Source organism: Pinus tabuliformis, chromosome 1_1, assembly GCF_031772625.1.
Source record: "Pinus tabuliformis cultivar Carrire ecotype Pingquan chromosome 1_1, CPIR1, whole genome shotgun sequence".
Classification (NCBI taxonomy): domain Eukaryota; kingdom Viridiplantae; phylum Streptophyta; class Pinopsida; order Pinales; family Pinaceae; genus Pinus; species Pinus tabuliformis.
In genome coordinates this window covers 449,746,715-449,818,803 of record NC_142297.1, presented here as the reverse complement: position 1 = coordinate 449,818,803, position 72,089 = coordinate 449,746,715, and the positions used below count along the sequence as shown (strand labels likewise).

The following is a 72,089-nucleotide window of genomic DNA, read 5'->3' as shown; positions in this document are numbered from 1 at the left end:
CTCCATGTATTAGATGTCTACCCTTCCTTATACCAAGCACGATAATGATTGTGTATTTTTGGTCATTGATAGATTTTCTAAGATGCTATATTGATGGCTTGCTAGAGGAGCATCACAGTAGAAGACACTCCTAAACTCTTCTTTAAGCGAGTGTGCATCAATTTTGGAATCAAACATACCATTTTCTCAAATCGGGATAGAAGTTTCTTAAGCACATTTTTGTCATTGTTAGACACTAAGATCACCAAGTCGATTTCCTTCTATCATCAGACTAATGGCCAACGAAAATTTTTCAACATGATGATAATGCACATACTATGCATGTACAACTCCAAGCATCCATGTACATGGGATGAGAGTCTTCCCTATGTGCATCATAGCTATAACATATCTCTCCATAGCTCGACTGACTACAACCTCTTTCAAGTGGGAATGTGATTTCAACCATTATGTCCCATAGATGTTGCAATTCCTCTTGCTGCAACTACACAGATGAAATATGCACATGTTTATTATGAAGCTGATAAAGCCAGTAGGTATATTGAACATATCCAAAACATCTGTCAATATGTGCATGAAATCTTGGATAAATCCAATTCCAAGTAAAAACGACTTCATAGTTAACATGGTGTTCCACATAAGTTTCAAGTGGTCAACAAATTTGGTTGCATTTATTGAAGGAACGCCTTACCGGAACCCATAGAAAGATTTGACTACTCTGATATGAGCCTTACACCATGACCAAGGCCATGGGTGGCAATGCTTTCAAGCTCATCATTACCCCATTCCTTGGCCTGCACACAATGTTCAATGTGGACTACCTTTGACCATACTTTACACCATTACAAGATACATCAAACATTGTTGGAGTTGACACCAACAAAGCTCAACCCAAACTACATTGAATAGGTGATGAATGATCAGATCATGTACAAATAGATTAAGATCACTCACCAATAGAGGATCAAAATGTATTTGGTTGTCAAAACTGTCCAGGTCCGGCACCAAAGAAAGCAGGCTCACTGAGGACCAAGTTTAGCAGAAGTTTCCCAATCTCATGGAGGTACTCAATGCAATGGGGACTATTGTTTGCTGAGGGGGGAGGAATGACCTAGGTGGATATTGGTGGCCACTCACCTATTCTACCAGAATCCCCAACACTATTTCCTTTCAATTTCCTAATTTCTAGCACTATTTATTATTTTTAGTAGTTTTTTGGGTCCTGAAATTTAAAAGCCATTTTGAGGCCCTAAACAATGTTTTTTCTTAAAATGGGTAAACCAAATGCATACAATAGGAGCTTTTAGTAAAAATTTGTTTTCCTTAGATATATATTTCAAACGAGGTATCGTGTGCATCAATCAACAATTGAATGCCAAATTTATAACCCCGGGATGTTGTGTAGCAACTAGTCCCAACGAGGCTCACAAACGTTTGGCGCTTCATCTCCCAGGGTTATGTTTTAGGATGTTTAGGGTTTTCCATTGTTTCTCAATAATAAAAAGGCCTCTGAGCCTCATTATAACACAACTCAGAAGGTAGGTAGCTGTCACATCTCTTCTCAGAGATTAACTACCGTCGCCCGAGCTAGTTTGTTTCTCTTATGTATGTAAACAATTTTCAACAATTGCTATTTTATTAATTGAAATTTTATTTGATTATATCTCTATGTTTTGGTTTGAATATGTATTTCATTTCGCTCCTGCATAAATTTGGATCACATTCACCTCCACACATGTGGTTAACCTATATAAAGACTTCAAAACACCTTCCTCATTTCATTATGTTGATTGATTTTGGTGTGCTCTTTTCAAAATTTTCAAGCATAGCCTAAACTACCATTACAACTTGCTTGTGTGCCCAATTAACTATACCAAATTAGACAATTGTTTCCTCTACTTAAAATTTCTAATTATGGATGTCCTTTGTCTTTCCATGACTTTGTTGTCTTGTGTGTGGCTCCGTGAACCCTCTAAGTTCAGTTAGAGGCTTGAATGCATATATAAGAAAAATGTACTTATGAGAGTGTATCTTAGTTCAAGGTTCTATCGCATGGAAAATTTTAGGGGCTAATGTTCGCCCAGTGGGCTAATTTTCCATGATTTTTCCAAAAAATGATTCGCCAATTTCCAATTTTTATAAAAGATGATTCGCCCAAATTTTAGAATATAAAATTATTTTATCTTAAAAATCGCCAACATTATATAGAGACTATATATAAAATCATTATAAATTTGAATAATTTTGCAAATATATCATTAAAAAATTTATAGTTTGCATATTAGGGATTAGTGAGATTCGCCAATGTTTTTAAACTTCAAGAAAATTTTCCATCCTTAAAATTTTCCTTGGAACTTCTATGCTGACTTCAAAGAGTCAATTAAATAAATCCTTAATTCATTCCAAAAGAACCTAGTAAGTCCAGTTAGAGGCTTGGATGCATGTATAAGAAACATGTGCTTAGGAGAGTGTATTGGTATTTGATGGCAATGTTTTGTGGAATTTATAGAATAAAATATATTAAATTATTTGAAGAAAAGTCAGTCTATAAGGTATATCCTTGTGCCACCAAAGGGGCCATATTCAACTGGGATGACCTCAAAGAACCTTCACTTATGAACTGTTTCACAAGAGCTTAAAATACAGTTGACGGGGAGAAACCTGTGTTTTATATGTCTTCCTATTTGTTTGTTGTAAGTGAATTTTAATTATGTAATAATTGGATGTAAATGGAACTTTTCCATTGATGTATTGCCTATGCACATATATTTTAAATTAATTTGGGAGATAGGTTACAAAGGGGCTTATGCTAAGATCCCTGAACATTTCATATTAGTGTTGTACCAAATTATTTTCGATAGTGGATGAACTTGTATGTTTAATAGATTAGGAGCATCCTTTCTTGAGGTTTCTGATTTGTTTACTCCTCATGATAGAAAATTCATACGAGTCTTTGGTGTATATAGAAGTCTTAATCCATTGCCTCTATTTGTGACTCATAAAGTGGTAATGCAGTAGGTTTCTTACCAACTCTCCACAAATATATCTAGTTCATTGCAAAAGCAAAAAAAGTCTTATTTTCCGGTCTTTCCATTATGAATAGGAGCATAAGCTTTGCAAAATATGAAAGAAGCCGATGTAGAAATGTAGGAATTAGATGGAATCAAGTTTGGTAAGTTGGGCTATCATAGATACAATCTTATAGGCATCACTACTCATCATTGCTCTAGAATAAGACATAGTTGGATGCATGCTTCTACTACTTGGCCATAAGAACAGAATATCAAGAATTTCTTCAATGCTACTAAGAAAAATGAAACTACCAAAGGAAGAGGTCGTTCCAAGGTTATATATGTTTTAGAATATTTGGAGGAAGAATCTCTGTAAAACATGGACACTTAGAATAAGTATGAACTTAAAAGGAAGCAATATCAAGGTTCTAAAAAGGAAAATAGCAAGAAACTTAAGGTAGAAAAAGACACAAAGAAACAAGTTGAAGAAGAGAAGAGAAAGAAATAAAAATAGGATGCTCAAAGAAGGAAATATGAAGCTTGAAAAAAACAAAAGGAAGAAGAGTAGATTAAAAGGAATCAAATTGAAGAAGAAGAAAGGAAGAAGAGAGATGAAGAAGCAATGGCCAAGATATTATAGTAAGAATTGATCACCAAAAATTAACTCATAAACAAGTAGAAAAAGCTAGATTGAATAATTTGGCAGGTGAACCAGTATTTCCCACATTAACTATTAGAACTCCCACAACCATTACTGGAGGGAATCTTCCACTCAATGAAACGAGAATCACATTACAAGAACAAGATATAATATTAGATATATCAAACTTTATTTTTGACTGATTTAAGTTCAATTTTAGTTGAGAGAGAATAAAGTATTATCGTAATGAAATAGATAGGTCCATATCCGTCACTTTCGAAAATGAAATTATATGAGATACAAGGACCAATCCTACAACAATAGATTCTATAGGCACAACATTCACGTCCACAATAGAGTAGAATGTTGATTACTTTTCTAAGGAGGTTGAAAGGTTGAAGAGAGAGTCAACTGATGCACAACATAAGTATGAGAAACTCCACATAGAAAATAAAATTCTATCCACTATAAGATTCAACCAAGAGAGTATACAAGCAACAATTCATGATGAACTCAAAGAGTTTAAGGAGGTCACAGAGCAAGTGTATGATGAAATAATATTTATGCATAAATTAATATTTGCACTAATTGATATGAAAAAGGAATTGCAAGAAATGGGAACACTGATAATATTAGCTCTCTTAGAAGTAGATTTTATTTAGGAATGGAGCACAAAATATCCTAAAGCAACAATAGAATTACCTAAGAAAGACAGGTTAGAGGATAATTTGGATATTGGGTGGAAGTGAGAATTTACATGCAATCGCATGAAATATTGAGAAAAATCATGATTAACACAATATCAAATTATAAAAATTGTAGATTCAGTTAATATCTTTAGTCAAAGTATACAAGATACCTTGTATTGGTGGACTAGTAGATGTAAGGCTAGGAGAAGCGATCAAGTAGGAAATTTAGAAGCATTAGATGAATTGAGGAAAGATAATGTATAGGAATACTTAGAAGTGACAAAGGATAATATCGTTTAGTATGTTGAAAAACCTACCAAGCTACACACCAAGTTAAGAATTCTCTTGAATCGACAACAAGAAGAGTTAAATACAATTCTACCTGATGCATTAGAATGTAGGGTGAAATATGATCGATAATTACCTTAGAATGTGAAAGATGTGGCTATTGAGTATAAATTATGGTAGACATATGTGACTAAGGAACTTCACATTGAAGCACAAAAGTTGCCCATTATGCAAATTATAACATGGATGCACTTTATTTTTATTAATTTTGATTGCAATTTTGTAAATAACATGTTTTTCAAGTGGAAATGTGAAAAGAAAATGAAAATTCACATGGAAGTTGAAAGGTTATGTTGGTAGATCAAGAGTCATAGTGGGAGGTGAAAGGTCACCTAATTTATTATAAATATATCATCACGTCTAGGAAAAATGGACATTTAGCTTTGGGTTTCATTGTAAGAATATTGTTTAGAGAGCTTTTAATTATTGTGAGAAAGAAAGTAATAATTTGGAAACTCCACTACTAGATTTAGTGACTACCTCTTGTAATTGTGCACTTCAACATCTCTCCTCAGTATTTAGAAGCTCATTGAGCCAATTGACAATTTCATGCATGTATTGCTAAGCATTGTGAGACTCTTCTCTTAACGATTTGATGGTATGTGTTTACTTTCATGTGTTAAGGATAATGAACTATTTTGTTACTTCTAACATACATGTTGTTTGAAGTTGTAATTCCATTTCTGTTTTAACAGTCGTTATTGATTGTAAACTACTTTCGAATTGATAAACAAATTTTTCCTTTCACATGTATCTTTATCGAGCTATGCTAATGTTCTTGTTTTAAAGGTTCATGTCATTCATCTTATTTTTGGTCATGTTTTGTGCATGTTATTTGTAACGTATTTCACATAGATATTTAACTTGTGTTTGTCAAAATTTTCATTATTTTTCTTACGTGTTCCTTATTTTGTCTAAAGAGTATCCTTAAGCAAACAAGATGTCAACTGGGCCAATATAGAAAATCGGAACCCTATTCCAAATGGTGTATGCCTAGTTGGGACTTAACACTAGGGAGATCTCCTTATCATTGGCAGAACATTTTGGCTCGTCAATAATAATAATAATAATTTAAAATAAATCTACAATCTAGTTAAATTTTATCGATTTTTAATTTTGACAATGTGAGATATATAGTGAGAGAAGTGTCTAATTACCTATCAACGTTTACAAACCATATTATTTATATCGATGTGCTAGTCTAATGAGGGTATGCATGTTATCACATGATTTAGATGGGCTAAAGCTTGGCATATATTAATGAGTTATTATTTTGTTTTATTGCATTCGACTAAATTTTGGTAATAAAAATATTTTTTCCATCTTTAGATTAATTATTTAATGCATATTAATGAGAATTACTTTTCTCCGTTATAATAGTATTGCTTGTCAATTGGATTACAAATCCCCTTCCAAGTTGATCAATCAAATATTACATGGTAGTAGAGCATGATTTATGCAAAGGGAGTAGTATTTAGGTTTTTAAGTGAAAGACAGAAATTAGGGAAGACATGATAAAATGGATCAGTCTCAATAATGATCCCTACACCATTCAACTACTATGAATGGAGGACATACACAATCAAAATGGGAACCGGGCTAAATAAAATCCATTTATTGAGGAAGGAAAAAAATTCCATTGAATGGATGAGTTATAGGGATTCTTATTTCTCGCTGTTTATCCTAAGCCCTTATTTTACTTCAAATCGGAAAAAGCATCCAATGAATATTTTACCATATTGAAAAGGTGAATGCATTGTATACAAATGAGTAAAGTAAGACTACAAACAAACTAAAATATAAATTCAAAGGAGAGAAAGACCAAGAATTGAAGTATTGCCATTCAAAATATACACAATAGTCCTCTTTCTTTGAAACTAAGAAATAGAAAAAAGGAGACGTTGATATCTACTTCCTATAAGAAATGCAATCATGAAGAATATGCATGAATCAGGAAGCAAATTGATAAAATGACATATTTTTTTATAGTTAGAATATCAGCTGACCTAGTAATATCAAGAATAAGACGAGTAATATGTAAAACCAAAATGTCATAAAGGAAAATGAAATATAAGGAAATGGGTTTTGCACTTATTTCTATCTGTTCCTCATCATCTTCAATAGTTCATGATTTAAGAGCCTTGAACCATATGGCCTCATCACAAGGAATGCTTACTAGTTTGTATCCATGCGCCAATGGTACCATTTTAATGAGAGATAATATACTAGTTTAGGTATGTGGGAACGAAACCATTGATTTATATCATGAAAATTTTTATAATATATTGGGTGTACCTTCATTTTCCCTAATACGTCTTTCCATTTATTAGATAACTATTTAGGTACCAACATGTAGGTGGAATTCACACCTGATTTGATTTTCATTATAGGACTTTTCTTATGGAACAAATTTTGTGGATAGAAAAGAAAATTACTAGTCCAAGATGTATGCATTTTCTATTGTCCTTACAAAATATATACTTATAACTCATTGTGATGAAGTAAGAATGTTGGAGCTCAAATTATTTGGTCACTTTAACTACCACTATTTACGACATCTCAATAGGTAGTTTATGGTGATAAGGTTGCTTAAACATTAAGTATTCTAACTGTATATGAGACGAATGTATTCTTAGAAATCATCCAAAAGAAAATTTTGAAAAGGTAAAGGTATGGATAGCCTCATCAACTCTTGAGGTAAATCTTGGGTATACTTCCTGAAGCATTAATCAAAGTTTTTTTAATATTGCATAGAATTCAATCCACTTGGAGGGAAGTAGTTAGGAAAGGGAATTAAGATAATTTGTATAGACAATGGGGGTGTGTGGCGGGTGGGGGGGGGGGTGTGTGTGCAAGGTATGGGTGTGTGGCGGGTGGGGGGGGGGGGGTGTGTGTGCAAGGTATGGGTGATATTATGTGAATTATTATGTCAAACATCTATATGTAGAGATAGGTATCATGAAGAGGAAATAAGCCACTGCAATAATTAATGGAACTATATCCCTACATAACTTAATATATATGGGATAAACAAAAGTATGAATTGAAACTATAAACATAAATGCGTTAGGGAAATGTGGTTAAAATTTACAGTTATCTCCTTAATCTTGATGCCCTAAATACTCCCCAATTAGATGTATTGAATATTGACCAATGGGTTAATCAACATTTTCCTTTTGGTGTTCTCTTAATTTTGTTTCCTTTTAGATAATGTATTCTGTATCTTTATCTCACACTTCATCTTCATCAATCCATTGTCACTCATATATCCTTTGATGGTTTCTTAAATTACCCATAATCATTGTGATTATAATGCGTTTTGGTATTATATTGTCACCAAAAAAAATTCTAGATACATTTGTTTTATGTAAAATTTCGTACATTTTGGTGTTTTTAAGTTATAGAAAAACATTGATCAATTTATTTCCTCGGTAAAAGTATTTATTATTATAGTTATTTTCATAGAACTAGGGTTGAGATATCTCCTTCATTGAGGAATTTACAAACTTGTTTGAGAAATTAGATTTAACTTAGAGTATTTTCTTTTTCATTTTTTCATAGAACCTTCAGGGATTTCCTAGGTTGAGGTGTTTTTTCCATATGTTAGTTATAAAAACTCAATTAGAAAAATCTATTTAACTCAAGAAAATGAAATTTCAAAAAAACAAAATTCCAAATAATTTTCAACTATGGCCCTAATTGGATCAAGCCTTCAAAAATTAAAATCCTCTCCCCTTTATACAAATTCCTTGCTTTGCCCATACAATTTGAACTGGTTGAAACCACTTCATTTATATCATGTTCAGTGGTGAATTTGATGTTAATGGATTCCTAAATAAATTTTATAGTTATTGTTATATGATTTTATTAGTTTTTATTTCATGTTAGGTTTTTAATTAGTTTTTTTTTCAAAATTTATATTTATATTTTTTATACAACTTTTAAGGCCTTTAAAGAAAACTACTAACATAAAATATACACAACAAAAATTACTAAAAAAATATGTATACTTTGTAGATGTTTCTTTTTCAAAAAAATATTTTTGAATTTTCATTCTAAATTTATATATATAAAACATTGCTTTAATTTAAATATCATATAAATTCAAAACATAGTAAAAATATGTAATTAAGAAAAAAAAACTCAAAAAACTATATAATTACAATCTACGAAATGCTTTTTTTTTAATATCTATAAATTGGAGGAAGTGTATTCTTACAAGTACCTAGGAATTGATATCCATCACAAGCTCAATTGGAACCATAGCATTGAGAAAAGGATCAATGGGGGATGGAAAGCTTATTTTGGTCTTGAAAATAATTGTAAAACAGCAAACCTCGTAATGTGGGATAAAAAGAAGTTCCTCTTTGAAACTTTAGTCACTCCTGTTATCTTATATGGTTGTGAAGTTTGGGGCTGCAGCATCTCCAGAGAATCATGGAGGAAGATTGAGCAAATCTAGAAGCGTTTTATAACTTATAACCTGAAAATTAAAAGTAATACACCCTATCCTATTCTCCTTATAGAAGCGGGTCTTTCTTCTATTGAGAGCCTAGCTATGCTCAGGTTTCTGATGTACAAGCACAAGCTCAATAACATAGACAATCATAGACTTCCTAAGCTAGCTTTAAATTCCAGCCAAAATCACCTAAGGCTTAACCGAGGATGGCATAAGGACACAAGGGCCTGGTTAAACTATTGGGAGATCAATGAGAATGATGCTTTGCAAAACATAAATAACATTAAAGATATTGTTACTTCTAAGTTCAAAGAAAAATTGTGGTGTGAGAAAGATTTAGCGTCTAAAAGAAAATTAAGTTATTATAAGAAGGTCATCAACCCCACCCTTGAAGATCAAAAGTATCTCTCTATTCTAACTAGCTCAAAAAAGAAAATTAATATAGCAAAGATTAGAACGAATTCTCATGAGCTCCATAGTGAGACTGGCCGCTGGGTAGTTCCTAAAACGCCATGGATGGAAAGGATCTACCATATTTGTGAGAATAAGAGCATCGAGGATGAAAACCACTTCCTCTTAGAGTGCCCTGCATACAACCACATTAGATCTCAATTTCACAACCTTTGTTACAATACTGACCTTTCTAGCCTTTTACAATGCCAAAATTATAGTGAGCTCGGGAGGCTTCTCTCCAAGCTTTTTGAGCATCGGAATAACATCTTAAATCAAAATAAATAATTTGTCTTTTTAGGTCCGATAGATCATTATTTGGTCTCAGTGGACGTTAACAACCATCATCATCATCAACAAAAATATTATTTAATATAAATTGATTATATTAAATATTAAAATATATTGGAAAAATATGATTATATATATATATATATATATATATATAGAGATTAGTTTTTAAATATATATCGAGAGATTAGTTTTTAAAAATTTATTTTAAAAAATAAGTTAGATGTGAAATTTTCAACATCAAATATCAATAAACAGTTATACCACAAATTCATAATTTCACCATCAAATAATAAAGATAAATCCTGAATTATTATTATTATTACTCAAGAATTATTATTTTTGCTTTTATATGTGTAAAATACTATATGGATGGATAGATATATATTAAAATCTATAATCTTTTGACATTATGTTTTTAAATTTTAATATACATATATTTTATAATCATATTTACATTTCTCAAATTTAATATTTTATGTTTAATTTTACTTATCAGTATAATTTATTTGTTATATTGTTGATTAAATTATCCTATTTAAAATTATAAAAATTACTTCACAATAAGATAATTAATATAAAATTACATATTATTTATTAATATTCTATTAAATTCAATTTAATAGAATTAGTAAAGTGTGATATAAATAAAAACCTAAAAAATAAATATAATGATAATAAATCGTGATAAATTATACAATAAATCACATAAAGCATATATAAAATTTAACGAACTAGTTAAAATTGAAATCATTTCAAACAACTCGTTTTAATTCATCTTTAACAAGGTTTTAAACAATTTTAATTCTATTTTATTATTTATTTTTATTGATTTTTTTGAAAATTTCATAATTTTTTTTATGGAAATATAGATGATAAAAATTTAAGTACTAATTTAATATTTAATTTTTTTTACCATTCACAACCGTTATGCCCAATATTAATGAGATCAATTTCTAATTAATATTTAAAATCTCCGTGACATCACTAAGTTTTTGTGGAAGCACTTTGCAATATATGATTAGATTTGGAATACAATCTAACGCGTCAAAGATATCACGTCATAAAAATATCTAAAATAATATCTATATGATGTATTATAGTTTATTTTTGTTAAAGATCTCTTATCCTGTTTGGGTGTGCACCATCAACATTGTCTCTACTATATTTCTGAACCCCTAGTAGAAATGGCTAGTTAAAGAAAGATGTAGTTCCCCCTTTCATATTTCTTTTCCAATTCTAATCACTAGATCCTTACATAATGTACAATCCAACATTAGACTTTATTTTCGAATGGGATTTTCATATAACTTTTAATGTATTCTATTATTGAAGTGTGAAAAATGTTGTAAAGTTTTGAAAGCAAAGCATTGATTTAAGTTTCAATAACAATTAGATTTCAATAACATGCACTATTAAAGTTAATATGATAACACAACTCTCTCATTTAAAGATAAATTAATATCAATATCAACGTATAGTTATAGCAATTACGTCATCTTATAGATTTTTACTAAATGTGTTATTTAGTAAAAATTTGTTAATTTAGAAGTGGTATAATTAGAGTGAAATTTGGTTAAAGATAAAGAAAATAAATTTAATTAATTATTTTTTTCATTAATAAAGAAATGACTATTAAAAATGAGGGTTACATAGTAGGTAGTACTTGTCACTTAGTTTAAATAAAGTTTAATTAAGCGAAAAATAATAAAGACAAAGATTTTATCATGAAAATAAAACAACTAATAAAATATTGTATTGTTGAAAGTCATCACTAAAAATTAAGAAATATGATTACCTAATATTGTTTTATGTATATATTAAAATTATTAAAATATATTTTTAATATAATAGTAAGTAATGTTAAAAGTCAAGAAAATGGATAATAGAAAAAAAAAAAAAAATCAGAAAATTTAATAAAAATGAAAGAAACTAAAAACAAAAAATTAGTAACTAATAGAAATGGAAGTTACTAAACAATCCATAATAAGACTTCAACCAATCACCTTACAAATAAGTGAATTTAAATAATAATAATAAATAATAAAAATTGAATTCCTAATATTAAACTATGAGTAAGTGACATAAATTTTTGGTCAAAAGCAAATTAATAACCAGTCAAAAAAACTAAATATATAATACCATACATACCTGTGGCTCAAAATGTCATAAAGGAAAAGGAAATGTAAGGAAATGGGTTTTGCACTTATTTCTATCCGTTCCTCGTCATCTTCAATAGTTCATGATTTAAGAGCCTTGAACCATATGGCCTCATCACAAGGAATGCTTACTACTTTGTATCCATGCACTAATGGTACCATTTTAATGAGAGATAATATACTAGTTTAGGTATGTGGGAAAGAAACCATTGATTTAGGTCATGAACAATTTTATAATATATTGGGTGTACTTTCATTTTCCCTAATACGTCTTTCCATTTATTAGATAACTATTTAGGTACCAACATGTAGGTGGAATTCACACCTGATTTGATTGTCATTATAGGATTTTTATTACGGAACAATGTTTGCGGATAGAAAAGAAAATTACTAGTCCAAGATGTATGTATTTTCTATTGTTCTTACAAGATATATACTTCTAACTCATTGTGATGAAGTAAGAATGTTGGAGCACAAAATATTTGGTCACTTTAACTACCACTATTTACAACATCTCAATAGGTAGTTTATGGTGATAAGGTTTCTTAAACATTAAGTATTCTAACTGTATATGAGACAAATGTTTTGTTGGAAATCATCCAAAAGAACATTTTGAAAAGGTAAGTGTTATAGACATTTTTGGGCACTACAACCCCAAGCATGAAATGTCCATAAACCAAGGGCTCCTAAGTCCCTAAAAGTGTTGTTCTAACCCCTAAAGGAACAAGGTCAACTGATTACAACTTCTCCCAGAAGTTCTCCATGAAAAACTACTCAAAATTGGTCAAAACTGGATCATTGCACTTGCTCCATGGCTAGAGTGCGATGCATTGCACCTTGTACACACGGGAAGTGCGTTGCATTTCAAAAATCCCTTCTATGGGGTGCAATGGACGAGAAAAGACAAGTGGCGGAGACAGTTTGCGAGGTGGATGATCATGGAATCTTCCAGAAACATCTCCTGAGACACTTGCCTCTCAGAATCGTCCAAGGATGAGTAAGAGATCAATGAGATCTCCAAGTGGCATCAAGAACTATCAGAGAGAATACACTAATCAAAAACCTAGAGATGACTCACACCTCTACAAATATCTATATATAGATCTCTCATCCCAGAGATCCAGTGGTTAGAGGCTGGAATTTTGCATATTGTAAGGAATTGTTGTTGGTTTCCTGAGACAAACATCAGATTGTTGGGTGATCTAAGCCTTGTTTGAGGTGAAGAGGGGCTTCTTTGCTGGGAGGTTGATGCTAGGTCAGAACAACCCGTTGTAACTCCTCTTGGCTCTTTTCTTGTTTATCAATAAAAGCTATTTGAGTTTTCCTCCATTATTTTGTGTCATTGATGTTTGTTACATTTGTATGGTCAATTTACATCTGACCCTAGATTGTTTATGATTATAGATCCATGTCTTTGTATAGTGCTATGCTTTTGTGATCTTACAGGTACTTTGTGAAGCTAGGCGTGCAAGGGAGCAGGTAGCTGAGGACTATCATAGAAGAGAGGGATCAAATCAGGAGATTGGCACAAGACAGAGGCTGGTCTTTCGGTTCCTCTCTATCTATAATTCATAAAGGAAAAACAAAAGTATCTTTTCTCTGTTTGTTTCTAAGGAAGCTGTCACACCTTAGTGGGATAGAGTAGTTCTAAATAGACACTTTTCCCTGTAACAAAATGGTGACTCCGCTGGGGAGCAAATTAGTTTGTTTGTTTATCATTCTTTGTTGTTTGTTTCATAAACTTACAGGTAGCATTCAAACTGCATTTTCCATAACAAATGCAAAGTAGACAATTGCTACTTCAATCAATCTACTGGATCTATTTATGATTTAAAAAACTGATTCAAAAACTATCTAATTGCCCTTGTGATAGCTCTTAGATCCTCCTTAGATCTACCCCTGATTGTTGCATTATTGATTGCTTTTTTCTTGGCCAAAACCCAAGAACTAAACTGCAAACTGTGACCCGGAACCCGAACAAAGTCTTGTTTCTGGCCCAGCGTAGGTACTGTTCAGAGATTCTGAATTTCAGCGCACTTCCTGAGTGGACAACCTGTGCCACATTTCAGATTCTCTGTGTTACAGGTGCGCTGATCAGATTAGCTCTGTGCAGCTGTGGCTTCTGTGGTTCATTCTTTCTAGTTCTATTCTTGAATTTTGCTGCCTATGATCACTATATGTCTGTTTGAAACCCATTTTCCTTGTTGTTATTCCGCCTCCTTTGTACAAAAGAACTGTAGATGTTTTTGTGTGTTTGTTGAGTCGTTTACAGTTATCCTTTACAAAAGTAGCGTAATCGTACTGTCCTCCTTTGATTTGAATTTGTCACAAGTGTCGATTTCAATCGTAGGAAAGAGTTTTGATTGTTGTTGATGGTCGATTATCCTGTTACTATTGCTTTTGGTCTGAATTTGTAATTTTCTAGTGTCAAGAACAAGTATTCATTTCAAAATCGTAAGGTGTTGTAATCGTCTCCATTTTTTGATTTCGAAAAGAAGCTTGTTGATATTTGTCGCTTGAAAAGAAATTCATATTTGTGCATCAACTTTCTTTTTAGCATTCATATACTAAGAAAGTCGAAAACAAATACATGCATGTGCATTTGCATATAGACAGTCTGATTGGCTTGATTTAGGAAAGTGCATTTAGAGTGTGCTCTTTGCTCTTTGTGAAAAGATTCTGTCTTTCTTTTCCCTAGTAGCTAGGATTTTCATTGCATAAAGGAGATGAAAAGTTTGTTTATCATCTTAGATTGCATTTTAGGAATTACATCTACATATAATGGTGAAACCGAAAGGAAAACTTCATAAAAAAGATCAACTTAAAATAAATTCAATGAATCTAACAACGCTTTGGAACTTAACGCACAACATTTAGAAGTCTAGGCTAGAGATGTATTCCCGTGTCGTAAAGCCTGGTAACTATTGTTCTCACTGATGGTTGGGTGATTCCTCCACTTTGAGACGATAAGTGCCAGTACGGAATTGTGCTCCCATGTACCGTCGAGTATATTTTGGGAGACTCCAATAGGCTTAATCCTTTATCCATCGGAAGCTGTGTCTGCCGCCCTATCGATCACAATGAACTGAACACAACATTCAAGAAGATTGACTGTCGTACCATAAAAAGTATTCTGCAGTTTTACGATTGGTTTGGTAATCCCTCTACCTATATTTCCAGAGCAGTCCTTTTCGTTCATTTTCAGACTCCTTAATAGAAAAGGTCCATCTGAGCACTTGTCACTTCAGGCTCATTAAAAGTTCAAGGAGACTAGAGTCATCTTTTGTTTTTTCTCGACTCTTAAAAACTGAAAAAACAAGTTGTGTCAAAGTGTCTAAAATTCATTTAATTCGGAAACATACTTCCCCTTTATTTTAGTTGATCAAGTAATCCGCGATCGTGGAAGAAAGTCAATTGAAACCTCGTCGTTCATGGAGGCTTACGAGTCAACCGTCTTTGTCTCCGGAATCGAAGCTAGTACGGACAAAGCGAACTCGTTTAACCGGTTCCAAATCTCATGTTAAAGTTAGAACAAGTGTTCCAACAACATCAGAGACTCCAGTTACTCCAAACATTTCTGGAATCCCTGCCTCTACAGAAGAAGTTCAGCAGCCACAGAAGGATAGTGGTATTGATCCTAGTCTGAGAGTAAACACTTGTGTTATCGAACCAGTTCCATTTTCAACCAATTCGGAGAGTCTTGCTCTTCAAACATCTATTGCTGCTGATTCCATACCTTCTTCGGCACCAGAAATATTCTATGGACCTGATGGTCTTCCCCTTCCACCTGGTCTGATTGCCATAGAAGAAATTGTGGAAGATCCTCCAATGAGTACTCCATCACAATTTGGAGTCAGGATCACTCTATATCCTTCTTCATCAGAAGTTAGTCTACGACCAGCGGAAGCTCCTGTAGAATCGCTAGGTAATCTGTTGGATAGACTACAAATGTCTGAACAACCATCAACATCTAGGACTATGTCGTCTGACATAGCGATGACAGAACTCCCTGCTATCACTCCGAAAATGTTCGCCGGTATACCATCTGTCCCGACTAGCTCTCAACCGCTAGAAGGAGCCCACTCAGGGGCCATTTCGACAGTATGGTCTGTTCTTGTTTGTTCATCCGGAATAATATCTGGAAACTCTTATGTTGACTCTCAACAAATTGATCCATTTGGAGGTCAATTTGGGCAGTCCAGGCCCCAAGGCAAACAATTCCCTTGAGTTCTGGATTACCACCGTATGGGGGGCAGTATACCCTTTCATTATCCCCTCTGGGAGGATATCCATACGGGAGTTCACAACAACATTCGGGTTATACTGGAATTACCTCAAGCGGTTGGGTACCTATACTACCTCAACAACCAAGAGTTGTATACTCGATGCAACAATGCTTACCTACGTCAAATATCCCAACTACGCCAGCTATTGTGACGGTGTCGCAAGTTCAAGCGCTGCCTGTTGTATGCCAACCTCAGGTTTCTCAGGTTGTAATGCAACAGCCCCTTGACCCTGCGACTCAACCATAATCACCGACTGGTGGAATGACACAGGTTCAGACGGGTACAATTACCCCTCATCTTGGTCAAATTGTTAGTATCGGGCAACAACAGATGGCTTCACAACCATGGCTAGTGCAATACAAACAACCGCAATTCCAACAAGTATACCAAGGTTCTGAGCAACAAATCTTTCCTAATAGTGGACAACCGTACATTCAAAACGGTCAAAATCAACCATTTTACAATGGTCATGCCCAACAACCTTACCAAAGTTACCAGCATCAAATGCATTATGCCGGTATGCAAAGACCAACTGCTCAGGCAATCCCATCTTATCCTGGGTATGCTTCACCCAACCTGAATCAACAGTTACCCTTTGTGGCAACTTTAGAGTTACCTGATTTAAATAGGTTAACAAACGATCCAATCGCTTACGCCCCTTGGTGGCCAGCGATTCCGCATAAACTTCCATCAGATATTCCTAAATTTAATGGAAATCCGGGTGAAGACCCGTCGAATCATGTGATGACATTTCATCTGTGGTGTTCATCAAACACCCTAAACGATGATTCGATTAGGCTTCGCCTTTTCCAGAGGACGTTAACTGGTCCAGAAAGAAAATGGTATATCAAGTTACCTAGAGCTTCGTTTGACAACTTCAGTACCCTAGCCACAACCTTTTTAACCCATTTTCAATTACCGATAAGGTACGAAACGGGACCATAACGCCTTACCAATTTCAAGCAAACAACGGCCACTCACATATCCGATCATATACATGAGTGGTGACGTCGTCGTAGAATGGTAAAAACGTATGTTCCTGATCAACTTTTAGCTGAATGGTTTATTAAGTCATTATTACCTTCTATCACAGAAGATGTAGCAAAGGGAGGAGTCGTCACTGAAGAGAAAGTTATTGCTCGTGCGCAATATCTACACTTGATCTATACTCAGTCTGGCATGCTCTACGATAAAATACCTGATGCTCCTAGACCGGAATTCTCCGTTCCTCCCCCTCCTAAATCAAACAAAGACTCTCATGCTGGTGATGGCATGATTGGCGCAACAAACACGAAATCGACAAAGGCTACATCCAAAAAGGCCCATAAGATTTCAGGTCAAAATGCAAAAGATGAACTTCTTGCCTCGGAAGTAAATGTCGTGTCGACCGACAAGGGCAAACAACTGAAGCAATCAGGGGGCAAGAAGAAAAAGAAAGGGAGGAAAAAGAAGCAGGATGAGTCATCTCCTAAAGAACCTTCTACAAACCCTTCTGGGCAAAGGAAACCCCTTGCAGGGTGTCATATATGCGATGAGGATCATTGGACGAGAGATTTTCCACATAAAGATGATGTTAAGAAACTCTTTAAGAGTTCAAAAACCTCAGCAGTATTGACTGATCCGTTTCCAAACCCGGGAACCAAACTGGTTGCTAATCAAAATGCTTCCCAATCCCAAGTGCTTATGTTGTCTATCTCAAAGTAGCAAAATGATGCTTTGACAAGGAATAAATATTACGGTTATCCACAGCTGTCGAATAACAAGGCTAATGAACAACCTAGTAGTTCGACAACAACTTTGACTGAAGTTGTGCCACCCATCATTCCTGAGCGAATGATAAATCCGCCAAAGGGAGTAGTACACAAATCGACATTTAATCCTCATGCCAAAGTAGCACAGAATTTTAATATAGTAGAGGACCTAGCCCAATCGTCATCCGCTATGTCGACACTTGAGGTACCGCAAAATTTCCCCTCCCAAAAGCAGGATCTATTATCAGCAATAGGTGGGATTGACCCAATGGATTCCAATCTTGTGGCCTTTGATCATAAAGGATATGACCCTCATTTACCAGCTCATCTAGCTTTCCTTATTCAAGTGAAAGCCCTCAACAAAACTGTTCATCGAACAATTATTGATGAGGGGGCATCTACATGTATTATGTCGATGAGTTGCTGGAAAAATTTAGGCTCACCACCCTTGTCAAGATCGTCAACAACGTTAAAATCATTTGATGGACGATCATACACTCCATACGGGATTTTAAGTAACTTGCAAGTTGAACTGGGGGGCAAAACAGTAGAAATTGATGTTGAAGTAATCGACGGAAACCTCGATTACAACATCCTACTAGGAAGGCCCTGGATATATGCCATGGCCGCAGTTGTGTCGACATACTTCACGAAGATTCCATTTCCCTTTCAAGGAGGAATTACAATCGTCGACCAACAAACATTTCTCCCCAACAGTTCACAAGTTACAGGAAGCATTCCAATGATCCATGGAAGCAATCATTCGCTTCGAAATATCGGAGTAGGTCTCCTAAAAGACCCTGTATTAATGGGTACTTTTTCCCTACCACCTCCAAGTAATCTGGCGGAAGTGGCCACAATGGAAACCTACAATATTAAATCTTCTATATCTAATGGATTCAGAACATTTTAAACATTTTGTCAGCATGGATCATCGGCATTTTAGAAATATTGTAGCAATCAATTTTCTTGGCCTCGGGGGCAAACCCAAATCAATGCTCATCGAGTGTTTGGATAGATAGATCTACGGAATGTGGTACCTCTTCAGATCCTTGTTCGCATGTACATTCTACAGACAAAGGAATCATTCCGTTAATGATGTTAGGAGAGGCACCATGGGAAGATTACCACCATCGTTCCCATCTTCCGAATTACCACAAATATTATTCCGGCAACCTTAATCATCCTTCGGTTTTTTATTTTCTATCAAATACTGTAAATATGGTGGATTATGAGGATAGTTCTTTTACAGTGTCAACCTCATTAAAAAATGAAACGACTCCCTTTCCAAATCAAGCCTTTGATTACGATCTCGTAAAGTCAAAGTAGGTAAACCTTCATTCCAACCACCGAGTTGAATGCAATGAAGCTTGGGGGGCACATACCTCGATTTGTGTTATTATGCTGGGGGCATGCAAACTTATCATCGAGCAATGTTACCGCAGGGTTCAAGCTCGTTAAAAAATAAACCCGCATCGAGTAGTTTTAGCACATAGTTCAAGCTCGTTAAAAAATAAACATAAGACATGAGCAAACGTTTCCCCCCGCGTTTAATCTCATTAAAAAATGAACTATTCTTCGGTAAATGACCATCGTGAATGTAGTACTTCAACCATTAAATCTGTGGTTGTGTTTGCACCATCACCTCCACTTTTGCATTGGCCGATCATTCACCTCCATTTGATTGTTTACCCATTTTGAGGAACAGCTGCGAAGAGTGATTTCACTAGCCATCCTTGTAACACTGCCATGATTGGAAAATTCCAAACCTTACCTGGAATCAGTTGCTATCCATTTTATCACTCGTTCCTCAAAAGATGAGTCTCCTTTAAGCTCTTTTCAACTGACTCGTAAAATATGAAAATATTTCCGAGCCATTGGCCTCTCCAGCTCGTTAAAGGGACCAGAAGTGCTATCTCTCTTCTAAATTTTAATATTTTTGGATCTGAGAGATTATTACATGAAACGATCGAGCGCTTGTTTTGTTCGGCTCGTTAAAAGTATCGAAAATTCATCCCTTCTGTATTGTTTTATACTTTTTCGAACTTAAGGGATTAGATGACGAAAAAGGAATTTTGGAGTTACCTTTATGTTCCTTTTCAGACTCTCTAAAATTGAAAAGGACCGAGTTTTCTTTGTCGTTAAACTCGTTAAAAGTATAATAGCGACAAACTTGTCTATAGACGAGAACGAGTTTCACTATCGCTAGGCTCGTTAAAACATAGTGATGGGTTTGCCCGAAGGAAAAATTATAGAACAAGCATATGTTGTCCTCCTCAAGCTTGACAAAAATAAAGAGGTACTGGTCAGCAATGACTGGGGAAAATTGGGAAGAAAACTTGAAGAAACTTTGTTGGTAGCAAGTTGCTCTTGAACATGACACTTCCACTCTGTGTTCGAGTTGGGTTGGGTTGTTTCATTCACCGGTCACATCACCATGATAAACGCCATACCATCCACATTTTCGGTTAATGCTACCAATCCATCACATCAGTGTCGCCGATACGTTCAAGAGAAGTCATTCAGAGAATTCACCTGTGTCTCACGCACTACCATACATTATACTCCATTCTTTCATGACCGCGACCCTGAACCTTATATCACCAGATCGTTTTCACCTCCATTAAAATCATTTGATCCGTTCTGTGTCATTGATGTGGGATTCATTAGGGCCCTCCTGTGATGGATCACTTCTTGTCGACATCAGCTCATTATCCAAGAAGTTGATCTAGGAACACCCCATTAAGTACTTTGAAGCTTGCATACCTCAATGGCAAGTTTCTCACTTCCGGTGACAGGTTTACATCAATGGCCTTCGACCGAAAGATTTTGTGTGGTGTTCGACACCAAGTCCTTTATTCACACCACATGAATTGTACTGCAGTACCTTGAGGGTCATTATCATTATCGGTGATTCCTCTCGCGCTTGTTAACAGTTTACATCATTGACTGGTAATCAAGCGATGTCTTTCCATGTTCGACTTCAGAACATTTCTCACATGGATCTACTTGTACTTTGAGTGAAGATCGGACGAGATTGAAGACCCCGGATCTAGTTTCATCCATCAAGGCTGCGATATATATTCAGGGAAATAAGGACATTAAATGTACATCATTGCTGCACAGATAATCATCAACTCAAAAGGATGATGGCTCTATCAGAATCATCAGTCTACACTCAGACGATTGTCTGTCCTATGTACATGAAAATGAATTTATAAAGCTGAGCATGGGAATGCCCGCCTCAGCTAGATCATGAAAATATTATGAAGATAATGTATTGTATTGTATCTTATTACAGGTCTCCTCTCAGCATTGAAAGAACTTCAGATCCTCATAATAAAGCATTTCACCCGACATCAAAAGATTAATGGCCTCATGCTTTAGGGGGCAACTGTTATAGACATTTTTGGGCACTACAACCCCAAGCATGAAATTTCCATAAACCAAGGGCTCTTAAGTCCCTAAAAGTCTTGTTGTAACCCCTAAAGGAACAAGGTCAACTGATTACAGCTTCTCCCAGAAGTTCTCCATGAAAAACTACTCAGAACTGGTCAAAAATGGATCATTGCACTTGCTCCATGGCCAGAGTGTGATGCATTGCACCTTGTACACACGGGAAGTGCGTTTCATTTCAAAAATCCCTTCTATGGGGTGCGATGGATGAGAAAAGACAAGTGGCGGAGACAGTTTGCGAGGTGGATGATCATGGAATCTTCTAGAAACTTCTCCTGAGACACTTGCCTCTTAGAATCGCCCAAGGATGAGTAAGAGATCAATGAGATCTCCAAGTGGCATCAAGAACTATCAGAGAGAAGACACTAATCAAAAACCCAGAGATGACTCACACCTCTGCAAATATCTATATATATATCTCTCATCCCAGAGATCCAGTGGTTAGAGGCTGGAATTTTTCATATTGTAAGGAATTGCTATTGGTTTCCTGAGACAAACATCAGATTGTTGGGTGATCTAAGCTTTGTTTGAGGTGAAGAGGGGCTTCTTTGCTGGGAGGTTGATTCTGGGTCAGAACAACCAGTTGTAACTCCTCTTGGCTCTTTTCTTGTTTATCAATAAAAGCTATTTCAGTTTTCCTCCATGCTTTTGTGTCATTGATGTTTGTTACATTTGTATTGTCAATTTACATCTGACCCTAGATTGTTTATGATTATAGATCCATGTCCTTGTATAGTGCTATGCTTCTGTGATCTTACAGGTACTTTGTGAAGCTGGGCGTGCAAGGGAGCAGGTAGCTGAGGAGTATCAAAGAAGAGAGGGATCAAATCAGGAGATTGGCGCAAGACAAAGGTTTGTCTTTCGGTTCCTCTCTATCTATAATTCATAATGGAAAAACAAAAGTAGCTTTTCTCTGTTTGTTTCTAAGGTAGCTGTCACACCTTAGTGGGATAGAGCAGTTCTAAATAGACACTTTTCCCTGTAACAGTAAGGTGTGAGTAGCCTCATCAACTCTTGAGGTAAACCTTGGGTATACTTCCTGAAGCATTAATCGAATTATTTTTAGTGTTGCATAGAATTCAATCCACTTGGAGGGAAGTAGTTAGGAAAGGGAATTAAGATAATTTTTATAGACAATGGGGGTGTTGGGGGGCAAGGGAAGGGTGATATTATGTGAATTATTATGTCAAATATCCATATGTATAGATAGGTATCATGAAGAGGAAATAAGCACCTGTAATAATTAATGGAACTATATCCCTACATAACTTGATATATATGGGATAAACAAAAGTATAAATTGAAACTATAAATATAATATGAATTAGGGAAATGTGGTTAAAATTTACAGTTATGGCCCTAATATTGATGCCCTAAATACTCCCCGAATAGATGTATTAAATATTGACCAATGGGTTAATCAACATTTTTCTTTTGGTGTTCTCTTAATTTTGTTTCCTTTTGGATAATGTATTCTCTATCTTTATCTCACACTTCATCTTCATCAATCTCATATATCCTTTGATAGTTTCTTAAATTACCCATAATCGTTGTGATTATAATGTGGTTTGGTATTAGATTGTCACAAAAAAAAATCTAGATATATTTGTTTTATGTAAAATTTCCTACAATTTGGTGTTTTTAAGTTATAGAAAGACATTGATCAATTTATTTCCTCAGTAAAAGTATTTATTATTATAGTTATTTTCATAGAACTAGGGTTGAGATATCTCCTTCATTGAGGAATTTTTCTATTATATTGACATACAAACTTGTTTGAAAAATTAGATTTAACTTAGAGTATGTTATTTTTCATTTTTTCATAGAACCTTGAGGGATTTCCTAGGTTGAGTTGTTTTTTCCATATGTTAGTTATAAAAACTCAATTAGGAAAATCTATTTAACTCAAGAAAATGAAATTTCAAATAATTTTCAACTATGGTGCTAATTCGATCAAGCCTTCGAAAATTAAAATCCTCTCCCATTATACAAATTCCTTTCTTTGCGCATACCATTTGAACGGGTTGAAACCACTTCATTTATATCATGTTAAGTGGTGAAGTTGATGTTAATAGATTCCTAAATGAATTTTTATAGTTAATGATATATGATTTTATTAGTTTTTATTTCATTTTATATTCTTAATTTGTTTATATATATATATATATATATATATATATATATATATATATATATATATATATATATATATATTCAACTTTTAAGGCCTTTAAAGAAAACTACTACCATAAAATATACACAACAAAAATTACTAAAAGAAATGTGTATTTTGTAGATCTTTATTTTTCAAAACGATATTTTTGATTTTTCATTCTAAATTTATATATATATATAAACAAAAAAAAAAAATACATTTAATTTAAATATTATATTCAATTGATTATATTAAATATTAAAATTTATTAGAAAAATATGATTATATATATATATATATATATATTAAAAATTAATTAAAAAAAAAAAGTTAGATGTGAAATTTTCAACATTAAATATCAATAAATAGTTATACTACAAATTCATAATTCCACCATCAAATAATAAATAAAAATCCATAATAATAATAATAATAATAATTATTATTATTATTATTATTATTTTGTAAGCTTAGGTAGATCATTCTTTTCTATTTATATATAAACAAACTGAAACCACATACAGTTAATAGGTGGCCTCAACTTGCTCAATGGGAAACCAAGTTTGTTTACCACCGATGCATATTGTAAACCATAAAAAAATGATAAGTTCTTAGTATTTCTACCCAAGCAATATATACATAAATATTCAAGAACCAATCTATAGTCTTACATACCATAAGCATGAATGTAAAATAAAGTTAGCCAATAAAAAACAAAAAACCAGAGCTATCATTGTGCTCAACTATTCCTTGAGGTCTTTCGACTCTGATTCAGCTGTCGTTGGATCTTCAGCTGAATCTCTAGGTGCTGGTGCCATTTCAATAATGCATGGAATGTGTTGTTGTATACGATCCAGTCTAATGTCCTACTTGCAAAGCTGGAACTAGATAGTTTGCAGGTCCTTTTTGTAGTATGGCATGTCTCTAATGATCAGAGCCATCCCCGTGGACACCTGTTCCATTGCTTTTCCTACCAATCTTTTCATGAGCCAATACAGATGTAGGGTCTATTTGAATTGGGATAGTCTCCCTCTAGTGTTCCTAGGATCTGGAATGTATTCTTTCCATTCCTCCATTTCATCCTCAGAGTCCTCTTCCATAATTTGTTCCTCCATTTCTTCTATAATTTTGCGGATCCCTACATTCGTTCCTTCCCTGTATGCTTTTGCTGCTTCCCTGACAGTCTTGTCCATGGGTCTTCTCCCTTTCCTCTGTTCCGAGGTTCCCAATTCCTTTGAACGAGGACCAGATTTTCCTCGTCCTCCATGGCCTCTTCCTCTAGCTAGACACGCCATGTCACCATTGCCTACTACTCGTTCATAGTGATCACAGTTCAATGTCAGGATAATAAAACCATTACCAGTCCAAATTCCAATTGCCTCGTGGAGTTTTTGTTCTCTGTCACTAACTCCCCTTTGCCCACACTCCATTGCTCCCAGGCATTCAGGTGAAATAGGGGTGGCCTTCACCTTCTCCCTACTCAACTTGTCCTGTCTCTCGAGCATACGCATGGTCTCAGGCACTCCTCCACTATCCCTTCCTCCCGCCTTGAGGTCCCTTAGGCTAGCCCATTCCCTGTGTGACCTTGGTAAAGCGTACAAAGGGAGCTTCACATTGAGACTCTCCTCCCTCCCCCTACCTTGCATGACATCGCCACTCCCTACCCTCGCAATGCTACCGCCTTTGCATGCCACCCAATCCTTGCTTAGCTTCCTACCTAGCTTCCCCTCCCAGGCTTTCTCTTCTTTGCTGCCATATCTCCCCCTATCTACCCAGAAATTCAGCCTGAAGAACCTTGTTGGACCCTCATTCCTCCATTTCACTCAGATAAAATCCTCTCTAGCCTCACTAACCTTTTCCCTGAGCATAAAGTGCCACTCCCTATTAGCTTCTATGCCCTCAAGCCTAGCTAGCAATGAGGCAAAGCTAAAAGGCCTCTCTTCCTCATTTTTTTTTCTCTTTCTGCACAACATAATCTCTCCCCATGGTATTTCCTTCCTGATAGGGCTAAATTCTCTTCCCCCACCCCTCATGTTGGACTTTCCTTTACTAATTACAGAAAGAAAACAATTAATGTACTTGTGGTTGCTATGCCTACTTGCTTGATACGAGTATGGCTAGTCCTCCACTCTTGTTCTCCCACTACCGTGCAATCTATCCATCCTCCCTTTTCTACACTTCCTCTCATACTTTTCCTTACCTACCTACCGTCTCATCCACCTTATGTAGCCATCCTTACCACCCCTCCTCTTACCAGCGTACCAAATGCCACTTCTCCCTTCTGATGTCGCTGTAGACATGCGAGACTCCACCACGCCCTGTGGTATAATCATGTGGGCAGTGGTAGGTAGTCCTTTCACCTCCTGGCCACTGACCTCCAAATGTATTACTTTTATTACCCACTGTGTCACCCCAATCGGGTGTTTGCTGTGATCATTATCATTGCGTCTAGTCATGATAAACATCTTGGGCTAATATATCTCTTAGAGGTTACATTATTGTGTCCCCTGGTTGTATAGGCCATGTTCTTTCCATGTGTCCTCCTTGCTGATTACACCCCTAGTTGGCCAAGAAATCAACAACTTTATTCCCTTCTCTTTCTACATGCTTGATTATCAGTTTCATTATGTCTCCTAGTTGTTGGATGAGGCTTGTTGTTCTCCAACTTTGACTCAGCTTGTCCCATGCCTTTCCATTGTAGATGTTCCTCATCATGTTGATTACCAGTAATGAATCTCCTTCAACTTCCAGTTGTTTATACCCAAGCTTGATAGCTATTCTCATACCTTGTTGGAAAATGACGAGTTTTGCTTCATTGTTACTCATCATGCCACAATGTGTCAAATATAACAATCTAACCCTGCCTTAGCAATCTATGAAGATGCCACCTATCCCTGCAATACCTGCATTCCCTTTGGAGGCTCCATCAAAGTTCAATATAATGAATCCTTCTGCTGGTCCAGTGAAATTCTGGGGCAATTCCCTGCTATTCCATGTTTCTTTCCATGTATGCACTCCCACCATTTCTTTGGCTAGGTTTAGCTTTTTTAGGATTCTTGCTTCCCATGACGGGGCCTCCCAGTCCTCTTGGTGACATTCTTCTGCTAGGATGGTTTCCCTGATATGTTCTATTACTCCTCTCCATACCTGCTCTTGAGTGGATTCCTTGTTTTTGAAATCCATCGGTTCCATTCCTTCCACATCGTCCAAAGATTAAATCCTACTACTAACCCCCAAGCTCTATTTAGAACCGGGCTGGTAAAGTGACCTCGTCCCCAATGTTGGATTGTCTCCCTTATGCTCTGTTGATTCATATCCGTCCTCTTGAAGACACCATAGATAGCTTCCCACTATTGTTTTACGAACTTGCATGAATGGATTAAGTGTTCTATATTTTCGTTGTCCTGCTTACAGAGACCACATAGGGCTGGCCATTGCATCCCTATTTTTTGTAGTTGGTCCCATGTTAATATTTTTCCTTTGCATGTTATCTAGAGTAAGTGAGCGACTTTCGGCCACCATTTTCTATGCCAGATTTGTTTCCATAGATGTTGGACTCCTCCATATTCCTACTTAGTTTTTAAATCATATGTTTCTTTGATCATAAAAGTCCCTTTGATAGAGTCTCCCCATCTCAAGATATCAGGTCTTGTTCTAATAGATATCTTTCTTGTTCCCATTTCTTTTACATAGAGCTCTCTCTATTCTTCTTCTATATTTTGACCCCATTCTTCTGGGTTTTTCCAAACTCTCCAATTCTCCTCATTATGGTCTTCTTTCCAGAACTCATCTACTCGATTTAGGCCTACATCTTTTGAGAACTGTAGAAAATTTCTGAGTTCTTGCTTTCCATTTAATTTTTCTCGTTGTTGCCAAGCCTCTTCCCAGAACTTTGCTGTTTTACCATTTCATATTTCCCAAAAGGCATGGTTTGTGATTATGTCCCTGTTCTGGCTTGCCAGGTTCCAAATGGTAGATCCTCTTGGTGGGTCTGCATACCGTAATATATCCTCTGCTCTCCCTGGCATGTTATACTTCCTCATCCATATTTGTTTCCAGAGGTCTCCTCCTCCTGCCATCCATCTCCACCATAACTTGGCTCCCATAATTTGATTGATGAGGTATGGATCCCTCAGTCCTAGGCCCCCATCCTCCTTTTTTCTAGTCAATCCTTGCCATGATATCAAAGCCCATTTTTTCTACTGTTGAGGCCCTCCCCATATGAATTTTTTAAATATTTCCACCATTTTGGAACATGCCCCTTTCAGGGCTGCCATTCCAAATAATTGGTAAATCGGTATTGATTGCAGGACTTCTCTTCCTACAAGGTTTAGAGATCTAAAAGACTAGTTGGCTAGTCTTCCTAGGATCTTCTGGACAATTTGTTGCCAATTTGTCATCTTGGGAGAATTGATTTCCAAGGATATTCCTAGATACTTGGTGGGGAGCTCTCCTACCCTGAATCCCAAAATTCTTGCAAGGTAATTTTTTACATTACTAGTTGTGTTGAAGAAGTAAGCGCAGGATTTCTCCTTGCTAATTTGAGTGCTCGAAGCTTCCACGAATAGATCGAGGATGTGTTTCATCGTTTTAACTTCCCTAAGAGATACCACACAGAAGAGAATGATATCATCCACGAACTGTTGGTGGGTTATCAGGAGATCATTCTCCGAGACCCTTATCCCTTTAATTCTATCCTCCTGCGCTTCCTTCACTACAACAAAACCAGCGATTAGCGTCCCTTTTTACTTCTTTTTTTGCATCTAGAGCCCATTTTTGGTGCTATTTGCATCCATTTATCAAATATGGTACAAAACTTGACACAAAATTTGCATCAAGTTTTGCACCAAACCTTACACCAAGTTTAGCACCAGGTATTGCAATAGGTTTTGGACCACGTTTTGCACCAAATTTTATGCCAAGTTTTGTGTCATCCTTTACACCGGGTTTTGTTCCAGGTTTTGCATCAAGTTTGGCACCTAATTTTGCTTGACATACTTTTTCATCTTCATTTGCATCCACTTTTTGCACCTCCACTTGCATCAACTTTTGTATCGACTTTTGCATCCTTTTTTGCATCCTTTTTTAAATCATTTTTTGCATCCATTTTTTCATCCATTTGTGCATCCCTTTTGCGCCAAGTTTTACATCGAGTTTTGTGTCTAGTTCTGCATATAATTTTGCATCCACTTTTCCATCTTGTTTGGCATCCATATTTACATCCTCTTTTGCACCTATTATTGTACCCACTATTGCATCTAATATTTTTGTGCCACAATTAGCGCCTAGTTTGGCACCTCCTTTTGCACCCACTTTTGATTATAATTTTTCATCCATGTTTGCATCCTCTTTTGCATCTAGGTTTTCATCAACTACTACATCTATTTTTGCATCCCTTTTTGTATCCAATTTTGGACCAGGATTTGCATCGGGTTTTGTGTCTCGTTTTGCATCTACTTTTGCATCGACTTCTATTGCATCCACTTTTGCACACAATTTTGCATCCACTGTTGCACCCATTTTAAATTTCACTTTTTGCATCGCTTTTTACATCTTCATTTGCATCATACTTTGATTCTTTTTTTGCATCTATCATTACATCCACTTTTTTTATGCCACAATTTGCACCATGTTTTGCACTCACTGTTGTATCCACGTTTGCTTCCAATTTTGCATCCATGTTCACATCCTCCTTTGCATCAAATATTGCATCTATTTTTGCATCCACTTTTGTGTCAGGTTTATGCATTGGGTTTTGCATCTCGTTTTGTATCTACTTTTGCATCTAGTTACATTGTATCCATTTTTTGCATCCAATTTTGTTTTTCGTGTTGCATCAATGTTTGCTTCCACTTTTACATCCATTTTTGCATCTTATTTTGCATATTTTTTTGTCTATTGTTACATCCACTTTTGTTGCACCATATCTTGTGCCTACCATTGAAACCACATTTTCTTCCATGTTTGCATCCCCTATTGCATCCACTTTTGTTTCATCCATTTTTGCATCTGCTTTTGTGTCCGTTGTTGCATCCACATTTGTTTCACCACAATTTGTGCCAAGTTTTACACCTACCATTGGACCCATGTTTGCTTCCACTTTTGCCTTCACGTTTGCATCCAATTTTGCATTGACAACTGCATCTACTTTTGCATCCACTTTTGTGTCAGGTTTTTCATGTTGTTGTGCATCTACTTATGTTGTATCCACTTTTCATCCAATTTTATTTCTATTGTTGCCCCCATTTCTATGTTCGCTTTTGCATCCCTTTTCCAACACTCATCATATTTTCTACATTGATGATATTCCTTATGGCATTGACAATTATGAACAATTGATGACAATGTCAATAATATTGACAATGATGAAAATCAAGATGATGGCGATGACATGAATTGTGATTATGGTGATAAAGACGATAGTGGTTACAATGACAATGATGATGATGGCAATGATTATGATGATGACGATGCTAATGACATTGGCGAATCTTCCCAATTTTAGATGTTGTCATTGTCATAATCATAAGAATTATCTTTGGTGTCATCATCATCATTTTCATCTAGGTCATCATAAAAACCTAATGATGATGATGATTACAACAATGTCGATAGAAATTACATTAATGATGATGATGGGGATGATAAAAATGACAATGACGATGATAATGGTGGTGATGATGATGATCATCGATCATCTCTCAAAAATAGAGTTGTTATTTCTCTTACGTATATCAATGTGTCCTAAACAACCCTTTAGCAATGATCACATTTTTTGGGTTGATGATATTTCTTACAACATCTACAATTATGAACAATTGCAAACAATGTCCATAATGATGATGATGATGGCATGAATGGTGATTATGATGATAATGTAATGATGCCAATAACAATGACAAGGATGTGATGATGGTGACAATGGTTATGATAATGAGAATGACCTTACAATCTTATGGATTCGTGAACAATTACTAGTTTCAATACCATCTTCTGGATACATATTACTATCATACTTTTTAGATTTTCTGTCTCTCTTGAGGTATCTTACTATAATGGTGTTGTCAACACTAGAAATATATCTTGTTGTAATGGTGGTTCTAATGTTAGCACTAGCAAAGTTTTTGTTAAATTTTGGTTAAAAAAAACTGATTTATGCAATTATTTTGACAATCTATGTAAAAAAGTAAATAACATCCAATTATTTTGACTGTAGTCCCATTGATTATCATGAATTCACCAGTCTGAAGACCATCTTCTACATACATATTATTATTAAACTTTTTGCATTATATCCCTCTTATATCTTGTTGTAATGGCAGTATTAGCACTAGAAAAATATCTTGTTGTAATGGTGATGTTAGTATTAGCACCAAAAAAATCACTAAATTTTGGTAAAAAAAAGTTTATCATTTATTTATTTTTAATTTGGGAAATTTTTGTTTTTATATTTTTTGTTTTTAATTCTACTTTTATGCAGTAATATTTTTTTTGGTTGAATTTTGGTAGTAACTAGTTTTTGGTCTAATCATATGTATTAACCATGTTCTTTATGCTACAAGTCTAATTGTTGGGAAAAAATTGCTCTTTCAAATAAGTTGCAAAAAGCATATAAATGGAAGAATAGCGATGACAACTATTTTCATTGTCCAATTGTTCAGTATATCATGTTTGAAAATATTCAACATTTTTATAAACAATGGATTAGAGGTGAGTCTGTAATTGTACATAATGTTTGGATGATACATAAAAACAAAGTTTGTTTCATTGATGTGGTTAGGATCTACTTTGGATACGAAACCCTAGGTTTGGAAGTATGCAAATAATGAATTTGGTTTACCTTTGATAACAAATGAAATTTTATTTCTTTTTCCTCGTAAAACCAAGGAAGATATGGCAATAATTCTCGTTAGAAAACTACTTCTTGTTGAAGGTTTATAATTGGTTGCAAAAGTTCAACAACTGGGTATAGAAGTTTTTAGTTGCTATTAGGGAAACAATGTGATTATAGGTTTTAGCAGACATAGATCATTCTTGGTATTTGATTCACTTTTAGAATATAAGTACACCAAAGTGGATTAGGTTATGAGTGGATTGGCAAAGCAACCCTTATTTGTTCCTTTTAGTTTTTGAGATATCTCAAGTTCAACTAGTGCTAGTAAATGGTTTCAAAGATGTTTGCTATGGTTTTTCAACAAGGTCACTAGGTCCCAATGTAACATAGATACTTCATATTTGTTGAAAAGTAAAACTCCCACGTAGCACTGAATAGATCATTAATGACTACCTAGAGAACTTAGACTAAATTAATCGTGGAAGTAAAAATTACAACGAAATTAATCATGAAAGTAAGAACTACAATTGAAAAAACACACTTGGTAATATACTAGAATTCATCCTCGCCAAATCCAAAGTTGATGAATAATATGTTAAAGCTTTAATGAAACTCATGAAAAATAATAAGCATGTTATCGATATAAGAGTGCATGAACTTGCTTAATGTATATTTGTTAATTGGAGATGATGAATATCTAAATAAAGTTGATGAGTAATATGTTAAATATTTGATGAAACTCATGAAAGATAATAAGCATGTTTATCCATATAGGAGTGCACAAACTTTCTTAATGTGTAGTTTACGAGAAATTTTTCCAGCGTAAATCACAAGATATATCATTTGTTTAGGTGTTTCGAACCAACCAGTGTGGTTCATCGTCAGGACAAGTTGAAGAATCAGATCCAACTTTGCATGTTAAATAGTTTGAGCAGAGGGGATATTTGCACCTTAGCCTTAACAACCCTTGCCCAAGATGAATCTATTTAATGGACTAGCTTGGATATGTTAGGTCTTGGATTTCCAGAGTACCCAATCAATGCTTAACTCCCTAGTCCTAGCCAAAATTCACTCCTATTAAAGAGACAACTTGAACAATCTTGCTAATAAGATTAACGAGTTCGTTCCTTTTGATTGATTTACAACAAACCTTAATGCCTCTCTTTTCTTATCCTCCTCTTCCATTCTCCAACAAAAACTTATTAATCTTATATCATAAACACTTTATATAGGTAAGCATTGTAATAATTTTCCTCAACTCACACGGTACCTTTACACCTCAACCCATATAAGTGGACCTAAGTCCATGGCACAACCCATCACACTCTAAGATGGTTCTAATTGTCTCCTCAAAACTAGGACATAACACACCTTAAATGCCAAATGGTTAAGTCATCCCAAATTTGTGGGAATTTTTTCCTTCATGGAACACATTCTACCTAGTGTTGATCAAACACAATGCACTAACACCACTAACACACACTAAAAGTCCTAGATACCCTTACGTTGTGGCACGCACCCAAGCACTTCGACTGCACCTCCATAAAATGCACCTTCAACTTTGGATGTCCCAAAATAGTAATATCCTAACCCAATATGGCCTACTTGTTAGATTTGTGTAGTTCCCTCCTTATCAGATCCTTGCACCTCCTTGCACTCCATGGTAAATCTACTCTAATGGTCACCTTCCAAGTTCCAACACTTCCTTTCACATCATGACATAACCACCGATATACATTACAACAACCTTCAACTTCTTTAGTGGGTTGCACATCTATTTCACATTTCTTCTCCATCTTACAAAGTGGTAGTGCCAAGGAGAGAGTATCAAGTTGAATCAAGGATTGCTCACTTAGTACCACTACTAAGTTGCCTTCGTGCAACTTGTCAAATCCATTAATTTTGTTTCACAACTTCTCATAGGGATTAACTTGCTTTTATAAACTTCTAAGTGAGACTACAATCCCCCAACCTCTCCTCTGCAACCCTTGTTAGAGTCTTCTTAGACGTGCAATCATGCCTCAAGCTGAATATAACACTAGCATCCCAAATGTGCATGCTCATTCCATCTTTTAATGCTTCGCTGAAACCACATTATGACACTGCTTAAAATGAAATGTTTACATCTTAAGACAATGTACCTACTTTTCTTATGACAATCTAAACTATGCAAGTGGCTAAGAGAGGACTATATTTTCCCAGGATGAAAATATAGGGTCTTACCACCCCATTCACACAATAATTTTAATATATTTCACCCAAAAAAAGATACATACCCTACTCCTTTCAAATTTATCATATAATTTTAAGAAATTAACACTTGTTATTAACTATTAAATTGACTTACTATATATTCTCCTTTGTTTGCACCCACCTTATATGTAAAAACATATAAATATTTTCAATACAACCAAATTAAAATCATATTTTTCCATTTAAAAATTATTAAATTGAAATTAAAAAAAATTACACCTAATAAACTTAAACAACAACCATAAAATTATATTATTATTATTATAAATATTTTCTAACCTAACCAATAACCAAAAACATTATATAGTTACTTCTTTAGTGATGTGAAAATAAAAAAAATGTATTTATTGTTTTAATTACACCTAATAAACTTAAACAACAACCATAAAATTATATTATTATAAATATTTTCCAACCTAACCAAGAACCAAAAACATTATATAGCTACTTAACTAGTGATGTGAAAATAAAAAAATGTATTTACTGTTTTTCACTATGAAATTAGCATTTTTGAAAAAAGATAAAGCTTTACTTTTCTTTACAAAACCCCTCCCAACCCAAACTTTGTTTACGTTCTAGAACAAGAAGGAGGATTTATTCACTTTTCGCAGGGCGGGAGCGAAAACGAGATTGCAGAGATTTACGAATTAGGGTTTCACCAGTAGCAGGCACTCGAACCCCACGATCGGTTCTTCAGTCCATTGACGGCGCCAAGGTATGTTCCATTTTTAACTTCAATGGATTTCCACCCGCAAATTCAGTCTTCCACACAAAGAGGAGTACAAGCATTTCAGGTTTCTGGTTCAAAATCCAGTGTGTTTTTAGCAGCCACTCTTGTATGTTTAGGTTTTAATCTCTGTGCTGCAATCTGTTACTGTTTGCAGGGATGGCGCTGGCATTTGATAAGTACGGGAGGCCATTTATCATAATAAAGGAGCAGGAGCAGAAGACCTGAATCAGAGGCTTAGATGCTCAGAAGGCCAACATTGCGGCCGCCAGGTCCATTGCTAGAATCCTCCGCACCTCACTCGGCCCCAAGGGAATAGACACGATGCTCCAGAGCCCCGACGGCGATGTCACCATCAGTAAGCTTCTCTTCCATTTATTGAATCTCTATTTCTGGGTCGGTAAAACCCGTTAAAAATCTAAAAATCTGAAACTAAGTAGAATATTTTTTAAAAAACTTATTATTCGTAAGTAGCAGTTACTTTAAAAAATTTATAGGTTTTCCGAAAGGAGTGAAATAAGAAAATACTCTGCGATCTGCTTACTCTTCCTCACAAACTGTGAGGCCCACTGAGCTAGATGCTCTACATACGACGCTGACTGCCTACGAAAGCTCCCGAATGGGTGAATGTGTTGAGATGTCACTAACATTGAGAGATAGACACTTTCCAGGGATCTACTTGGCGTAGAGGTACTTTTGGCGGGCTTTCGGAGCTAGTGAAGCTTTCCAAGAATTATTTGGTGGCGAGTTTTCATCTGGAGCATTCGGAGCTAGTGAAGCTTTCCAAGAATTATTCTTGCCTCGGGGTTTCGAATCCGCAGCTAGACATTACGGTTTACACACGCCGGCAGGGTTCGAACTGCGGTATGAACTTGGGAAAGGTGCTGGATAAATTCTTGGTTCCTTTGGACTTGGAGGGAGCCCACGAGAGGCTGGTCGTGTTCCACAAAGGGTGGGTGTCTATTGGGAAAAGCTCAGCCGGAGATTCGAAAGCAGGACCTCAGCTTCACTTGAACGTCCGGGCAGAGCTTGACCCAACGTTTGTTTTCCAGTTTGACGGCGAGCCCGAGTGCAGTCCGCAGGTCTTGCAGATTCAGGGCAATATTCAGCAACCAATTTTCAGCTACAAGTTTAGCCGCGACAGGAATTCTAGATCACGGTTGGTGCTTTGATTCTTAGCTATGCATTATTTACTCTCAAGTACATTGTGCAGAATCTCTAGAGCTTGGTATATAGGATTTTCTTTTGAATTGAATGAAAAAGGACGCTACCGTGAAATTTAAATCCCTTATTTGTTTTCACAATATGCTTTCTATTATCAACCATTAATGTGTGGCAACCGTGCCTTTACCAGTTTGGCAATATTACAAATGACTTTCTATTGTTATCATTGTGTCTATTCTTATCATTGTGTCATTGTGTGGCAAGTGTGCATTTTCCCAATTCAGGCAATATTTCAATTGAATATAGATGGCTTAGAAATTCTTCACCTAAGTGGGTATCTTATTCTGCCAAAGTCACCCAAACATGCAACTGGTCTTAACCACTTGAAGCAGCCTGCTTACTTGAGCAAGACAGCCCATGAGGGATGACATTGAGTCGGATGACAGGGATATGAAGCATTCCCACTTCAACATCTCTAACCAAGCCCTTATATTAGACACACAAATGTCCCCATTTCCAGTGAATTTTCTGATTTATAAATTCGGTGGTCCTCTCCCAGTCAACCCATAACTTTAAAATTTGAATAAACTACTAGATCAGGTTGAATGTTGGTTGTCTTCTGGCATAGATTGCGGGTAATGGGGTGTTTAGAGTGCCCATTATCAAACTTCATGCAAAATTGGTATATATGCTATCATATTTAATGTCAGACTGTCTTGCAGTTTACATTATATTTTAAGAGCTAAGCACCATAACAATCCCGGTGGTGTCTTTTTTATGTTTGTTATTTTGCTATATTTTTTTTTAATGTAAAATTTGTGTATGCTATTGTAGGTTGTTTGTTTGAACATAGAAATTTGAATTTCTTTAGCAGATTTTAAAGAAATGGGGTGTTTAGAGTGCCCATTATCAAACCCCATGCGAAATTTCTATATATGCTATCATATTTAATGTCAACCTGTCCTGTAGTTAAGATTAAATTCTAAAAGCTAACCACCATAGCAAACCCCGGTGATGTCTTATATATTATTTATGTAAAATCTGTGAAGGCTATTGTAGGTGGTTTGTTTGAAATTTGAACTGCTTTACATAAAAATTTGTGGAGGCTATTGTGAGTGGTTTGTTTGAAATTTGAGTTTGTTTGAAATTTGAAGTTTGAACTGCTTTAGCATATTTTAAGGATTTGTATCATTAGAGTGTGTTTCTGTTGTCGAAATAGTTTGTCATGTTTTGGATCGTATGAAGGCATTGTTGTTTGTTTTTTGTTTTTCCTTTGTATGTAGCTAGAGATTGGTATACATGATTTCCTTTTGAATTGAATGAAAAAGAACGCTAGTGTGAAATTTAAATCCCTTATTTGTTATCACAATATGCTTTCTATTATTGTTGCCATCAATATGTGGCAAGAGCACCTTTCCCAGTTTGGCAATATTACAATTGACTTTCTATTATTATTGGTATCAATGTGTGGCAAGTGTGCATTTTCCCAATCTGACAATATTCCAATTGAATGTAGATGGCTTAGAAATTCTTCACCTAGGTGGGTATCTTATTCTGCCAAAGTCATCCATACATGCAACTGTTCTTAACCACTCGAAGCAGCCTGCTTTCTTGAGCAAGACAACGCATGAGGGATGAAATTGACTCGCATGTGAACCTTGACAGGGATATGAAGCACTCCCACTTCACCATCTAACCGAGCCCTTATACTAGACACTCAAATGCCCCCATTTCCAGTGACTTTCCTGATCTATAAATCCAGTGGTCCACTCCCAATCAAACCATAAATTTAAAATTTGAATAAATGAGTGGATCAGGTGGAATGTTGGCTGTCTTTTGGCGTAGATTGTGAGTTATGGGGTGTTTAGAGTACCCATTATCAAAACCCATGCAAAATTTGTATATATGCTATCAAAATTAATGTCAGACTGTCCTGCAGTTTAGATTGAATTCTAAGAGCTAACCACCATAGCAAAGCCCAGTGATGTCGTCCTTTTTTTTTTTTTAATTTGTGTAGGCTATTGTAGGTGGTTTGTTTGAAATTTGAAATTTTAGTTGCTTTAGCAGATTTTAAGGAAATGGGTTGTTGAGAGTGCCCATTATGATATTTAATGTCAGACTGTCCTGCAGTTTAGATTAAATTCTAAGAGCTAACCACCGTAGCAAACCTGGTGATGTCTTATATGTTTTTTTTATGTAAAATTTGTGGAGGATATTGGAGGTGGTTTGTTTGAAATTTGAAATTTGAAAGTTGAGCTGCTTTAGCAGATTTTAAGGTTTTGTACCATGACAGTGCATTTCTGTTGTGGAAAGAGATTGTCATGTTTTGGATTGTATGAAGGGATTGTTGTCTATTTTTTGTTTTTCCTTTGTATGTAGATGTTTCTGTGGATGGTTGCATGTTCTTGTTTTGTTTTATTAGCAGGGTTTTAGAGACTGTTTTTGTATTTGTTGATTTCTTTTGATTCTGATTACAGCTTTTTATCTGTCACAGATCGATCCAATGTGACTCAAGTAATAGGGGCTGGTTGAGCTCCTGCAGTAGTAGTCGGGAGAGAGATATAAGGGTACGGAAAGGATGGTTGGTTATGATACATGATCTTTCTGGGTCTCCAGTTGCAGCTGCATCAATGGTAACTCCTTTTGTTCCTTCTGTTGGTACAGATAGGGTTAGCCGCTCTAACCCTGGAGCTTGGCTTATTCTTAGACATATGGGAGAAGGCAGTTGGACGCCATGGGGTCGACTGGAAGCTTGGAAAGAACGCGGCGGTAGTGATAGTTTGGGCTGCAGATTTGAGCTTGTGGCGAGGGTCGTGGATTGGTTGGCATGAATAATGGGATATTGCTTGCAGAATCAGTGATCAGTTCCGAGAAGGGAGGGAAGTTTCTGATTGACATGGGTAATGGACGGTCAGGATGTTCATCCCTCAATTCTCTTGTTGCAAGTCCTCACAGCAGTGGAGATTTTTCTTTCAGCCAGTTCCCCTATCCTGTTTATAAAGGCTTTGTGATGAGTTCTACTGTTCAGGGAGAACGTCAATGCAGCAAGCCTGTTGTACAAATAGCCATGAGACATGTTAATTGTATGGAAGATTCTGCAATCTTTGTGGCCTTGGCAGCAGCAGTAGATCTGAGTATGGATTATTGCCAGCTAGTCTCACGGACGCTGAGAAAGGAACTGTGTCAGGAAAATGGGATTTTTTAGTTGTGTCGGACGTTGTATAAATAAGTTTTGATCCTTATTTTGATTTTGTCATGGGATAACACCATGTTTTCTGCATTTGGGCTTTGAGATTTTTCCACAAACACAAAAGCATATTGTTTGTTTGTTTGCTGCTGTTCAGTTTACCACATGTTATTGTGAATTGTACGTGGTACTGCTGCCAGTTATAAGCATTTATCTGTGATCATTACTCGAGATCATCGATATACTTTTCTTTGCGGGCTCGTTCTTGGAGCTCTATGGAAGATTCTAAGAAGGGCAGTAAATCCCACTCTGTATATAGTTAATCTGATAATTGTGACAGGGAGAGAGGGGGCTTTTCTGTATTTAATATAATGTTAGGCTCTTCTCCTCCTATTTCACAGATGATGAAGTTGGTTTAGTTAACAACCAAAATTAAATGGAGGCTGAAATGAAAAAAATCATCATACAATCTTCACCGGTGTTGCAACGAGTGTTCTTTGGTTTGTGGTGACCTTTTTTTTTAAATCACCAACAATCACGTTTAACCAGCGTAACAATTCAGAATATTTTATTTTTAGTTAAAGTGAGGCTCACAGAAAGCTAACCTATCTAACCCATAAGTTATGAGAGGTTAAACATGACCCAAATTTGGTTTTGTGGTTACTTCCATTCGATGCACAAAATGTGCATTTCTTCCAGGGAATTTAAAGTTTTTTTTACTTCTAAAAGGATCTGTACAAAGTTTTAAACGAAATTCCGAAAACTTTTATATTAAAAAGCTTTGCTGGGTAACGATTTTTAATGAAAATTTCCAAGATTTTTTTGATGGGTAAAAAATACCCAGCTTTTTGTATTTAAAGTGTGTTTTATCGTTTTTTTTTTACCAGCAAGAAAAGGTTCATGTGTTTTATTTATTTTAATATCATAAATAGCAGTGCTTGTTTAATTTAAGAATTTATTTTTTCCATAAATTTAAAATTATTCACCATACTAAACAATGATATAATTGATCATTTGACTTAGTATATATGAAAGTTCACTATGCTAAATAATAATATAATTATTCATTGAATCTAGTAATGATATAATTGATCAATGGAGTAGTCTACCTAGGCGGTAGAATGGCCCGTTTTCCGTCACCGGCCAGAAAATCGTCCGGCTCGGGCCACCAGGAATGTCTCCGTCCTCCGCCACCCTCCCCTAGCTCCGCCACCCTCCCCTGGGAAAACGGGCCATTCTACCGCCTAGGTAGACTACTCCTGCAAATAATGGTGTAAATTTGGGATGCAAACTTGGGTGCAAAAAAGGAAAAAAAAAAGATGTAAGAAAAGACATAAAACAAGATGCAAAATGGGGCTGAAAAAAGGTGAAACCAAGGATTCCATATTGGATGTAAAAAATGATTCCTAATCACATGCAAATTTAGGCTCGAACTTAGACACAAAATTATATGAAAATGTGGACACAAAATGAGGCAAAAAAATATGCAAATTTGGATGGTGAAAACGATGTAAAACTAGACACCAAAAAAATGCAAAATTGGATGAAAAAGTCAGTGTAAATAATGGTGCAACATTGGACACAAGTAGACATAAAAAAATGGTGCAAAAAGGGGCATAAAATAGCTTAAAATTGGATGCAAAACTTGGTGCAAAAACAAATACAAAAGTAGACGTAAAAAATGGCTCTAAATTGAATGTACCATTAGACACAAAATAAGATGCAAAGGTGGACACAACACATGACTCAACATAAGATGCAAATTTGGATGCTCAAAATGATGTAACATTAGATGCAAGAGATGGTGTTAAAAATGATGCAAAATTGGATGAAACAAATGACGCAAAATATGATGCAAAATGAGATGGGAAAAATGGAGACAAATCAAACATTAATGTGGATGTAAAAAATGGTCCAAAAAAAGATGCAAAAATGGGCACAAAAATGGATGCAAAATTTGGTGCTAAATCAAATTCAACACATGGTGCAAAGATAGGCACCAAAGTTGGTGCAAAAATAGAAGCAAAAACTAGTGTAAGACTAGATACAAAACCTGGTGTAAGACTAGATGCAAAAACTGACACAAAATGGATGCATAAAAAGACGTTAAATTGGATTCAAAATACAGTGTAAACTTGATGCAAATGATGGTGCAAAAATGGAAGCAAAGAATGACACAAAATAGGAAGCAAAAGAGAATGAAAAATAGATGCAAAAAATGAGACAAAACTAGAAGTAAAACCTGTCATAAAATAAGATGCAAATCTTGGTTCAAAATTTGACGCAAAAAATGATGCATAGTTTGGTGTAAAAAATTATGCAAAATCTAGCGTGAAAAAGGATGCAAAATCAGGTGCAAAAAAGGACGCTTTAAAAATTGTACAATAGAGCTAGATTTAGCGCCAGGTTGCTCATCACAATTACAAAAAAAATGCACTAAAATCTGGCACTAAATCTGGCGCAAATCGCTGGTTTTGTTGTAGTGCTTCTTGATATACCGTCCTAGCCCATCTACAACAATAATGAAGAGGAAGGGGGATAAGGGATCCCCTTGCCTAAGACCTCTAGTTGCATTGAAGGTAGATGATGGGGTTCCATTTAAGAGGATTGAGAAGACTGGGGTGGATATCATCACCGAGATCCATTCTATCCATCTATTACAGAAACCAAAGGCCTCCAAAACTTTCCTCAGGTACTCCAAATTTTCTCTATCATAGGCTTTGGATAGATCCAATTTAATCTAGCCACTTTTTTTCTTCTTAGCGAGTGCACCACTTCTTGGGACACTATCAATCCGTCTAAGATCTATTTTCCTTACAAAAACCTTGTTTGCTCTGGGGATATAATACTAGGCAGAACCAGTTTCAATCTTTTAACTATAAGAGTGGAAATAATTTTGTAAATAACATTACATAAGGCAATAGATATAAATCCTTGTGGGTCATATGACTTGGATGTTTTAGGAATGAGGGAGATGAGGGTGGCACTTAAACCTGGACATACCTTTTGATTTCTTCTGGATTCTTCCACCACTTCCAGGATTTCAGTGCTTATGAACTTCCATACAGCTTGATAGAATTCCGTCGTAAAGCCATCTAGTCCTCAGGCCTTATTTTTTTCAGTCCTTTCACTACTTCCTCAACCTCCTCTATTCTAGTTGCTCTCATTAAAGCAAGGTTTTGACCTCTGATGATCATATTGGGGATCTGGTTGCAAATTCTATGAACTGCTTCTTGCCTTTCCTCATGTGGTTCTATTAGAAGATCTTTGAAATGTCTAACCAGGGTTTCCTCCATATCCTCATGCTGAGTTTGTCAGACTCCTTCTTCATTTTTCAGAGAAAATATTATGTTTCTCTGTCTATGTTGTACCATCGCCTTGTGGAAAAATTTGGTGTTCCTCTCTCCCTCCCTTAACTATTTCACTCTTGACTTTTGCCACCATAAGATTTTCTCATGTTTCCTTCATTCCTCTATTTGGCTAAGCAGTCTGCCTTCTTCTACTATTATTTCTTCACTTTGCCCTTCCCTTATAATTTCTTGTTGGATTGCCATCATCCTTTGATTAAACTACTATTGGTCCTGTATTTAGTTTCTGAATTATTCTTGGTTCCACTTCTTGATTCTTTGCTTCAATTCCTTCAACTTAAGATGGAACGTTTTCATTCTGTTTCTTCCTCTTTGTTCACTTTGCTTCCACCATTCCTCTACTTTGTTTATAAACTTAGGTTCTCTGAGCTAGAAAGCCTAAAATCGGAATGGATGATTTTTAGGACTGGCTTTGAGATCAATCTCTAATCTGACCGGCTAGTGGTCCGAACTCATCCCAGGTAATATTTTCGCTTCCAAAAAAATGTCTCTACTCAGAATCTTCTCAGATATTAGGAACCTATCTAACCTTGAGGAAATTTTATGCTTCTCTCCTCTTTTGTTGTTCTAGGTGTGTATCCCATTATTAGTTCGGATATCGACTAGCCTTTGGTCATTTATGGTGTTCACAAACAGATCCATATCTGCATCTACTCTTCTCACACCTTCTCTTTTTTTCTTCAAGGATGTAATCATGTTAAACTCCCCTCCTATAAGCCATGGTGTATCTTGGTACAAACCTCGCACATTTACTAAGTTTCGGATGAAAGTCATTCTTTCGCATGGGATGTGAGGACCATATACCCCTGAGAGGAGAACCCATTCTTTGGATCCAATGTTTCTAAATTTTCCAGAGAGGATTCTTGGCATGCTTACCCATTCTTCGAACCTTACTTCTTCAGGGTTCCATAGTATGGCCAAACCGCCTGCACTTCCTATAGCATCTTGTCCTACTATCTCGTATCGGGGCTTGAAGTTTCCCATGATCTCCTTCAATTTTAATTCACTGATCTTGGTTTCTTGAAGTAACATCACACTAGGTTTATCTTTCCGCAATCTTTCTTTGAGATATCTTTGTTTCCCTTTACTATTCAGACCTCTTATGTTCCAAGTCGTGATTATCATTTCAACAGTTTGGTTGGTTGGTGGAATACCTCTAATAATGGCACCACTCTTCTTGAGTTAACAAGCATTTCTCCCACCATCTGGATGGATTCACTCATGGGTCTTATTCCCCTTTTTTTCCCTCCTTTTCCTGGTACTCCTGATTCTTGACCCTATCCCCCCTGTGATCCTAGATGCTCGGGTTGACTTACCATGATCGTTACTAGTTTCATTTTGTATTGTTGAAACATTTCTTTGTATAGCTGCTTTTTATCTTTTGGAATGAACCTCTCATCTAGGTGTCTTAATTCCTGTAGTAATCTCTTCATCACTTGTTCCTGTTCGCTGAAATTTTCTTTCTGTGGGTCTATCTCCATCTGGCTTTGCTCTATCTGCATTTTATTTATTTCCCCTTCGTATTCTTCCACTGTTTTGATATGCTCTTGCTTTTTCCCTTTATCTTTCTGTATTGGCTCTATTGGTTCCTCATTGCTTTCCTCATTGATCTCTTCCATTTCCTCTTCTTGTAGCACAATGAATTTGTTTTGATTTGTTTGTTCCTTCTCTTTTTGTGCGTTCTTATGGTTATTCATCGATTTTTGGGTCCTTTTCTTCCTGTGGGCCTCCTGAAATCCCCCTTCTGCTTCCTTACCAGATCCTTCTTCCTTCTTGCTTCCTTGAGTGGGCTCCGGGAGGTTCTGAGGGAAAAATCTGAATAGATGCCCATATTCATGGCATCTCCTACACCTGAAGGGTATGTGTTCATAATCTAGAGTTTGTTGCCAGATTTCATCATGATACTCTACTTCTATGCAATCAGGGAGAGGTTCTATAATGTTCAAATAAACAAAAATCCGAGCATAAGAAGTGTACCTTCCTTTTCTTGTTGTGTCGGCCACCTTGACGAAGGTCCTAATCGATTTACCTATTCCTTCCAGGATTTCCAAGTCCCAGAAATCCATTGGGAGTCCCAAAAATCCATTGGCGCGACCAACATTTTTTCCTAATCCGGGTTGTAACATTCTTCCCAGTGGTGCATAAATAAACCATCATTATTGAAAAAATAAGGTCCATCTTCAAATACCTTCTCTTTCTCTTCTATTTTAGAAAATATGACTAAAAAGAAGCCTTTCGCCCCTAGTTTCAAATCTATGTGACCTTTTGGTTGCCAGCGCTGCTATATCCATTTGACCAATTCCTTCTCTGTAGGCTAGGCCCCTATGAATTTACAGATCAGTGCATGATCTTTCATAAACTCTCTATATTCCTCTATCTTATTGTTAGGGATGACAAACCTTGGTTCTTTTGCTACTTTGGGTAGGCACTAGACCAGCTTGCTAGCACACTCCCATGACAGGTGTGTCCATGCCCCTTTTTCCCTGACTTCTCGTATTCCCGTTTCTGCTTGCTTCTCCCGCCTTCACATTCTTGTGGGAGGGGATCGCTCCCCCCCCCTGCCAGGCTCATCATTCTTCCGTCATTCCGCACCTGCCCCAGTTGGTCTTGCTCTATGACCCGTGATAGTGCTTCCTTGATCCAATCTTCTGTGTCTCACCTGCCCATTGTCACTGTTGTAGGCTTGCCCGAGGTAAACCCTGCATCAAACCCTAGCTCCTTCTGCCATCATCACGATTCATTTGTCACACATCATCATCATTATTATTATTAGTCAAGAATTATTATTATTATTGCTTTTATAGGTGTAAAATACTATATGGATAGATTGATATATGTTAAAATTTATAATCTTTTGAGATTATGTGTTTAAATTTTAATACACATATATTTTATAATTGTATTTAAGTTTCTCAAATTTAATGTATAATGTTTAACTTTACTTATCCATATAATTTATTTGTTATATTATTGATTACATTATCCTATTTAGAATTATAAAAATTGTTTGACAATAAAATAATTAATATAAATTACTTATAATTTATTAATATTTAAGTAAATTCCATTTAATTTAAAATAAAATTTAAAAATATATCATTAGTAAAGTGTGATATAAATAAAAAACTAAAAAATAAATATAATGATAATAATTTGCGATAAATTATACAATAAATCACATAAAGCATGTATAAAATTTAACGAACTAGTTAAAATTGAATTCATTTCAAACAACTTGTTTCCGTTCATCTTTACAAACGTTTTAAACAATTTTGATTCTATTTTATTATTTATTTTTATTGATTTTTTTTTAAATTTCTCCAAATATAAATGATAAAAATTTTAGTACTAATTTAATATTTAATTTTTTTAAACATCCACAACCATTATACCCAAAATTAATGACATCAATTTCTAATTAATATTTAAAATCTCCATGATTTCACTAAGTTCTTTTAGAAGCACTATGCAATAGGCAATGGCTAGCGAGCCTGTCATAGGGCATTAAATGTCCGCTTAACTGCATACTCTTTAAGCTGTTAACACACACGTTTGTGGTGAGTTAATAAATAAAAAATAGCGGCGGTGTGTTATCGGCTTAAGGAGTATGCATCTAAGCGAGCATTCAATGTCCTATGGCAAGCTCGTTAGCCATTGCCCTATGCAATCTAACTCCATACTCTTTAAGCTATTAACACACACGTTTGTGGTGAGTTAATAAATAAAAAATAACGACGATGTGTTATCGGCTTAAGGAGTATGCAGCTAAGCGAGCATTCAATACCCTATGGCAAGCTCGTTAGACATTGCCCTATGCAATCTAAGATTAAATTTCGAATAAAATCTAACGCTTCGAATATATCACATCATAAAAATATCTAAAATAATATTTATCACATATTATAGTTTCTTTTTCTTATCCTGTTTGGGTGTGCACCATCAACATTGTCTCTACTATATTTCTGAACATGTAGAAACGGTTGTTTGGGTGTGCACCATCAACATTGTCTCTACTATATTTCTGAACATGTAGAAACGGCTAGTTAAAGAAGATGTATTTTCCCCTTTCATATTTCTTTTCCAATTCTAATTACTAGATCCTTACATAATGTACAATCCCATAATAGACTTCATTTTCGATTGGGATTTTCATATAATTTTTAATGTTTTCTATTATTGTAGTGTGAAAAATGTTGTAAAGTTTTGAAGGCAAAGCATTGATTTAAGTTTAAATAACAATTAGGTTTCAATAACATGCACTATTAAAGTTAATATGATAACATAACTCTTTCATTTTAAGATAAATTAATATCAATATCAACTTATTGTTATAGAAATTACGTCATCTTATAGATTTTTACTAAATGTGTTATTTAGTAAAAATTTGTTAATTAAGAAGTGGTATAATTAGAGTGAAAATTGGTTAAAGATAAGGAAAATAAATTTAATTAATTATTTTTTTATTGATAAAAAAATGATTATTAAAAACTAGGGTTACATAGTAGATAGTACATGTCACTTAGTTTAAAATAAAATTTAACTAAGCTAAAAACAATAAAGACAAATATTTTATCATGAAAATAAAACAACTAATAAAATATTGTATTGTTGAAAGTCATCACTAAAATTAAGAAATATGCTTACCTAATATTGTTTTATATATATATTAAAACTATTAAAATATATTTTTAATATGATAGTCAGTAATGTTAAAAGTCAAGAAAATGAATAATAGAAAAAATGAAAAAAGATAAAAAAATCAGAAAATTTAATAAAAATGAAATGAAGCTAAAAAAAAAAATTAGTAACTAATAGAAATGGAAGTTATTAAATAGTCCATAATAAGACTTCAACCAATCACCTTACAAATAATAATAATAATAAATAATAAAAATTAAATTCCTAATATTAAACTATGAATAAATGACATAAATTTTTAGTGAAAAACAAATTAATAACCAATCAAAAACTAAATACATAATACCCTACGTAAATATAACATAAAAGAATTATAAAAATAAATTGGTAGAAGAATATCTCAACTTTTAGAAAAATATCTCAACTTTAGAGAAAACTGTTGTTGAAAGAATATCTCATATTTTACTTTAAAGTATGCAACTTTCAAGACTTTGAGTCAAATCCATCGAGAGTTAAAAAAATTCACATCATAGGGAACTTTAAGAAAAGACACCAACAACGAGTTTGATGTTCATCATGAGTTCAAGTTACATCCTTGGTGAACTTTAGGAAAAGTGAACCTGACGTTTCTCCAACTTTATTCGAATCTTCTAAATGTGAGTCATCTTTCATATACAAGGTGGATGTCACTAATAAAATGAACATTATTTACTAATAATGTGGGTAATTTAACCAACACCCAAATTAATAAATCACGCTATGGAAAAAAGGGTGTCGACCACTGAGGTAGACCTTTTCTTTACGTAACTCGATGTCTCTGCACCTACGTTTATTTCCTTTTTAATTAATCATTTAAATATACACGAGTCCCGAGTAAATAGGGTGATGACATAAAGCAAGCAGCCGTGATTCTCCAATAGATCCATGTACAAAAATAAAATACAGCAAGACATGAAATGTAAATAAAATTTTGAATGTGAATCGATGAGATAGATATCTTAATTGGTAAGAAAGTAAATACAAAAAAAATTCGAATGTGAGTCGATGAGATTGATATAGAAAGCTTCGGCAAATATTCAAATTATTAGATTATTTTTTTCATGTGGAATATTATGTTATTTTCGTTTAATAAATAAGATGGAAAAGTAGAAGAAAATTATAAGAAAATGATTCACTTCAAGCATTTTATATATATAATTAATTTATAATAAATAAAATTATATTTAAATTTTAATATTTTTTTCAACCTAAGAATATATTAGAATATTATGTTTTTTTGCCAATATATTTTTAGAATATTATGTTTTTTTGCCAATTTAATTTAATGAGATGAAATTTATTATTTGTTTCATGCTGGATGGAGAATTTGATGCTCATGGAATTTTTGTTCATTTTTTTGTCCAGATATATTTGATTTTTGTAGTTTTTATTTTTTTTTTTCCTTTTAAAAGTAACATTACATTCTTTTCACAAATTTTATAATTCTGGAAGAAAATCGATAACATAAAATCTACACCATAAATAATAATGAAAATATCTATCTACATAGTAGATCTTACTTTTTCAAAAAGATATTTCTCTTTTTAGTTTTAATTAAACAAAAAGAATTATTTATAAGGAACATAACAGTGTATACAAAGTGATTCAAAATATTACTTTTTCAAATTTAGATTTAAAATGATAAACGTCTATCTCAATATAAATTTATTATATTAAATAACATTAATATTTTTCAAAAAAAATATCATTCAAAAGCAATATATTTCTTTATATAAGTTTATATAAATACATTTCAAAATGAATATATAAAACATTAAGCTTATATTTTTACATTTCACTACCCAGTATGTCATATTTTCATTAATGTAATATCAAACCTAATAATAAAAATAATAATAATAATAATAATAATAATTATTATTATTATTATTATTTATTTTATTTTATTTTAAAAAAATTAATATTTTTTTTTTTTATATTTATACTTTTTCATCTAATTTAATAATGCTTAAAAATTAATTAAATAATAAAAATTATAAAATAAACTATAAAAGCTGCATCATAAACAATTAACTTTATAAATTATAAAAAATATTATCATAAACATTTAACTTTATAAATTATAGAAAATGTGATCATTAAAATATTATGATAAATATAAAATTTAGAAATATAAATAGAAAATGTGATCATTAAAATATTATGATAAATATAAAATTCAGTATTGTTAGTAAGAAAGATATTAAATTTTATTTAAGATATCTAACATTTTGTTTTGAATATTTATGTTTTGAGTTAACCAAACAAACCCACCATGAATTTAATACAAGTTATACTCTCGGAAAGCTCTAAGAAGAAGAGGCACCATTAGTTTTTCCAACTTTATGCACGTGTTTCCAACAATGTGACTCATTTTTCACAGAAAATGTGGCTACCTTGCTCAACACCCAACCTTTTGGTTTTTGTTTTGGTTAATTTCCTAAATATTCTTTACGTAACTTAATTTTCTCTCAGCCTAGTTTTATTTGCTTTTTTATCCTTCAAACTAGGATGATGGCATGTAAAATGATCGTCATGAAGACAGCGCAAACACACGTGATCTTAAATGGAGAATAAGTTCTGTGAAGGGGAATATGAAAATGTACAACTGGCTGCACAATCAATTTAATTGTTATTTAATTTCAACTGCTTATCATCTAAGCTACCTATCTCTGCACTATATATAGCCGTATGAATGTACAGAAACATATCGCCAGTGGAAGAAAATCTTTATATTTCTGTGTGCAGTAATGGCAGCAAGACCCGGGGTTCGAGTCTCCGAGACTTCTGAGCAACACAGCAATCGAGAAGAACGACGACATAAGAAATCTGGCGTATGTAAAGCTCTTTCACGCCTGTGTGGTGGGTGGGGCTCTCAAGTTATTAGCGAGAAATCTCCTGCAGCCCATACCACCATGCAACCCGCCGTTAAAGTTGGGGAAAACCAAGCAGCAGATTCAGGCAAAGTTAGTGATGCAGCTAAAGTTAGTCAGGGGTCTAAACCGGCGGCTGCTGAGAGGGTCAAGAGCTCTGTGAAATTTGAGGACGGAGCTGTAGACAAAGAGGCAGAGGATTACATTGAGAAAACGAAGCAGAAATTGGCGGCGGAGAGATTGATATCGATGAAAAGGGTGGAGAGCATGCTCAACAGAGGCCTCTGACAATGAAATTTGAAAGCCCTACATCCTATTTTTTTATAGTATCTTGAAGCCAATCACTATATTTTAGAGTTTACAGTATTATCATCCGTATAGTTTCGTCTTTGTATATTTCAAAAGACTGTTATGTTTCAATAAAGTTTGTGGCTGCAATAATATATATGTCAGTCTTTTCATATTTTTATTTGTAACTTTGTAAGGGCCTTTTCACTCTTGTAAAAAAAGTTGTAATATTGGATATATGATTAGAGTTTGTGCAAATCTATGTTTTCATTAATCATGTCATTCTGAAATGTTATCATATTGTTGCAGTGATACTTTATGCCATAAAGTTATTTGTGGTTTTATCTCATACAAACAATTCCCAATTGTATTTCCCAAAACTTTAATGGTATATTTTTTATTATATCATAAGATCAATTATTGATATCAACTACGACAATTAAATTAAACTTTTTTTAATATATTTTAGTCATGGGAATTTTGATTTTTATTCACATTCAAACCACCAATCATGATTTCTTCTGCCTCATTATTGGTAATCATAATTACCATAATGCTGTATCACATCCCGCAAATATGCGTTCTTTTTGTATGTATCAGCAAATACCTAGCTTTAGGATGATACCTTAGTGGGTAATAAAGCAACAATCATGACTCCTTATGCAAAATTATTGGGAATGGTAATTACCATCGAACTGTATCAGATCAAGAAAATACTTCTTCTTCTATATGTATGCGTCACAAATACCTAGGTTTAAGCTGATACTGGGTATTATAGGTTTAAACTGATACTGGGTATTATGGTACTTTAGATGTAAACATTCACATCCTTTATTATAATCAAGTTGATACCTTAATCGCACATAAAACCATTTAAATGTAAATATTTATATCAATTTATTTATGAAATCAAATTATATATAAGGAATTATATATATATATTATAAATCATTTCTAATTATAAATTTATTTAGTATGGATAGATATCAAATTTCTCATTATGTAAATTTCATTTTGAGTAGAAAATATGAAAAGATATTTGCATCTCAAGAAATTTTGGTAAGTTTGGTAGGACATTTTCATTCATTCATTTTAAACAAAGCAAGTACCATTTATAAAAAGATATTCAGTGGCCTCAACTTGCCCATTGGGAAACTAGGTCTATTGGCCATTGAACCACATTATATGTCATCTAAAATATCAATAATTTAAGTCTATCAAACAAGGCCCTATATGAATGAATGTATGGAAACCATCTATCACCTAAACAGCTATAATATAGACTACTAGCCAGCATATACATCAAGACAATTCAACAAAACTAGGTGCTATCATAGCCATACTAACTACTATGCATCAGAGGACTTGCACGAGTTGGGTCCTTAGCACTCGAGCCTAATAGTTGAGAGTGAGGAAGACACAGAATGTGTTGCTCAATGCGGCCAAGAATGTAATGCCCCACTTAAATCTTATCGTGCAAATTTTATTCATGTTTACATTATCTGAAAATATTGAGAAATATTGGTCTAATATAAAATTCATGATTTCTATTATTCAAATTCACAACTTACCTTCTCAAATTGAATATTAGGTAGGATAAGGTCTCCTTCCGTTATTTCAAATTATATATGTCTTCATCTCACATTCCCTAATGTACCCTCACATTTACTTGAGAGAAGACATGGTCCTCTTCAACTCATTATCATATATATATATATTCATCTCACATTCCACAATGTACCCTCACATTTACTAGGGAGAAGACATGGTCCTATCCATTTAATTACATCTCACATTTCCCAATGTACCCTCACATTTACTTGGGAAAATACATAGTCCTCTCCATTCAATTATATATATATATATATATATATATATATATATATAATATATATATATATATATATATATATATATATATCTCACATTCCCAAATGTACTTTCAGATTTACTTGGGAGAAGACATGGCCATCTCCCATTAATTTCCCAATTTTATATTCATGTCACATTTTCAAATGTACTCCAAGCTTTACATCGAAGAAGAGAAGTCAACTGTAAGGATGGATGAGAACTTAATGACATTAATGAGAGGTGGTTGAGATGGAGAAGAGAAAGAGGGTATAAAAAGGGAAGGGGGAAGGGAGAAAATGGGAGGTGGAGTCTTGCTTATGATTTTAGGGTTGAGTGTGATTTCATGATTTATTGTGATTTTTGGAGACCTCAGGAACCTTTGGAGGTTTCTTGGGTTGTTGAGATGAGGGAAATATTCTTTATCTTGGTCTGGATTATTCATCCTAGACACACACACTACATCTGGTTGGACTTGGGCTCAGAGGGCTAGGGAACCTGTGGAGGTTTCCTGGGCTAGGAATTATTTCCTAGTTGGCTAGGAGTTAAATCCAGTTGGGTCAGTCAAGAGGAGCTTTCAGTAGGAGCAGCAGCTCAAAGACATCTCCACCAGCCACCGGTACAGGTATTCTTCTATATATTACTCAGGTAAATTTATTAAAATGAAATGTTCTCCATAAGTTATAAGGATTAGAACGTAATTGTAAAATTTTATTTGTTTAAAAGTCTTGTAAGAAAGTAAAGTATTGTCTTTTATTGCATTTAAATTCATCAGAAATAGATTTTTTAGAAGACCCTAGGAAAGGGCTCTTACACATGGTATTAGAGCTTTGGTTCAAAATCTTGACCCAAAGCCCACTAAACCCCAAACACTGATAGAAGGGATTTAACCTCCGACCAAACCCCAAATACTAATAGTAGAAGGGCTTGAACCTCTGACCTTGTGGTTGTTAATCTGTTGTGGTTAACAATCACACACTCGCCAGTATCAGTGTCGTGGTTCGGTCCTTCGTGGCATGAATGAAGTGGCATTGGGACTTTTGCTGCAGACATCTTCATATAATTCCAGTGTTTAGAATGATGCAATGTGGGGATTTTGAACAAATCATTCTCGTTCTCGCTTTCTTTCAATTCTACATGCAGGGATTGCACACTTAAACCCTAATAGAGAAAATCACATTTCGACCTCCGAGGCCACGCCAGGAAAAGCATATGTGTGGGATCAATCGAGTGTGGGAGCAACATCCGCTCCCCAATTTTCCATCGAATGAAGCAATGGAAACTCGTGTGAAATAAATTGCAATATAGGACGACATCCATTTAAAAGAAATTGATTTCTTTCAAGGAAAAGTTTGTTTTTGACATTGAAAATGCAAATGCTAGATGGAGGGAATGTTGCTTTCAGAGTACCTAGTACGACAACTTCCGGCGAGCTGAACAACATTCCTGAGTGCCAGATGCCAATTGTGACTTGGGGTGTTGTGCAGGGAGAAAGGAGAAGCTTGTTTCTCGAGTGATCATTTGTGATTACTTGAGAGGTATCGGGATAGTCCTTGACGAGCTGGAACACTTCGAACTTCCTTTGACAGTGGATGTTAGGAAAGAAAGGATGGACTTCCTACAGAGATTAGGTCTCACCATCGCTGACATAAATCAGGATCCACTCATGCTCGGTTGTAGTGTGAGGAAAAATATGGTTCCCATCCTTGATTATTTGAATAAATTGGGTTTTAAAAAGTAGGATCTTCTAATTTTTCTTAGAAAACATCCCCAAGTGTTGTATGCTAGTGTTATTATAGACCTTGTGCCGGTTATTAAAATTCTGCGAGGTCTTGACATTGAGAGAATCGACATTCTAGTAGTATTACAGAAGTATCCCGAGATTCTGGAATTTAAACTTGAAGGGAAAATAAGTACATCTGTCGCTTATTTGGTCAGTATTGGAGTGAACCCAAGAGACATTAGACCGATGGTGACACAGTGTCATCAGAGTTTGGTTATGTGGGTTGGTAAAGTGATTAAACCTATTGTTGCTTACCTTGAGAATCTAGGACTTCCCAAACAAGTTCTAGCTAGAATGATCGAGAAGAGACCGTTTGTTCTTAGATATGAGCTGGACGAGATAATGAAGCACAATGTGGAAAGTTTTCATAGTTTTTTTGTACGGCACAAAGCTCTTGCTTTTGTTATAGCATTGTATGCACAGAGCCTGGGGCTTAGTTTGAAGACTTTGGTATAATTTTAGAGAAGATGCCACAAGTTGTAAGCCTTCCTCATGTTCCAATTAAAAAATGAGTGGAGTTTTTCAGAGGACATGGTTTCTCAAATGAGGACATAGCAAAGATGGTAGTTTCTTGTCCCCAACTACTTGTTGTAAATGTGGAACTCATGAAACGTAGTTTTTATTTTTTTAAGGCTGAGATGAACAAGCCATTAGAGGAACTTGTAGAATTTCCATCTCACTTTACATACCGCCTAGAATTCAGAATCAAATCTTGGTTCCAAAGAATGTCAAGAAAGGGTATTAGATGTAGCCTAGCATGGCTGCTTAATTGCAGTGACCAAAGGTTTGAAGAAAGACTGGAAGGTAACTATATTGAGAATGAGGACGTGGGTCCATTATTCTCTATGGGTGGAGCATTGGAATCACCAAGAGATGTTGTTGATTCAGAAGAGGAAGATGAGGAGAGTGAGGATGAAATTTTCTACAGACGCATAGTTTCTGTTTAGTAATTAATGATCTGCATTCTACTGTAATTCATACATTCTGTAAAATAGTTTTCTGTTGTCCTTAAAATCACGAATATGTTTGAACATTGCTTCAAAATTCTCTCACGGTCTTCTGTATAAAATTATTGCTTTTTTTTCGCTTTAATTTTGAGAATCTTGTTAGGTTTTAGACTATAATTCTGTGAGAGGTTTGTTTAGTGGGTTTGTATTCTTGTGTTTCATAAAAAGAGGGATTGAAAATTAAAACAATGGCAGAACCAATTAAGAAAAATTGCCTTTTAAAAGTTCAATCAAATTTTTTTAGAGTAAGCCGATCTGTCCAAATATTGATTTCCAGCCGTCAAGATATGGATGTAGAGGGACAACGTTAGTAACGTTGTAAATGGGTGGGCCTAGCATCTAAAGGGAAATTATCTTTCATTGAATCATGCGACATTTCTCCGTTACAGTACCTCAAACTTATGGAAAATAGACATGATAGAACATCCGTTTCGGCATCAATGTCTAGAGACAGTGCTTCATATGCTAGTATTTCTAGTTTCTTTTTAGGGCTGGAGTTTCCTTGTAGTCATGACTTTAGAGGGCTGTAACTCTAATTGTGTTATTGTGAAACTCTTTTTCAAGTAAATATATGTTTTATTTCTCCCACGAAAGGATAAACGCTGGATGGAATCCATGATAACATTATAGGTGACAATAAGACCTCAGTTCTCATTGTTGAGAAAAGTGTGCATATGGCATTGTGACCTGTTTGTATGTATAGACAAACTATGGGACTCCATGGAGATGGGGTGTTGTTTTACTCCACACTTACATATGTAGAATATGATGCATTATAAAAGAACCTGTGGAAACTGGTTGTGATACATTAGGGAGAGATCTCTTTAATCAAGCAGTGTCATCCAGAATCTACTGTTGAAACAACTAGTATACAATAGTAATAGATTCTTCTAATTTGTCATCTTTTAATTCTACATTTTTTATGGTAAAAAAAATAATGATGAATAGGGTGTTTCTTCCATGTACATTTTATTGGGAAATACTAACAATTTTTTTAGAATGATTTTGCTCTAATTTGTCATCATTATGCACTGCATCTACTCCCATAATGTTCTATAACTTGTTAATTAATTTTGTAACTAAATCGTGTATCCCCTTCTGGTCAACTAGTTTCTCACATGATTGCGAGATAAATTACTAATTCCTTAACAACATGGTAATATCCTATGCATAATAGTACCTAGCATATACCAGAGCTAGTAGATGAACAACTTGATGTTCTAAATGTAGAATCATGTCCTGTTTGAACTTCCCAGTGGTCAGTTGCTTCTATTCCACGAGAGTAGGAGGTCAGATGCACAGAAGGAAGGCGATTTTCTTCCTCTAATTTTACTCTCTCCAGGTATTGTTAGGAATATGGTTATGATGATCTTTAGATAAATTCAAATTTTGAATTAAAGCTTCATTTAACTATTAATTTAGAGGGCTTTCATACAAAAAACAGGTCGCCCAAGCAATCCCCACAAGCATAAAGCGACAACAATCCAAGTGTGCACTGGCTTAGGCCACAACACCCACAATCTAGATTCAAGAGAAAATTGGTCATAAAAAAAATGATATCAAAGGGCAGAAGCCCAAGCATTGAAAGGCTAAAAAATGACCATGCCAGCCATAGGAGGGAGCCGGTCAGGATAATTCGGGGCAGGGCCCCATACAGACATTGGGGAATTGATATGGATAGGCTAAACATGATTCAACCTATCTGCAGGAGGCTTTGGGGGCTTAAGCCCTTTTAAGCTCTGAGATGGAGGCTCAAACATTGTTTTTCATTGTGCTATGGGGGTGAGGACTGATCTTGAGATCAATTTGGTACCAAAAGTTGGTAGAATTACTCAAAATTTTCTACAAGGAATAACATAGTCCGTGAAGAAGAAGAGGACAAGTTATAAAGGTGACTACAATTTGCAACATACCTACACCTAAACACTTTTCATTGTGCTTGTGCCATAGTTAAAGCAAAGAAGTTGCCAGACAATTTCCAATAAATCAAATATTTGGTAATAAATTTAAATCAAATGGCAGGAGTCTTTGTTTGTCTCATGCAGATGTGGAAGCTACTGCAATCCTTGGTGGTCTATAAAGGTGGAATTCCTAGGAAAACATTAAGGTACATAAGCTTCAGTGAGCACATCCAAGTACTTGACTTGTAAACATTGGCACCTTCGTTTAGCCTTGTAATAGGGAATCCAACTAATCCTTCACCTTAGAGACCCACCCAACAATTCAGGGTCATATTCCATTAGGTATTTCTCGCTTCATTTGTTCAAAAAAATGATCTACAAATTTTTTGCATTTGCAAACATTTTAATGATCCCATGGTCCAAGATCGATAATAATCCTAACTTTTATGATTCCTCAGGAAAGATTCTGCAAATAAAATCTTGAAACCACTTAGAGTATAGTTTAGGATCGATTGCAAATATTGAGAGTGAATCAAACTGAAGGGACTTGTAGGCATCCTCGAGTTTCTTGTTGATATCAACAGAGTACTTGAATACCCTTTTTCACGTGTTAGATTAAATATTATAGTGCGATCCATAAAATCATTTTATACATCCCGGGAACACTTTGGGTAGTTTGTCATTCAAGTGAAGTGGCAAGTAGTTTGTCATCCAAAGTAAAGTGGCAATAGATGTTTCTTCTAAAAAAAAATGTGTGCCATTTGGAGAATTATTTTGGTTTATAGTTTGACTGGTTAGTGCCACACGTATTTTAGATGTCCATGGTTTTAGATATGTCAAGCTACCATTCAGAGGGGTTAGTTATGTTACAAGGAACACCAAACCTGCATCTGTTCCAAAATTGGGTTGGAATTAATAACAAGTTCTTTTATTAGGCCTTGGTTTTACTGTAGTTGAGATTTTGACAACTGTTGTAACTACATTTTGTAAGTGTACACAAACATTTTCTATGTTCAGTAACTGCTTTGTATATTAATCCAATTTCTTTTGTAGATTAATTTGACGCAGTTGATTTGTGTGGATATACAAGATTATTCAAAATTTAAGATAAAATGTGTATTATAGATGTTTCTAATTTGCTGTTGGTTTTATCTTTTGAATTGGATATGTAATATTATTCAAAATATAAAATCAAGTGTGTAATGTACATGTTTATAGTATTTTGTTGGTTTTATCTATTTGCGGTGTGTGGCCTTGAGATTTCGGGCATTTTACCATTTTGGTTTTTGCTGAAGTCGGTAGACTCTTGGGGTTGGAGTTATTTAATATTTGGTATGTGTGCTAAATGCATGTGAACATTTTGGCTAACATGAGTGGATAGGCTTTTGGGATGTGAGCTGTTTGATGTGTCTAGGAAATGCTATGTGATATCAGGGTCAGCTATTTTTTTTCCATTTGGAGTTCGAAGTATTTGGTATTTGAGTGCAATGGATTCGAGCATTTGTTGTTTAGATAGAGTCTAAAATGGTTGCTTTTTTGAGTTTCAACTATTTGTTGTTTGTGTGCAGTATAGATTATTAATGAGCTGCTTGAGTTTCTGTTGATAAACTGAGTACAAGATTATGAAACTGTACACACTCCCAGATTATCAATTGGCTATTAAGTAAGCTAGTGTGTGGGGTTAGCTAACATAGCCATCCCTTTGGTGTTTGAGCTGTTTCAGATGTGCTTGTGGTATAGGCCCCAGTGACTTGCAATCAATTGGCTAGAAATGGGGATTTTGGAATCTTTATTCGATGGTGCATTTTATGCTTGGATTACTTTTAGAGTAATGATTGTGTTAAAAGATTCCTCGAGGATTCTGGCCTTTCATTTTAGTAAACAAGTTTGCTTTAGTAAATGCTTAGACAAAATTAGATTTTTTTCTGCACAAATATGTTACCTTTGAAGCAATTTTTCCCTTTCATCACTCTTTGAGTCCCAGCAAGTTGGTAATGGCCTTCTAAGCAACAGTCTGTATCAAGCCCCTTCTCTACGTAGAACAACACTGAGTCTCCTAATATAATACATCTTTCTATGTTGTTTTGATGTGACTTGATGGTGACCAATGAATGGTACCACATTTGTCCTTCATGAAAACCTTTCATAAACATTTGTATGTGGATGCTTTTGAAGCCAAAGGTGCTTGAATACCTGAACCAATGCGACTTATGTACATTTTTACTTAATGATAACCATGCAGAAATGCCTGTATATGGTCTCACTTTATAAGCCAATGTGCTTGAATACCTGAACCAGTCTGTCCATGCACACAGATAGTCTCAATATTAAATATTAATGTGCCTAAATGGCCTGGTGTTCGAATACCTATTCAAATGCTAGATAAAATTTTATAGTTTACACCTCATAAAACCTTCTATCCATTAGAGAAACCTTTCTATTGGTATTTAGAATGTTTTCTATCATAGATTGTCAAGTTGCACTAGAAAATATATCAGGGTTACATTTACAAGGAATGCCAAACCTGCAGGAAAATTACATTTATAAATTGTCTTTCTTAAGTGGTTTGGTGTTAACAATGATTACATTTATTTGGCCATGGGTTTCTTATGATTGAGATTCATTTTATCTAAGAAAAGTTTTGTTGGAGTTGTGTTTTTGACAGTGATAATCACAAAGATTTTTGCATGGATCGTAACTAGTTTGAACATTAATCCGTATTCTTTTGTGAATTAATTTGACCTTGTTGTGTGGATTATTATTCAAAATATAAAATCAAATGTGTATTATATATGTTTCTCTTACACTGTTGGCTTGTTATATTTAGTAAATTCTCTTAAATTGTGTTTTCGATAAGCTGCAATTTCATATTTAGTATCAGATTCAACTATCACTCTGGAAAAATACAGTGGAGATTCATGAATTGCAGAGGATGCCGAAGAATAGAAGATTTGTTGTGATAGCAACAGAAGGCACAACATTAGGTCAACTGGGAAAAAAATCTGTTTCTTTCTTGAATTTGGAAGCATGATCGGAAGTATTCTGCATTCGTTAGGGTTCTTATCCTTTTCAAAATCAACATTCTTATCTTCTCCAAAATGTTATTTTACATTATCTCTTCGAGGACTATTGTTAGAATTGTTCTTATCTCATCCTATGGTTATCTTGCCTAATTTTAGAGGGACAAAAATCTTTTAAACATGCTAATAAGAAGGTTTAGAGCAATTTTCGGGAAGAATCTGTTCAATAGGTGAAAGAGATGGGTTCTAGAATGTCAGATTTATGCTTTTAGTGAAAAAAAAAATAATAATTCAATTTTCAGTTTTCTTCATAATTTTCGTTTAGCGGTTTCTTATCACAACACATTTATAGCTGATTTTTTTGCTGTAACTGTTCAGGTTCATAACATTGTGTGGGCACTGGGCTTGCAATGTTTCACAACTTTGCCACAATAAAGCAGAGGTGGGTTTCATCTTTCCATAGATTAAAAAACAATTTATTCTCACAAGAAAAAATAAAATAAAACCATTACAACCTTTTTTTCTTGAAAAAATGTGGACAACCAGAATCCATAACTCAATATGTTGCTTGTTTCTTATGTTCAGGAGTGTGTTTTGATTTCATTTTTTTTTCATCCTATTTTTCCATCACAGCTATTAGATTCTTAACACTTATTTTCCCATTCGGTGGTCATGGAATATGGTATACTAAATGAAACCAGAAGTGACACCATGCCATCCATCCTCATTATAAAATCATTATAAATTTTCATATATAATATAATCATTCTCAATCAGGGCCCCCCCAAAAAAAAACGAATTGGATTCTTCTTTGGCGAAATTGGTTATCTGCTCTGTGATTTGCAAACTATTGAGCTTGAGGCACAACTTAATTGGCATAACGATGTTTATGACACTATAAAAAAAATAATGGAATCCTATTTGTATCGTGTTGATCAATAATTTATACTATGTACCATATACCAAGCCAGTAGCTTGTGTAATGAATTTTTGACTCTAGAGGCCATTTGGAGCCTCATTGATTATGTATTTTGTTGCTAATATGTATTGCAATCAGTGTCATTTTCATATATTCACCCTTACACGGTATATATATATATATATATATATATATATATATATATATAAGCAGAATCCACATATTTTGTCACTAATGCTTTGGTATCTAAAAAAATATCTGTTTTCATTAAAATTATCTATTTTTTTAGTATGTCGGTTCAATCATATCATTCCATTCATTTAATTATTTATCATTTCTCTGGTCATATTGTGAGCTGCATTATATATCATGAAATTGTTTTAGTACTAGTAAACAATGACTAAATATATAATAAATTTTAACCTTTGACATTTAGGGGACATTTCTCTCAATTTACAAAAAATAAAATATGAAAATCATGCTGGAAACAGTTCTGAAGTTTTGATTCTTTTACTTTCAAGATTAACTAATTGGTTTGGAAGATGAAAAACCATCAAATTGGTAGAGTGGGACTTTTATATTCACTAAGGATTTAAAGAAACTATATGCATGAAACTTATACTAGCACCTTCTAGTGGAATTGATAGTGAACTAATCCGTTGCTTTCCATTATTTTGGTTTTTCTTCCACCTTATAGCATATCTAGGTTCAAATGCTATTTTCCATGACAGAGAGTTAAATATGTTTCAATTCTAATTGATTTGAGGATTTCCACAAGGATGCCACATGAGCATTTATGATGCCCATTTTCATGTAGATAGTTGCCTATGTTAAGGTTTTAATTTGTAGTTCCATGTTATTATTTATGAACATTATGTAATATTGATGCATTTGGTTGGACACGTGAAACTACTTAGGTTTGATTTTGATGATGAAAATGTTTGATGTATGACCTAATGTATGACGTACTTGGTGATGATTTATCTATTGCATGACTTATTAGAGTTATAGTTGCTTCATGTATGGCTTAAGTGGATATGATTTATCTAATAAGTAACGTAATGAAATTATGATTTGTTTCCAATATGAACTACAAAATTGACACGTGGATACTAGACTTAATAATGTGATGGTTATATGTCTTGTTGTTATATAAAGGCGTGAATGAGAGCTAACCCGTAGGGGGAAAGAACTATATGATAGCCCAGAGCTACTCTTCCATTGAGAGAAGGTCGAGACATCTCGTGGGGAAGGTATAATGCACATTGTTCTATTACATTTGGTATCTACTTGATATGCACTCTTATGACATGAGTAAAATGCAAATGGTAGGTTGCAAGACTACTTGACTAGATTATTCGCTGACAAGCCCAACTAGCTCTGTAGTGTGGTCCGTGTTAGGGCATTGACCGTAGTTATGGAGGAGGGGTGGAGGTATTTCCCACCGTGTATCCTCTGAAACCTAGAGTCGTGGGAGGGTAGTGGTGGACACACTCCCCTAGATGTGTGATGACGATTGCTAGTTTCCTGCTGGGAAAGTTAGGTTGATGTATTTGACGCTTCCACCATATCGGTTTTATCAGTGGTTAGTATGGCCGTTGCCACTGATAAAATAGCAGAGGATGGATAGGGTGGGAATGGAAGTAGGTCAGGATGGATAGGAGGATATAGATCAGTTGAAGACTCTTTATGGGAAGTAATGTCATTGTCTGACTTATCAAATTTTACTGCTATAACTCTCTGTTTTGTTATTCTTTCGAAGTCCTTCTATATTTGCATTCTAACTTCAGGACGAAGTTCTCTAAAGGAGGGGTGTATGTAATGCTCCACTTAAATCCTGTCTTGCAAATTTTATTAATGTTTACATTATCTGAAAATATTGAGAAATATTGGTCTAATATAAAATTCATGATTTCTATTATTCAAATTCACAACTTACCTTCTCAAATTGGCTATTAGGTAGGATAGGGTCTCCTTCCATTATTTCAAATAATATATGAATTCATCTCGCCTTCCCCAATGTACCCTCACCTTTACTAGGGAGAAGACATGGTCCTCTCCATTTAATTACATCTCACATTCCCCAATGTACCCTCACATTTACTTGGGAGGAGACATAATCCTCTCCATTTGATTATCAATATATATATATATATATATATATATATATATATATATATATATATCTCACATTTCCAAATTTACTTTCAGATGTACATGGGAGAAGACATGGTCCTCTCCCATTAATTTACCAATTTTATTTTCATGTCACATTTCCAAATGTACTCCCAGCTTTACTTGGGAGAAGAGAAGTCAACTGTAAGGATGGATGAGAATTTAATGACATTAATGAGAGGTGGTTGAGATGGAGAAGAGAGGGAGGGTATAAAAAGGGAAGGGGGAAGGGAGAAAATTGGAGGTGGAGTCCTGCTTATGATTTTGGGGTTGATTGTGATTTTAGGATTTGTTGTGATTTTTGGAGACCTTAAGAACCTGTGGAGGTTTCTTGGGTTGTTGAGAGGAGGGAAATATTGTTCATCTTGGTCTGGATTATTCATCTTGGATACACACAGTACATTTGGTTGGACTTGGGCACAGAGGGCTAGGGAACTTGTTGAGGTTTCCTGGGCTAGGAATTATTTCCTAGTTGGCTAGGAGGTAAGTCAGTCAAGAGGAGTGTTCAGCAGGAACAATAGCTCAAAGGCATCTCCATCAGCCATTGGTATAAGTATTCTTCTATAGATTACTCAGGTAAATTTAATAAAATTGAAATGTTCTCCATAAGTTATAAGGATTAGAAGGTAATGGTAAAATTTTATTTGTTTAAAAGTCTTGTAAGAATGTAAACTATTTCCTTTTATTTCATTTAAATTAATTAGCAATAGATTTGTTAGAAGACCCTAGGATAGGGCTTTTACAAAGAAGATCATTTTGTTGCTAAATTTGGAATTGGATAAGTTGAAGTTCTTTACGAATTTCCTGAAAACCTGGATCAAATTTTTGAGAGCCTGCAAGAGAAGTCATGATAGCTCTAGCCATGATACTTTCCATTAGCCAATAGAGATGGACAATTTGTTTATATTGAGTAGTGTGGCCTCGTGTATATCCTGGGTGAGGAACTAAGGCATGCCAATCCTCTATCCAAACTTCAACTTAGGCCCACCGAATTAATTATGCTTCCCACGTCAACATCATTTGTTTAACCTGAGCTGTATTATAATCCTTGGCAACCTTGTTAATGATTTGAGCATTAGTGTTATGGCCACTTCTTCTTGTTTGCAGGGTTGACGATGCAACCCTACTTCCATAGTTCCCCAGTTGTCTATTACAACCCTAGCCCACATTTCTGGATGAGCTAGAACCAAGGGATGGGCAAATAATTTGAATTATCAACAAAATAATAGAGCCATAAACTGTCAACCAAATAGGACGAGCCACAATCTAGAACAAGACCGTTTGCTCACGAGAAGGATGATTTCATAAGTTTTGATAACCCGACATGATAACATGAGATAAAAGCAAGAGGAAAACTTTGTTAGGCTCGAGCCTTTCATACAAACTAAGGGATGAATAGGACAAGCACCTTTGACATGCAATATTCTGTTCCAGTACCTTATGCTCAATTGAGTCAATAGACAGAGAGAATCCAAGGTTAGTCCATCGCTTTAGGAAGAAGGCTCCATAGGTCGGCTCCTCGAGCCCAATAACAGTTTGGTCCACACCATAGACGTAATAAATCAGATGGAGATAATTTAAGCTCATTCCCATGCTCAGAGCCAACAATTCAAAGATAAAACCAACACCGACGAACATATATTCCTCCAACAAAAGACTACAAACCAGAAAAATACCATAGATGCCCATTCGAGACAGTAGAACGCCAAAGAGAATAGAGACTAGCATAGAAACAACAAACATTACATATGACAAAACCATAAAAACTTTCCCATTTTCCAGACAATGAGTACCATTTCTCATGATAATTGGATTGTTGATATTATTATTACGATTTCGAGAGACATTAGAAGATTGAGTAGGATGCAATTGAAGGGGGAGAAGGAGAAGAACATACCTGACTACAAAAGCCATGAACTAGAGAGGACTAGTCGTGTCTCGGGAGAAGAACCACCAAAGCTTCCTTACAGAAAAAAGAGTGATTGCCAAGATCCTATGCTTACCTCCAAGAGCCAAACCCCAACACAAGGAAAATTCATCCATGGGATGTTGAGCCCTACCCACCTGGAGATTAAGAACCTTGGGGATCATCTCATCACCATTAACACATCCCATGTGTGCCGTCCCACTCACTTGATCATGCATGTGAGGGAGAGGGCTGATTTACCCTCTGACCCTTTCAACTATCATTTTACACATGGTGAGAGTCCTAAGATGGAAAATGAGCAGTCTCGCACCCCGATCAGGTAATATTTATATAAATATGAAAATTTTAAAATATTCTTATTTTTAATTGTATTAAAATGTTAATCTCTCTCTCTCTCTCTCACACACACACACATATATATATATGGTGTTTATTGTAAATATTAAAATTTTATATACCTTTTAATTAACTTTAAATACAAAATTATGAAATATAATTGTTATGATGAACCGTTTTATTCATATATATGGTTAAATCATGATTAATTTCCATTAAGAAAACTATTCTCTATCGAACTTTAAGAAACTAATAGATTAGTTGAGATCATTTCATACTTCTTTTCTATGATCGAAAATATGAGAGAGTAGCTTTCCTAGATCACAATAATTTTCTGACTATTAAGTCAAGAAGATGTGTTTTATAATTTATAACTCAGAGATATTTATTTATTTATTTCACATTTCTATATTTAAATATATATTTAATTTTAATTATACATTTATTAATCAAATTTATTAAGTTTTTTATATGTTTGTTAATATTTTTTTAAAATTTGAATCATTATGAATTAGCCTCGAGGGTTAACTCAGTTCATTGAGTCACCATAATTAAAATATCCTCTTATATTGAGAGGTCAAAGGTTTAACTCTCTCAAGGCTCTCTGAGTCAGGCATCCTGGTTGAGCCAACAACAAGTTATATTTTTAGCTGGATCCGTATGATAAAAATGTTCTCTGGACATAATAATCATCAATCATTATGAACTGCTAACCACATGGGAAACAAATAAGTAAACAAAGTAAATATGTATATATCGAATGCAATGGAACAAATGTTGGAAAAAGGATATATCTAACCCAACTTGTAACTCTAGGGAGTACCTATTTTATTCATGAAGAAGAATAAAGGCATCCTCAGGCTATGTAATGATTACTAACAAATGAATAAGTTTATAATTAAGAACATATCTACTCAGCCAAGGATTGATGATTCTTTTGATCGGATGAGGGGAGTTTCAGTCTTATCAAAGACCGATTTGTAGTCTGGGTACATTAGGTACACATCAAAGATGAAGGAATTCATAAAATGAAATTTAGAACTCGGTATAGGCACTATAAATTTGGACTTGTGCCATTTGGGCTCACAAACATAGTAGAAACATTTATATGTCTAATGATTTCTTTTAAGTTTGTATTGGTCTTTGTCAAACACGTCTTGGTTTATTCAAAGACTAGAGGAGCATGAAAAACATTTATTAGTAGTACTAAAATTATTAATAGAGCATAAGCTCTACGCTAAACTCAATAAGTGTGAATTTTTCCAGTCCCAAATTCAGTATTTTGGGCACATTGTTTCCAAAGAGGGAGTAGTGGTAGATCTAGACAAAATTAAATCCATTATGGAGTGGCCTACTCCTCAGAATATGACAAAAGAAAGATCCTTCATAGGATTGGCTAGTTATTATTAGGCATCCAATTATAGAGTTGTAAAGAAAATAAGTAAATTTTGTTGTGCATAAATGCCTACATGGTGGGGCTTGATGGAGTCCTAATGTAAGAAGAACTGGTGGTCTAGTATGTATCTAGAAAGTTGAATGAACATGAGGGGAATTATGTCACTTATGATTTGGAGTTGGCAACAATAGTCCATGCACTAAGGATGTGGAGGTGTTATCTCCTTGAAAGGAAATTTGCATTCATGTTCGATCATGGAGGGCTAATGTACTTATTTGATTATCTCATGTTGAATATGAGATAGGCAAGTTAGTTAGCCCTAATTAGCGAATCTGATATTTAAATCAAGTACATCAAAGGAAATGAGATTGAAGTAGCAGATGCACTTACTCAATAGGCTATAGATAGTTGAGGTGGAAGTTATAATTTCTTATCAAGTTAACATCCATGAGACTATTCAGGAGGTTGTACATCAAGATGAACGCTACCATCAAATAATAGAATTCTTGCAGTAGGGCCCAAATGGAATATTGAGTAGGAATTATTGACTTATATATGATGATTTGTTGAAAGCTAAATGAAAAGGGTATATACCATGTATGGGCGACTTGAAGTAGCTAATCTTTGATGAATTTCATAAAATACCATATACTAGTTACCCTGGTTACCAAAAAATGATGACCTCCATGAAAGGGACATACTAATTCGCTAGTTATGATGAATGATGTGCATAATAGATTTCCAAGTGTCTGGAATGCCATCAAGTGAAGGTAGAGTGTATACATCCCATGGGATTGATTCAACCAATCCCCATTCTTGAGTGTAAGTGGGAAGTTATATCAATGGAACTCATTACTGGACTAGAAATAACATCTCGAAAGTGTGATGACATAATGGTGGTGTGATATAAGTTGAGGAAGGCATATCAATTGATAGTCATTAATTCCACTAATAAGGAAAGTGATATTTCTCTGATTTTTATAAGAGAAAGAGTGAGGTTGCATGTACCCAAGAAGATCATCTCGAATGGGGATGCTTAGTTCACCTCTATGTTTTGGAAGACTCTATTAGGTGGCTTCAGGATAGAGTTGGCCTTCAACATAGACTCACATCCTCAAACATATGGTCATAATACAAGAATAAAGTGTTGGAAGACATGTTGACAACGTATCTCATGCATCAACAAAAGAAGTGGGAACACTTTATACCTCTTCTAGAGTTTTACTACTACAATGGGTACCATAAGTCATTAATAATGAGTCCATTTGATGCTCCTTATGGAAAAAAGTGCAATACACCTATCACTTAGGATGATCCAGTGAGTAGAGTGTATATCAACCCAAATATGCTGAAAGAAAAGGGACAAGAAATAATTTCTATCAGGAAGCAATTGAAAATAGCTCAGGATAAACATAAGATCTATGTAGATCAATAGAGAATGAATGAGGAGTTTTGTGTGAGAGAACATGTTTATCTTTGCATTAGACCAAGGAAGGGTTCACTCAGAATTATGTCTTTTGCAAAGCTAGAACCCAGATTCTGTTAACCATTTCAAATCATTAAGAGGCTAGGGTAAATGGCCTACATATTCACCTAGACAATTAATCATTTAAATATACATGAGTCCCGAGTAAATAGGATGATGACATAAAGCAAGCAGCCATGATTATACAATAGATCCATGTAAAAAATAAAATACAGCGAGACATGAAATACAAATAAAATTTTGAACGTGAAACGATGAGATAGAGATCTTAATTGATAAGAAAGAAAATACAAATAAAATTTCGAATGTGAATCGATGAGATAGATATCTTAAGTAATGAGAAAGCATCTGCAAATATTAAAATTATTAGTTTAGTTTTTTTCCATGTGGAATATTATGTTATTCTCGTTTAATAAATAAGATGGAAAAGTAGAAGAAAAGTATTTACTACATGCATTATATATATATATATATATATATATATATATATATATAAAAAAAAATTAACAATAAATGAAAATTATATATAAATTTTAATATTTTTTTCAACGTAAAAATATATTAGAATATTATGTTGTTTTTGCAAATTCAACTTGATGAGATGAAATCTATTATTTGTTTCATGTTGGGTGGTTAATTTGATGCCAATGGACTTTTTGTTGATTTTTTTATCCAAATATATTTGATTTTTTTAGTTTTTATCTTCTTTTTTTTCCCTTTTAAAATAATATTACATTCTTTTCAAAATTTTTATAATGTTTGAAGAAAATCAATAACATAAAATCTACACCATAAATAAAAATGAAAATATGTATGCGCATAGTAGATCTTACCTTTTCAAAATGATATTTCTTTTTTTAGTTTTAATTAAACATAAAAAATTATTTACAAAGAACGTAACAGTATATACAAAGTGATTCAAAATATTACTTTTTCAAATTTAGATTTAAAATGATAAACACCTAAAATATAAATTTATTTATTAAATTACATTAATATTTTTCAAAAAAAATATCATTAAAAAGCAATATATTTCTTTATTATATATTAATTTTCACAAAGTATATACAAGTTTATCTAAATTCATTTTAAAATGAATATATAAAACATTAAGAAGTCTCAATCGGCATCGGATCTTACCATTAACAGAGCCAAATCTATGTTATATCATAACGACACAAATGAGGAACTAGTTCAATGGATAGCGGCTTTATTTGGTATCAATCTAGCTCCAATCAAAGTCGGCTTTAAGTATTTGGGCTTTTTCCTCAAGCCGAAGGGGAACCGCAAACATGATTGGACATGGCTGATTGACCGATTTTATAAAAAAAATTCAAGGTGGGAGATGCGGTTTCTATATTTAGGTGGAAAATTTATCCTAGTACAGTCCATCTTATCTCAGCTTGCGGTATACTGGGCTCACCTTTATTATCTTCCTTCTTCCATTATCAACAAAATGGTTTCTATATCTGCAAATTTTCTATGGAGCGGCAGATATCATCTCTCCAAGATTCACCTGGTAAAGATGGATTCTATCGCTAGACCAAAGAGGTCTCGCAGATGGGGACTGTTACATATGAGAACCTTCGGCAAGGCCCTCCTCTGTAATTCTCTTAAACGCGGTATCTTCGGTGTGGGCAAATGGAGTTCTATCATCAACCAAAAATATCTGAAAGGTAGGCCGGTCGTATATTGGTACAGGAGAAAGTCACTGGGCTCTTCAAGGGGATCTGCTATATGGCTCGGCTTCAGAAAGATTCAGGAGCTCTTCTTCGACTTCCTTAGATGGCGCATCAATTCGGGCTCCAGTATTCTTATCGGTCTGGAACCCACCGTTCTTGGGTTGGAAGATTCTCTCTCACCCGATTTTGTTTCTTTCCTGCACTCACGGGGTCTATTCACTTGGAACAAACTGATAAAGTCATGGTCTTCATCGATGCCTACTTGGAAGAATGCAGTGGATCTCAACCTGCCTCCCTCTCTGTGTCATCTATGGGAATCTGCGGTCAAGAGTTTTGAGGACAAAGGTATTAAACAGTCAGGGATCAGCGATGTTTTGGTATGGTCGAAGTCGCACTCCTCTCAGCCTGTCTCTGTTAAAGATCTGTATACAGCTGCTTCGTCAATTCCTCCGCCGTCTCCAATGCCCATCTTTCCTACAAAGCTCTCGAAAGCTACATGCCCGCTCAAGACAGTTCTATTTTCCTAGTTGGTTTTCTCCAATAGGAACCTCACATGGGAGGTCCTGCAAAGAAAAGGCTGGACGGGTCCTAGCAGATGTGTCATGTGCCAGAAACAAATATCCATATGTTTTTTCAATGTCCGGCATCGGCTCATATCTGGTATGAACTCTCCTTAACTTATGGTTTTCCTCATCAAGTTTTCTCCTCTGTACAGGATGCATTCAAGTGGTGGGGCGATACACGTCCAGCTTGGAGATTGGTGTTTATCCTCACCTACTGGTTTCTCTAGAAGTGGAGAAATTCCCGCATTTTCCAGGAGTCAAAGGCTCCAATTGATTCTGTGCTAGTGCTCATATCTGCTCTGGCTCCTTCGGATTGATATGTTTTTCTTCTCTTCGGTTTTTGTTTATGATCTATATGGACTTCTTCCCATGGGTGTAATCTCTCCTTATTTTTGGATAGTTATTGTGAACATATTTTGATTTTTGGTACGGTCCTCTGGACCTCTTTTGGAACAGCGCTTTCTTATTTTCGGCTCCGAGCAACCCATCTATTGTCATCAGGAACAGCAGGCTCGCATCTGGCCTTTTCATGTTACAGCTCAATATATTTCCTGAATATAATATACATGTTGATTTTCTCTCTGAAAAAAAAATATCATATTTTCATTAATGTACCATCAAACCTAATAATAGTAATAAAATTATATTATTATTTTATTGAACTTAATTTAATTTAATGTTAAAAAAATTAATATAAATATATTTTATATTTATAATTGTTCATCAGATTTAATAATGCTTAAAAATTAATTTAATAAAAAAAATTATACAACAAATGCATCATAAACATTTAACTTTATAAATTATAAAAAATATTATCATAAAAATGTTATCATAAACCTTTAATTTTATAAATTATAGAAAATGTTATCATTAAAATATTATGATAAATATAAAATTCAATATTGTTAGTAAGAAAGATATTAAATTTTATTTAAAATATCTAACATTTTGTTTTGAATATTTATGTTTTGAGTTAACCAAACAAACCCACCATGAATTTAATACAAGTTATACTCTCGGAAAACTCTAAGAAGAGACACCATTAGTGAACTTGATTCTCTCAATTAAATTAGTTTTTCCAACTTCATGCACGTGTTTCCAACTATGTGACTCATTTTTCACTGAAAATGTGGATACCTTGCTCAACACCCAACCTTTTGGTTTTTGTTTTGGTTAATTTCTCAAATATTCTTTACGTAACTTAATTTTCTCTCACCCTAGTTTTATTTGCTTTTTTATTCTTCAAACTAGGATGATGGCATCTAAAATGATCGTCATGAAGAGAGCGCAAACACACGTGATCTTAAATGGAGAACAAGTTCGGTGAAGGGGAATATGAAAATGTACAACTGGCTGCACAATCAATTTAATTATTATTTAATTTCAACTGCTTATCATCTAACCTACCTATTTCTGCACTATATATAGCCGTATGAATGTACAGAGTCATATCGCCAGTGGAGGAAAATCTGTATATTTCTGTGTGCAGTAATGGCAACAAGACCCAGTGTCACGCCCCCAAGTCTACGGTAGCCTTCCAACCGTGCCTGGCGGGGTGCGCCACCACGATACACTTTCTTTTTAACAATACTCGTGCACATGGACTACGCCTTTCCACATTAATACACTTAATTTGTTTTTCTCAACCAAGTAAAATGCATTAATCTTCATACATTAATCAATATGCAATAATACCGAGAACATAACAATTGCACACAAAGGTAGAGGGAGGGGCAACTCCCAAACAAGTCCGCCCGATAATAATATATTATGAAAACCATCAATAATACATCATACAAGTGAGCCCGGAAAAATCCAAGGCCAAAACTTAGAATTATTTACAATCAGACTTTTACAATCATGTGCAACCGCACATGGTAGGAGGGTGCTCACCCGAGACACCAAAACTCCTCCAAATCGATTATGCACACAATTCGGTCCAACTCGTACCTCTGCCAAACTTCGACTTCCGGTAAA

The 72,089-nt window shown here is 34.7% G+C and overlaps 2 pseudogenes; both read left to right on the top strand.

Annotated features, from left to right (window-relative positions):
• Positions 1 to 34,833: 34,833 nt before the first annotated feature.
• Positions 34,834 to 38,878, top strand: LOC149213671 (uncharacterized; annotated as a pseudogene).
• A 14,406-nt stretch (positions 38,879 to 53,284) lies between these two features.
• Positions 53,285 to 54,644, top strand: LOC149213670 (transcription termination factor MTERF4, chloroplastic pseudogene; annotated as a pseudogene).
• Positions 54,645 to 72,089: the final 17,445 nt, after the last annotated feature.